This window comes from Strigops habroptila, chromosome 12, assembly GCF_004027225.2.
Source record: "Strigops habroptila isolate Jane chromosome 12, bStrHab1.2.pri, whole genome shotgun sequence".
Classification (NCBI taxonomy): Eukaryota; Metazoa; Chordata; class Aves; order Psittaciformes; family Psittacidae; genus Strigops; species Strigops habroptila.
This window is the reverse complement of record NC_044288.2, coordinates 18403745-18473646: the sequence shown is the minus strand read 5'-3', so window position 1 is coordinate 18473646 and position 69902 is coordinate 18403745. Positions and strand designations below refer to the sequence as shown.

The 69902-nt window shown below is 49.2% G+C and overlaps 2 protein-coding genes across 6 annotated transcripts in view; one reads left to right on the top strand and one right to left on the bottom strand.

Annotated features, from left to right (window-relative positions):
- ARHGEF37 (Rho guanine nucleotide exchange factor 37) overlaps positions 1 to 4742 on the bottom strand; it is a 15757-nt gene extending 11015 nt beyond the window's left edge. The window contains exons 1-5 of the mRNA XM_030504882.1: positions 4483 to 4742; positions 2208 to 2425; positions 1660 to 1789; positions 1365 to 1512; positions 296 to 495 (exon numbers count right to left, since the gene is read on the bottom strand). Of these exons, the coding sequence (XP_030360742.1) occupies positions 296 to 495; positions 1365 to 1512; positions 1660 to 1789; positions 2208 to 2411 (682 nt within the window). The 5' untranslated portion in view covers positions 2412 to 2425; positions 4483 to 4742. The remainder of the gene's footprint in view (positions 1 to 295; positions 496 to 1364; positions 1513 to 1659; positions 1790 to 2207; positions 2426 to 4482) is intronic.
- An 18267-nt stretch (positions 4743 to 23009) lies between these two features.
- Positions 23010 to 58946, top strand: CSNK1A1 (casein kinase 1 alpha 1). 5 transcript variants are annotated; one of them, XM_030503581.1, is made up of 11 exons: positions 23048 to 23626; positions 24413 to 24519; positions 36490 to 36616; positions 38295 to 38393; positions 40871 to 40954; positions 44288 to 44427; positions 47631 to 47709; positions 48696 to 48770; positions 50064 to 50170; positions 50991 to 51103; positions 56248 to 58946. In XM_030503581.1, exons 1-11 carry the CDS (start codon positions 23504 to 23506, stop codon positions 56253 to 56255), a joined length of 1062 nt encoding a protein of 353 aa, XP_030359441.1. In that variant the 5' UTR covers positions 23048 to 23503; the 3' UTR covers positions 56256 to 58946. The 5 variants fall into 5 exon arrangements, with proteins under 5 accessions (XP_030359443.1, XP_030359442.1, XP_030359441.1 ...); XM_030503579.1 differs by having other exon boundaries at positions 50991 to 51139; XM_030503583.1 differs by lacking the exon at positions 40871 to 40954 and having other exon boundaries at positions 23010 to 23626; positions 56248 to 57775.
- Positions 58947 to 69902: the final 10956 nt, after the last annotated feature.

The window sequence follows — 69902 nt, the reverse complement described above, 5'->3', positions numbered from 1 at the left end:
CTCCAGCAATGCAGACACACTGGTTTTGTGCCCACCCCTCCACGCCACCCTGCTCCTGCAGCTTTCAGGTCTTGCCCAGCGTGGCATCTGTAGGACCAGAGTGGTGCTGGCCGCTGCCTGCACCATGCCAGGAGCTGCCTGCACTAGGCTCCACAGGCAGGATGGCTGGAGAGCAGGAGAGATCTGAATTGATTCAAGTGGAAATTGGTGCAACCCCAAGGGGAGACAACTGGGATTGGGCTGGGGCTGCCCAGACACTGTGTCCTCTGCCTGCACCATGCCCTCGGCCACTCACCTACTTCCTTGCGCCGTTTGTACTCATTGATGTTGGCGTTGACCTGGGCCATGGCACGGACGGCTGCCTCCAGCGCTGAGTACACGCTGCTGTCGGGGGGGGTGTTCTCCAGGATCTTCCCCAGCAGCAGCGGGTATTTGGTGACCCTCTGCACCGGCATCACCAGGAAGAAGCTGAGGTCCGACGCACCCGTGTGAGGCCTGATGGAGAGGGGATTGATTGCTCAAGGTTGGCATCGAGGGCTTTCCCCCTGCCCTGCTGCTCCCCCAGCTTCTCTGCGAGCATTCTAGGGGGAAAGCAGCACTTCTCCAGCTGCAGGGGAGCTTTGCTGCCTTGGACCCACAGGCAAGCTGTGTCCAGCAGCCGGGGGGGTTCTGGCTGTGAACCCTGCTCCTCACCAGCTGCTGGCAGAGGATGCCATCAGTGCCAGCCCCGGGCAGTGCTCTGCCTCCCTGAACAGTGCTGTGCTTGTCTAGCTGGGAGGCACGGGATGGGCGCTCGCTCCAGAGGCAATGGGGAGGGAGGGTGTGGGTAAAGTGCAGGCAGGCTGCAGGCAGGACGAGCCTTCTACTTGCACGCAAGGCATCGCTCATTTGGGAGTTGTATCACCTGTGCCCTGAAACAGAGCAGCAGATCCCAGCAGCTCCTCTGCGGCCACTCCTGCTTTTCCTATCTCTTACTCTGCTGGTATTTGTTAGAACCCTCTGATAGTTCAGGAGGGGTTTGGCAGGTACCCCAGGGGCAGCCTGTCCCTCTGGTCAAGCTGGGGGACATGTGCCCTCTGTGGGCACAGCCTCTTGGGCTGTGGAGCAGGCAGGAGATCTGGGTGATGCCCCATCCCTTGTTTTGGGGTCCACCATAAAAGCCCACCAACCTGACAAATGGCTCCAAGGTTGCAGGACAGGCTGACAGGGATTATACCAGGCAGTGCCAAAAAGGCAATGGCCATGAAATTACACTCAGCCTGGTGGCATGTGCCCATGGCAGCAGCTTGTCCAGACAGAAGGAGGGCAAAGCCAGCAGGTAAAACAGGGAGAGGGAAGCGGTGGCCTCAGCAGCAGGTACCTACACTGTTGCATTCAGGGTGTCCAGGATCTCCTCCTGCAGCCTGGGGTCCTTGCGGTAGCTCTCCACCAGCAGGAGGGCATGCTCGTAGCTGGCACAATAGATCTTGTAGGTGGTCTCCATCTCCTCCTTGAACTCCTGGAACAGCGTGCCTGGGGATGAAGAGCAAGGTGGGAAAGGATGGTCCTTTCCCGCGGCCTCAGGGAAAAGCAGAGATTTCTCCCCAGCCTGCTGGGAGGGTGAAGCTGGCAGAGCAGTGCCAAACAGCACAGGTCAGCTCTCGGTGCTGCACCACTTACTGATGCAGAACAGCTGCTCGTGCTCATGGGTGGCCGCGGTCGTGTCCTCAAGACCCTTCAGAAACCGTCTGGACATGTGCAGGATGTCATCAGTGTTAGAGAAGAGTCCTTCCAGGTCAAGATCAGGCAGCTGAAGGGAACAAAGATGCCCCAAGGTAAGCTAAATACATCAGAGATGGACCATGTGTTCTGGAGACACTCGCCCTCCTGAGCACTGATGTACTTCCAGCTGCACAACATGACACCCAAGGAGCTGGAGCAATGCTCTGTTTCAGGAGGCATTGGCGACGCTGAGACCTGCATGTGCTCATGAGTCGGGCAATGAGGCCTTTTCATGTTACAGATGCAGGGTTAAAACCATAGGATGGCTGTACTGGGTCTGACCCAATGTCCACCCAACCCAAGACCTTGGCTGATTGAGGGAGACCAGGAAGGTAGAAGGTGAGCATGTGGTGACCTCCCTGCAGTGATTTGGGCATCTTGCAGCTCTCAATATGTTCATGTTACAGTCCCCAGCCCCTGGGGGGTGGGGATGTATCCTGCCTCACCTGCTTCTTCTGGAGGTGTGCTCGGATGTCCGACACGCAGAGCTGGATGTTGTGGACATAGCTGGCCTCGGTGGTGATGAGCTCCTCCACAGCCAGCCGCTGGCTCAGCTCCATCCTATCGCAGGGCATCACCTCCTCATAGACACCCTCTTCAGCCTCAGCTGCATCCTCAGCATCGGGCTCTGCCCCGGGGTCACTTGCCATCGTGGCAGGATGCTCTGCAGGAGGTGGCAGGGGGTTAGGGGCACAAGAGCAGCCCCAGGACCGGTGCTCCAGTGCCCAACCCAGCTGCGTGCCTGTGCTCCCTCCCGTGTGCTGGGGGCACCCCACAGCCCATCCCTGGGAACACTCAAGCCATCCGTATGCGTTTACAAGCAGGTCATGGATGACACTGCAAAACCACAAAACCATGAAGTGCTGCAGGCCAGGAGCAGGCTGGCTGCAGAGGGCAAGCACCCACGTGCGGCAGGCAGGGACTTGCCATGCACACATGCCCAAGGTCCAGCAACCACGTGCAGGGCCAGGGTGCAGGCAAGGGGAGCCCCATTGCAGGCAGGGGCCTGGCAGCATTCACCCCAGGCTGGGACTGCGCAGGACCTCTCCCTGGGGCACAGTGGCGTTTGCAATCTCTGCTTCCACTCCTTGCTCCTGGGGCAAGCTGCTCCCTCCGTGCCATGGCTGCCCACGCCTGGCACCTTGCCTTGCCTTGTCTTGCCTTGCCTTGCCTTGCCTTCAACAGTCCTATTCAAAGTACAAAGACTGTTTTTGCAGTGCTTGAACAAAAGACGTTTCTGTGGCAGGGAGAGATGGTTTAACAGTGATGGGGATGGGAGAAGAAGCTGCGGGCACCTCTGCCAGGGGCACTCCCAATCCCTGGTGCGCAACGCCTGTGCCCTGCCCAGCACAGCCCGCTCCCCTCTCCTCTCTGCCTGCAGAGAGCGTGAAAAATTAGAGCTGGTTCAGGCCATTTCCGTCTCAGGGAACATCCTCTGCTGTAACCGATAGTGAGGAGGATGGAGCAGCTCCCAGAGCATCACAGATAGCGCTCGATCCCAGGCAGGAGGCCTTGAGAGACAGACATGGCACAGCCCACACCAGCGCAGCATGCAGCTTGGCTGGATCTAGACCCCGGCCGGGGGCAGGGAGGGATGGATGCTGCCAGGCCGCCTGCCCATGGAGGCTGTGGAGGAGTGCAGAGCGAAGGCAGGGCCAAGGTGGGTTGGCAGGATAAAGGCGAGATGGCAGAAGCAGCGGCACACGGAGGCCGGCTCTGCCTCTGCCCTCCGCTGCCTGCCCAGCCAGTGCCAACCCGCAGCCAGACCGGGACACACCAGGTTCCTGCTTCACAGCCTGCAGCCCCGGGCACCTGCAGTGGGAGCAGAGGGGCCGGCAGGACAGCCTGAGCCTCCGCTGGGGAAGGGTCCAGCTATCAAGCGAGCACTGGGCAGGGTGAATGTGCCCTCCTGGCACACACGCACTGCTGCGCTGGAGGAGAGCTGGGCTTGGCACAGCAAGCCAGTGCCTGTGACGAGGTATGGGACCTCTGCCCGCCTTCAGGGGCACAGCGCCCTGCCAGCTGTCATCCCTGCCCTCTGTGGATTTGGCTGCCACCCCTGCCTGTGGCATGGCATTGGCTGCTATGGGGCATGGGGAGTGGGAGACGCTTTCCCGTGCTCTTTTGGGTGCTTCTGAGGTGTCCAGGCAGAGGAATACCCATCAAGGACTGTTGGACAAGCCCAATGCCCTCTGCCTGGGGGTGACAGCAAATCCTTGCTCAGAGGAAGGGCTGCAATGGAGGCAGGTGGAAAGCCCTGATCTGAGACACCCCTGAAGAAGATGCCCGGCAGCATGCAGGCACTGGGGCGTCACTGGTCCCTGCACCAGCATCCCCCAGAGCACGCTGCTGCTTTAGGGGGTTGTCCCCAAGCTGGGGAAACCTCTTTCTCTCCCCTTACCCCCCTGGCCTGAAACATCAGAGGAACAACAGAACACTGCGAAACGAATAAGGAGCATTTTTCTTCTGCGCAGCGTTGGACCAGGCGGAGGGAGGAGGAGCAGGTTTCCCTCCCCAGCTCTCCGCCCAGGCAGCTGCCTGCCTTTGACATGTCACTGCTGCTCGGTGGCTCCGGGGACCCGCAGGGAAGGGGCGCGGTGGCCGCAGGGCCCCGGTACGCTGATAGCGCCCGCAGCTCCCACCCCGCGCCCCGAGGGACGGGCTCCGGCACCCCCTGCCCCAGTCTCCCCGCGCCCCGAAACCAGCGGCCCCGGCTCTTACCTGCGGAGGCGCCGGGGCTGGCGGCGGGGAGCCGGGCCCTGTCGCGGCCGCTCTGCCGCCGCTGCTGGGTTAATGATCAACCCGCAGCGCGGCCGGACCGGGCGGGACCGGGGCAAGGCGGGACCCCCCCGCGCCCGCCGCCTGGCTCGGGCCCCGCCGGCGCGGTCAGATGAGCCGCGACGCGCTCCCTGCGCAAGCCCGGCTGCGGCGGGGGGGCTGGCACCGGGAGTTCGCCGCCTCCCGGCAACCGAACCGGCGGGAGAGGAGCGGGGCAGAGGAGATGGGGGCAGGAGATGGGGGCAGGAGTTGCAGAGACGAGCTGGGCAGAGGAGATGGGGAGTGGAGATGGGAGAGGATATGGGCAGAGGAGCTGGGCAGAGGAACTGGCCAGAGGAGATGGGCAAAGGAGATGGGGAGAGGGGATGGGCAGAGGGAATGGGGAGAGCAGTCCTGAGGAATAGGCAAAGGCCGCCTGTCCCCAAGCGCCGTGCCCGGTCTGTATTAACCCCTGGCACGGTGGGCCCGGCCCCCCTTTCCTCTGTCCACCCCCAAATCTTGGTGCTGCGCCAGTGCAGTGGTGTCCTGTGCCGGCGGCAGCTCCGGCTTTAGCGCAGGGGATGACGCACCAGCTCACTCCTGCCATAAATAAACAGGAGAAAGTCCTCTGGGGCTTTTTTTGCTATGGCTCCAGTGGGTTGCTGCCTCAAGGGGAGCCCGGTTGGTACGCTGGTGCTCCTACAGCCCATCCTGGAATGCATAGGATTCCCCCTGTGCTATCCCGGGGGGAATCCAGCATATGCCACATGCCCCTCTGCCATCGCTTCCCAGCGGCTTAGCCATGGAAAAGGAGCAGACAGAAACGACAATATATAGCTGAGGAAGCGGTTGCACGGATTGGGCCATTGGGAGCTCGTGGTTATTTGTTTTCTCGCTGGTGAGGTGTTTGCATAATAAACAACTATTAGGAGAAGCTGATCTGCTGCCAGCTTCTGCCACTGGAGCTCAGCCACAGCATGGCCACAGGGAGGGGACGGTGGCACACGGGTTTTCCAGGCTGACCCACAGTGTCCAAAAGGTGTCACAGCAAAAAGGACTTATGAGTCAGTGATGCACACAGGTCACTGTGTGCAGTGTCTACAGTGACAGCGTCTACAGACAAACATCCCTGTGGCCAAAACAAGCTCTCTGGCACAGCCCTTCCCCCTGGGTCCATTGCTGGGGGAGCCAGCCAGCCCTCCAGCTGAGGTGCAGGGGCTGATGTGGGCCGGGCAGGACACATTGGGGCCCACACGCGTCTGTCCCACTGGCTCCCTTCTAGTGCTGGTGCCAGGAAGGCCACCCTGCCCCACTGCCTTCCCTGCCTGCATCCCATCCTGCCCAAAGCTTGTGGGGCTGTGCTGGGGGGCCATGAACCAAAAGCATGAAACCGCCCTCCCTCATCCCTGTGTTGGATGGGTGCTGCAGGACACAAGAGGGGTTGTGGGTGGATAATCTGGGCAGCAACACACAAGGAGGAGCCAGGGAAGGGAAGAGGCAGAAGCATTAATGCTCAGGCAGGTCTCTGGGGGAGAAGCCAGTGCACAGTGATGTCCCCTGGCTGGGGTAAAGCCGCCCCATGAGAATGGTTCCCAGGCTGGCCCATACCATATGGGCTTAGGGAGAGACCCACACACAGCTGGGCAGCGAGGACTTTACCTGGCTGTGGCCTTGGGGACACAGATGTTGTCCTTCCTCCCTTGCACGTGGCAGCGGGGATTCAGTCCTCGCCCAGGCACTTTGTGAAGCAATGAAATGCCTGTCCAAGCAGCCCTTGGGCTGGCATCACACTGATGTCAGGAATTGCGTAGCTCCATCCTTGGGCAGGCACTCTCACTGCTGTGTCCGACAACACCATCACCCCTCGAGGCACATCACCACCGCTTCGCTCCCACCAGCATCCTGTGGTTGATCACACCAGGGCAGAACCCACACTCCAGTGGATGCTGATGGAGCCCTGTCAGGGCAGTGCTCGCCCTCGGATGGTGTCCTCATGTCCTTGCTCCGGTGCTGGGCAGGATTCAGCCCACCCGCTCCGCCCCGGCCGGCTCACGTCACGGGTGTTGCCTTGGGCATATTTCCCATTCCAATCCTGTTTTTCAGCCGCTGGATAACCTGCCTCCAGAGAGCTGCTCGCAGCCCTGTGGGGAGCAGCTGACACCTCCTTGTCCCTGCTGCAAGCCCTTTCCTTCCTGCCATGCTGCTGGTCCCCTCCTGTCCAGCCCCAGGGCTAGGCTTGCTGTGGCTCCACTTTGCCTGGGTGGCTCGGGGACAGGAGCAGTGTCACAGCGCTGTCACTGCTCCAGGGCTCCCCAGGGAGGTGTGAGACTAGGCTGGCTGCCCCGGCCTGGCTCTCCTTGCAGTGGAAAAGCAAACAGGCGCCGGCTGGTCCAGCTCAGTTGTTTGTGTCCCAGGGCGAGGTGTTGGTCCCAGGTTAAGCCAAGCTGAAGGAGCACAGTGGGGTGGGTTGTCCCCGGCACTTGGTATCGGCACCAGTGTGTGCAGCCAGCGCTGCCACCCTGCCAGTGTGGAACCTGGCAGGGTGTGGGACCCAGCAGGGAGGCAGGGCTGCCTTCACCTGCAGCAGAGCCAGGTTTGTGTAACCTCAGTTTATACGGGATGCTTCTCGCAGAGCAAGGGTGGGCATCCTCTGCAGCACTGCCTGGCCACAGCAGGACTGCTCTGACAGCTCTTTTATGGCACTGTTTAAGCAATAAAATCAATCCCAAGCTGTTGGTGGGACAAGGTCCCCCTGTGATCCTCCTTGTGTGAGGACCACAGACCCAGTCCAGAGGCTGGAGAAGCACTGGAGCTCCAGCTGGGCTCCAGCTCAAAGCATCAGCAAGAGGAAGACAGGTTTGCCTGATGGTTGCCTGAGCCAAGCTCAGGAATATGTGGCTACCCAGTGTGTATACAGCCATCCAGGGAGGAGGTACCATCTCAGCCCAGAAGGTGGTTATTGCTCCCCTGCATCTCACCCTGAACTTCTGCTGGCCCCTGGAAAGCCTTTTGCTGCCATCAGAGCTTTCCTACTACTCAAAATGTTAAAGCTCAGACTATTGGGATGAAAGCTAAAGCCATCAGGGGGCTCTCTGGGAACACAGCAGATAAGCTTTGAGTTAGACAGGGCTTGCTCAGAAAATAAACACAACTTCCAGCCATGCAAAACACGACTGTTCAGGCTGTGCCTAATAACAGCAGGCGGGGGTTCCTCCCCGAGCAGCAGCTTTGCACAGGAAAGTTACATTTCCTCTATTTAATCTTTTCCATTATTACTGTTCTTTGGATTTCTTTCCCCTCTTGAAAGGACTTTGTGACCACACGCCGCTATCAGCCATTCATGGTGGAAATGAAAACACGGGAAAAACACAGCAGCTCAAGAATGTGCTTGCAGGTGCGTCCTAATCGCTGAACTTCCTCCCACACTGCAGGTCTAGGAAGTGGACTTTGCCTCCAACACCACTGCTTGTGTGTGCTGTGGGGCAACTCGAGCTAAGGTGATAGGGAAAAGCCCATGCGATGAAGGTCTTCATTCTGCTAGGCTGGCCATCGGCATGAGCAGCTCCTGAAAAACCACATAGGTGTCATTTCTTTCTCTTCCTTCTTCCCTCCCCAGCTAGCCTAACCTGTGCTTAAATCCTCTGTGGGAGGGAAGGAGGGGTGTGTGTGCCTGCTTGGGATAATCCCATCCACGTTCTTGGCCTAGGGTCTGCTCCTGGGCAGTAGAAACTGTATTGGCTCCAGTGGCCTGGAAGGAGCTGCCGGCTCCAGCCTCGTGGCCAGGGGACGCTGCCTGCACCACAAGGCACAGCACAGCCTAAAAATAAGCAGATAGAATTTGATCCAAGCGGAATAAACTAAGAGCCATCTCTTTATTTCTAAGAGGGTTATTTATGGGCCTTAGGCAGATCATGGAGAAGGCTTCAACCGCTTTTGGCTTCTCTGAGGCTAAAGCAGCTCAAGTCTCCTGTATCCACATTTTAGTGCTTGAATCTTCATGTCCACCAGTCTCTGTGGTCCTTCCCTCTCCCCACTGAGTCCTGCTGCCTTGTGCTGCTTTTCCTACCCCAAGATCTCCATTTCTCTCACAGGGCTGGTGACTCTGGGCCTTTCACCCATCCGTCCCATGTCCCTGTCATCAGCTGAGCCAGCTGATGGCGATGACAGCTCGAGGAGAAAGCCAGACACAGGTTTGAGTGCACTGAATGCTGATGTACCTGCCTTTCTGCCCAGCCAGCAGTGCCTGCTGTCTCAGGACCAGTGCTCTGCTGGGAGCTCTCTGCCATCTCTTGCTCAGTGAACCAAGCAGTACTGACATTCATTCTTCTCTTCTTCTCATTAATACGGGGATGCTGGTGAAGGTTAACAGTTTGGTGGAGAGCACAATTACCCAGTTAGCAAACGTGTTATCTCTTAAGGACTGTGGTCTGCAGAGTCCTCCGTCCCAGCCCACCAAGGATGGGCTCTTCCTGGGGGCTGGTGTCTCCAAACCTGTGTGCAGGACAGGCACTCAGTCCTGCCTCTGCCCTGGTCAAGCCTGGAAAGCCATGGCCGAGCAGCACACGAGGTGTACATGGTCCATTGGCACCAGGGAGGGATGGAGGCATCTGCAGCACCTTGCAGCTCTGAGAGAAAGGACAAATATCTGTCAGCTGGGACCACTGGCACCCCATCAAAGGGCAGTGCCAGTGGCACCACTCCTTGCCCAAAGCATCCCACAGGGCAGGCGCACCATCCCACCGAGCACCTACTGCCTGGAGTGAGGAGGGAATGAGACATGAGGAAGGTAAGAAGAGTTTAGAAGATTCTGGTGGTTTGTGCTGATTAGTCATTTCCACTGATCAAACCAGCATCTCCTCCCTGCCTGGCTTTGAGCAATTTCTGCTCCTACCGACTCATCACACCCACCGCTGCGGCGCTGGAGCTCCACGTGAACACCACCACCTCCTCCCAGTGCTCCCCACGCTCTCGCCCTGGGCCACCCCAGTGCCAGGCACCCACCCCGGGGTGCAGTTGCTCTCCTGCGCAAGGTGAGGGCACGAGAAGATGAGCAGAGGCGCAGCCCCTTGAGAGTCACCTTCTCCTTTGGGATCAGGTACCTCTGGAGTCCCATCAGCACCCGCTCCTCCAGGCAAATCACTGCAAGAGGGGTTATTCTGGAGCCAATAGCTGCTGCCTGCATGGGGATGTTTCAGGAGCTCACATCTCTTGCTCAAGAGAGAAATGAGGAGCGGGAGGGAGGCAAGAGCAACCCTTAGAAGCTGCCAAGCCAGTCCATGTGTGAGCTCTCCATCCTGTGTTCCACTGATGCAACTGGGAGTGCCTCTGCCATGACAGGGCTTGTGTCTCTGCCATAGGCAAGCCTCACAGCTGCCCCCTTGAGAGGGATCATCATGGGCTTGTTTCACTGCTGAAGGCAGACACTCAGCCCAGGAATCTTAGCCCGTGTGCTGTGTCATGGTAAGGATGCCTGAAGCAAAGACCTTGCAGTAGGCCACCAGCTCCACGCACTGAAGGAGGGCAGGGGGGGATAACCCCTGAGCTTTGTGCAATGGGCTGCGGAACCCCACGGCCAAGAGGCTCTTCAGGGGAGCAGCCTAATGCCTGAGGTCCCCCCTTATGTTGTGAGCAGATAAACCAAGCAGGGAGAACCAGGCATCTCCACCGGAGGTTGCAGGGAGCTGGGGTGGGCAGCTGCCTGGCATTAATGCAGCTCTGAATGCAGATCCCAGTGCTGGTGGGGCTGGCACGTGCCAACACTGAGAAGACAGAGAGATGTGGCCAAACAAACCCAGAAGGCTTGAGGCTGAGGTAGAGGGAGACAGTTGGAACTAGATGATCTTTAAGGTCCTTTCCAACCCAAACCGTTCTATGATTCTATGATTCTACGCTCTCTGGAGCTCCAGCAGCAGCAGAGAGGCTGCAGGACCAGCTCATCGTGTTGCCCACGTCCTCCTCTACCCACCTCCTCACAACTTGTCAAGGAGGATGTTTAACTGGGGAGGAGTTTGCTGTGGAAAAACCCATCATCAGCTAATACCACGGAATGTAAAATGCTGGCCTGGAGTCCCAGGTGCTGGTGGCGCTGAGTGTCCCGCTCAGCCTGGGCACCACAAGCCCCAGACCATACAGCTCAGCACCCCATGTACCTGCCAGGTTATCCCGGCTCCAGCAACATGGGGCTTCCTGCCAAAGCATGCTCTGCCCGCCAGTCACTTCTGCCGCGAGCAGAGCTCCCCTGTTGTCAGCAGCCATTGCTTCATCTCCTTCCTTCCAGCCACAGGATGACGGCAGCATCAGAGGGATGTCTCCATTACTAATGTGTGTAGATGAGATGCCACCTCCAGCTCTTGCACTCGCCTTGACTCACCAGTGTACGCCCCAGCTGCAGGTCTCCTCCCCAGGCCACCATGGTGGAGAGCCTCCAGCCCTGACACCTTCCACTTAGAGACCTCTCTGCCAAGCCTTGGGTCCTGCTCTTGGCCAAGGGGGATCACCCAGCAAGGACGTGGGGAAGGAAACCTCTTTCATGTGGTCTGCTTGGGTGTACAGTACGATGTTCAGCCAGGCCTCCCACCATAGACCCTTGGGGACATGGTGCTGTATGGGAGGGAGAAAAGATCTACCTGCTGGGCAGATCAGTTGTTAGAGGCAGGAAAGGAAGGACTGAAGTAAAGGATCTGTTTTCACAGCAAAGGGGTGTTACCCACAGAGAACCATTGGCTGTGTCCAGAAATGGTTTGAAAATGAGCAAAGGTAGCAAAATGACCATGTCTGCCACCAGCACTGAGTACTTCAGAGCAGAGCAGAGAAGGGCAGGCTGCGAGGAGCTGCCAGGTCTGTCTCCCCAAGCAGTGGGACAGTAAAGCAGTCAAGGAAACTTGGGCAAAAGCAAACACACAAACCCAGTCCTAATGTTGGTAGCTGCCTGATGCGCTCTGACTTGTGCACCTTCTTCCAGAAAGGAGATCTTGGGGGTAGTGCTAAATGATGTTTCCAAAATGTCTGGAGCAGAGAAAGCAGAAAATGGAATGTTGGAAGTGAGTAGGAAAGAACCAGAGGACAAGAAAGGAAGCACTGCCACTGTGTAAGGCAGTGATGTGCTCATGCTCAGAGGGCTGTGTGCAGGTCTGGCTCTCCCTGCTGCCTCCATCTCTAGAGGGATATGGAAGAGGCTCAGAGAAGGGAAGCAGGAATGATCCAAGCTCTGGAGCCACCCCTGTGTGAGGAAAGGATCCATGGCCAGGAAAAGGGATGATGGAGAGAGGTGTGATACAGATCTGCACCATCTTGGGAGGCATGTGTGGGTATGGAGGGGTGATTACTCACCATCTGTTCCAGTATAGGAGTACAGGCTCCAAACGAAACTACCTGGAGGGAAGTTTAAAACAAGGAAAAGGAAGTGGTTCTTGGTGCAACCTATAGTTAAACCATATTGCTCCTTGCCACAGGATGTGACAGATGCAAAGCATTTAAACAGGAACTGGATGAATTCATGGAAGAAAAATCCTTTGGGTTCTTAAATACAAAGAACCACCATCTCTCTTCCTTAAGGCTGAAGGGCTGGTGGGAGCTCAGGGACTGCTCTCAGGAAGTCTTGCTGTGCCTGTACTGTGTAAACATCTGCCGTGGGCCACAGCTGGAGCCAGGACATTGATCTGGATGAGCTGTCTCAGGGCTCTTGCATCTTGTCAAACCACTGCCCTGGGATGAAGCCACAGAGCAGGCAGCTCCCAGGAACATGGCACACCGCTTCCTTATCCAAGGGGAGCGTGGAATCCACAAGGAGGCTGCCCCACCAACCTGTGCCACCATGTGCTGGACCGGTCGTGCGATCACAAGATGTTCCCCTTCCCTTTGGATTTCAGAGAATAGTTGATCATAGTCAACTGACGTTCACTGTTTTTCTCACAGTGCTTTTTGGAATGACTCACCACGGGGAACATCCCTCTGCCTGGTTTCCTCTGGATTTCCAGGCAGCATAGATACAGCCTAACGAAAGCAAATACTTCTGCTGCTAACAGCCCTCTGGAGATGCCCTTGAGACAGAGGAGGGGAAAAGAGTCTGGGAATTCATGGAAGCCACAACACATGTTCTGTTTGCAGAAAACCATTTTATAAAGTTCTTTTGCTGGGACTCTGTCCTGCCTCTCACTCTCTGTGTGCATGTCTCCCCTCCACTGCTTAATGCTTGCAAGAGCTGTAATCAGCTCAGAGGTTGCAGGAGCTGGCTGTTGGGACACAGCAGCTAACCCCAGTGTCTTCTGTTTGCCTGCTGCCACACGGTCGATATGATCTGATCACTGTGACACGCAGGCAGCCCTATCTGCTGAATCCAGTCGGAGATTGGAGGTTGCAGATCATCATCTCCAGTTCCCTGGGGTGATAAAGCAAACCTCACAGCAAGGACACAGAATGCTGCCATGTGCCTGGAGTTCCCTGCAATGCACCACTTCTCAGCAGCCAGGTACCAGCTGCTGGGCACAGAGGATGTGACTCCATCAGCTTTAATGGGAAGATCTAACTCTGTCCCCTCTGTTGCTTGGGAGAGGGTCCAGGAGAGGTGAAATGAGGAGAAATGTCTATTATTAGAAACATTTGTTCTCCGGATAACTTTTCAGAGGTGACTGGCAGGGCTTCATGTGCTCCAGAGCTAACACACCAGTCACAGCGTGACTGTGGCACATACCTGACCCTTGGGCAGTGAACAGCACACTTTGAGGGGAATGATCCTTTCTCTAACCTTGGGTAAACATCAAACACTCGTTTCTTCCCCTCTGGCCTCAGACCACGTTTTGTCTCCCTGCAGAGGGGAAGCAAGTCCTACACATGTGAACTTTCGTGGGAAGCTTCAGAGGGATGTAAATGGCCTGTCCCAGGTGGCAGGTCGGATGCCATCCCAGGAGCATGGCTCCACCAGCCTGGGTAGCGCGGGCTCAGCCACCACACACCTTCCCCTCCTCTGGGGACCCAGGAGACGCTGTGTCCCACTGGAGGCAGGATCACAAGAGACCTTGGGACAGCAAGGGAAGCGCCTCACCTAGGAGAGAGGTGACAAGTCTTGTGCCTGAGTCAAACCAGATTTCAATCTGCTCCCCAGTAGGCTTTGGACCAGGCCAGCAGCACCCATAATCAGGGTGAGGCGTCCTTGCTGGGTGACATTCCTGTGCCAGGCATCAGTCACCACCACACATGCACAGACCTGAAGGAGATGTCAGCAGGAAGGAGCATGGGTACGAGAGCTCTGCACGCAGAGCCTCACACAGTGATAAATAGAAACTCCTGTGTTTTCAATTGGTCTCAGTGCCAATAAGAGCAGGCACAGAGCAGCAGAGCTGTGTTCCCGTCATGGAGCTGCTCTGCAGCTGAATCTGGTCCCAGGCTGTCAGAGGTGCCCTCCTGCTCTGCAGCAGGGACCAGTCCCCACCAGCACCCACTCCCCCCTGGCAGAGGGCGATGCAGCGGGAGCCTGTGCTGCTCATGCTGGAGCTGCAGTCAGTGCAGAGCAAAGGGAGGCTCACCCCTACCAGGTGATGCTCCCAGATTTGCATCATGGGCTCAGTGAAGCACCCTGCTCTGCAAGGCACCCAGCTGCTTCCCAGGGCAGAGATGACTGGTCCTGTGCCTCAGGACACCAATTCAGTCTGCTGCCAGGAAACACCATGGCCAAAAGCTGCCTTGCTGTGTCACAGAGCCCAAGATAAGCTGTCCCCACAGGGTCTCACTGCCACCCAGCTCTGGGACTGAAGCTGGTGCGTCCCTGGCTAGTTTGGAGCGTGGGCACAGCAACCTCAGGAGTCAGCAGAGCCATTTCTGTGGCTGGAACATCTAACACAGACCCCTGCTTTTGCAAACCACGGCCCCTGCTCCCCTCAGCTGTGCTGAGCTGTGCTGTTCGTTGGTGCTAAAATTAGCCCAAAGCCCATCAATAAAAGAGCCCTTGAAAGAGCTGGCTCTGGAGAGCATCAAAGCGGGCAGCCTGCACCCTTTGCATCTGCCGGCTCTGCTCCTCAGATGATAAAGGGGGACCCACATGGCATGACTGCTGCTCTAGAGCTGTGGAGCAAGGCCTTGCGCATCAAGGGGCTGATTGATTTGTTAGTGATATTTCCAGTACTGTGGCAACAATGACATGTGATGAGCCTTTCCCCTTATCTGGCAGTTTGCACCCTGCGCTTCCCCCAAGCGCTAATGAACCGGAGCTTGTGACGATCTTTGGAGCAGGGGAGGGAAAAAAAATTAGGCGCAATCAAACAGCATCTCGCAGCCCATGGTTTTTTCTATTTCTTTTTTAATCTCAGCAAGAATCAGCTTTTGAATGACATGAAAAGCTGCTCCATTGAGAAAAGAAGATATTCAGGCCTGAAGGTGACTGTTGGGAGGGACAAGATACAAATAGATCCTCCCCCCTGAAGGACATGCTCACAAAGGGGCTGGAGACCCAAGTTTCCAGCCACAATTTGTCAATTTGTCTGGTACCAGGTGCTCCATCCCGAGTCTAAATGCTGGGTGCTTTGCCCTGTAGTGTCCCAGTGCCATGCCCTTGTGCATGGCTTCTGGGAGACGGGCCAGCGCTCAGCACCCATCAGAGCTAGTCTCCTGCAAACCTCCCCCAGGATTTAGAAATCAGGAGGGTGGTCTAGGAAATACCATGGTTAAAAAGCACAGAGATATTTACAAGCAAGCCCCTGGAAGGGTGGGCTGCTTTCTGCTGCACCGTGCTCTCCAGCCCTCTGGGGTGCTCTCAGACATGTTTTTCTTTCCAATCTTGGGAGGAAGCAACTTGCTTTCACAAGAATGGAAGGACCGTAACGCCCTGACTCCACAGGACTAACTCCCTGCCCCCTGAGGAGGTGCTGATAAAAGCCACCGCATGATGTGCTGTTAGAGGTAAAATCACCGGACTCAGCAGCCCTTGATTGGGTCCCTCATCTGCAATCTGCTCGAGTGCTGATCCTCATCCAGAGGCAGCCTCCAAGTGTGTTAAGATTCAGAGGCAGAATTCCTGCTGCAGAGGGGTCTGGGGGGCAGCGGGGCACAGTCTCTGCTCACAGCACCGTGTCATTTCTCCCCCAGTGCATAGAGAGATCCAGAGCACCCCAAGCAGAGGGTGATGGGGAGCCCGCTGTGATGGACTGTGCTCCGCTGGCTCCTGCCACCGGAGAGCAGCAGCGTCCACCCAGCACAGCCAGTGCCTGCACTGGGCAGACAGGACCGAGCCGGCCACATCCTGCACCCCAGGCAGGCTCTTGCTCTGCTGCTGCAGCAGACACTCTGCACCACCTACCTTCATTCCTCTTCTCCTCCTCAGCATCCTAAACCACAGCACATGGCATGCATAAAACCCATGTTCCCTAAAATAGTTGAAGAAATTGTTCTTAGGGGGAAGATTTACTCCCAGGTGTACCAGCCGTCATCCACAAGCTGAATTACTTTGCGTGAGAGGAGACTCACCTCAGTGATTCGAACCTGAGTGATCTAAGCAGTCTCACAGAGGAAATGTGCCTTGGATGCCAACTACCAGGGCTCTGCACTAGCAGGGTAATTAATTCAAAAGCACCACAGAAACTGCTGCTGAAGACTTATCCACAGCACTTGACATGCAGTGAATCAGCTGTGCTGCCATTTACATCTTTTTTGGCTGCTTCAGTCTCTCGCCTCAGCTCCCGGTGCATCCGCTCAAGTACCTAAAGCAATTTCAAGTCTGACATCACTGGAAAGTTTGGACCTCAGCTTCACCCCCGCTCAGCAAATTGTCCCTAGGGATTGTGCCAAAGGAAAGGAGATGCAGCTCCTCCACCTACATACAAATGCTTCTGGAGCTGCACAGCCTCCTGGCACTGGATTAGGGAAGGAACCTGCTTTTGGGAGTCTTACGGCATTTCAGAGAGGTAAACCAAGGTAAAACAAGATGTCCCAAAGGAAATCAGATGAGCTCCATCATGAATGAAACTTGGAGTGATCTCATGTCTCTGAACCTTTTTGCCTGGATGGATAGTCCAAGCTCTGCAGCAGAGCCGGGGCAATCCAAGCAGCCTGCAGATGCTGCTGCTTGGCACTAATGTGTTCACTAGATAAACCCCTGTCTTCCAGGGAACAAGTTCTTCGGTAGAGCTTCAGCTGTGCACTAACGTAATTTCCTATGAATCACCCAAATTGCTTGAAAATCCCCCTTGTCCTGCAGTGCTTAAAAAAACCCCAACCTTCTCTCCAAACAGCCAGGAATGTCCCAGACTGCAGAATTCCCCTCTAACTTCATGCAAGGCTTGGAAATGGTGATGTTAGCTCATGGACACCTTCTCCCTGCACCCTGACACTTTTGTTTCAATTCAAGTGCTGTAAGAATCAGATTTGTCCCGTTGTCCCAGCCCTGCTCCAGGCTCTGCCCAGCTGAACAGAGCCCTGCACCAGCTCTAGGGCCCCCCAGGTCCCTTCCCTGCCCGAGGACAAGCAAGGCACAATGCTACATCCATGCTGTCATGGCTGCAAATGATGGGGTCCATCTGGAGACATGATGTGGTCAAATGCAAGGAGTTGGCATAGGTGGGGAAGGCTCACCCCAGCCTTGCCTGTCTCTGCTGCCCCTCTCCTGCAGCAGTGCTGGAGATGGAGTCCCAGGTTGGACATGGCATGGCTGCTCACATCTTTTCTAATGCAATAAAGCATCGCCTGTGCTGGCTGTAACCCCGAGCTACGAGGGAAGACAACTTTCTGAGGGTTATGTGCGAACACTTAATGCAGGCACCCTTGCCAAACACAATGGTGCCTCTTGCCTTGTGCCAGCACTGGCGTTGAAGCTTTGCTCTGAAATCCAGCCTGGCAAATGCAGCCGGTGTCAGACTGCTCCGGAAAAACAGGGTTATTTTGAACCTGGAGCAGTTCCCTGTGCTGGCTCCCCGCAGCCCTGCACCGGGCCCTGCCAGTGCAGGGGAGGGAGCAGCAGCAAGGCAGGGACTAGTGGCCCTGGCAGGGGTGGCCACAAGCATCTCTTTGGTGCCTGTGGATGCCCTTGGCATGGGTGCATGTCAGGCAGGACATTGCCCAAGGAATGTGGAGGGACCGGATCCCTCCCACCCTACTGCAACGCCCTGGTGAGCCCCACTCAGCCTGCAGGGGAGCAGGGTTTGGCCAGATGGGTGGCAAAGCCACTCATGAGGTGTCCTTGGGCACACAGACAGGACCGTCCAAAGGTGAGCTACCTCACGTGGGGTCCCAGCACAGCCTGGTTTGGTTCCCACTGGCACAAGCTGCTCCTCTCCAGCCGTTTTCCCAAGAGCTGTAAGCTCCACTAACAATAGCTGGGCGGAGAATCAGCTCAGGTCAGCGCAGAGCCAAAGCCCAGGGGCTCAGAGGGAGGGCAAAGGCCCCTGTGTGAAGGTGTAACAGCATGGGCAGCAGGAGCGTGAGGAGATGCTAAAGCAGACCAGATGTCCCCAGACAAGCAACCTGCTGTGTCTACAAACCTGCAATCCATGTCTGATTTAAAACACAAATCCTTCAGCCCTGCCAGGAGCTCACTTGCCCCTCCTGCCAATAGAGCAAAGAAATACTGAGATGACTTTGGCTGCCCAGGGCTCAGTGAGACCCGTCGGTGGTCTCTTGGTTTGTTCATCTGCACTGGGGCTTTGCCCACTTACAAGGAAAACTGGGGGGGAAACTGCCTTGGGTTCTCCATCTCTGTGAGACAATAAATGCTTCAGAGAACAGAATGGACCTCGGGTTGAAGATATGGACCTTGCTCTTTCTTGGCTACACAGAGCGAACACGTCCCTCTGGAGAGGGGCTGATGCTAGGCAGCGAGTTAAAAGAGAGAAGATAGCAGGCTTATTTTTTAAGATCTTAGGCTTCTGCTGATCCCACTCTTCCTTTTTCCTTTGCATCAGCACCAGCCTTATTTGACCTTGTCATGAGATGATTTGATTCCTTAAACCATCAGAAAATTAGCCTGGCAAAACAAGGGAATCATCTCCTGCCAGGTTAGGAGGTGCATTGAGCTCAGTGAGGGGCCGGTCTGCTGCAGTGGCTGGTCAGGAGGGAGAAGGACTGTGCCGCTGGGCAGGGGATGTGATCCCTCAGCTCAGTGCAGCTCAGTGGCACGTAACTTAGCTCTTTGCAGTCTGTAACTTTGCTCTTTGTGGTTGTAACTTTGCCCTTTGCAGTCCGTATTGCAGAAGCTCTCAGGGTGCGCATCCCTGGTGCTCCTAGGTCCTACCCGCAGCAGCAGGAAGCAAGTCCTGGAAGATGTCAGCTCCACTGTGCAGAGGCTCTGAAACTATAACTTGACCTGAACATGAGCTGACGGCTCTGGAGCGGAGGCACTGCATGCCCTCTGACTTTTTCAGTCGTGACTTTGCTTAGCTTGTCATTTCACTCTTCCTCCCTCCCCAGGAGCCTTTAGACTGGAGCCCGGGATATCTCTGCTGCACAGGAGGATGAGCAGTTCCCTCCTGCACCAACTTCACAGCAGCACGTATTTGCTGACATTGGTACAAGCGTGCAATGCTCCATCAGTGCCGCATCAAGCAGCTGGTTTATTACACTGAAACACTCCTCCCCTTTGCTGGGATCAAATTAAGAGGTTTGGAGATGCTCAATTGCAAAGCAGGCAGAAATGAAAGATGAGCAACTCTGGGATCAAGGAGGGACAGTCACAGTGGAGGCTTGGCCATGCAGCAAAACTTCTGGCCTATCTTCTGGAAGGAGAAGAGAGGGAATTTATTCCTTTCACTTTACCAAGTGATGCAGCTATAAACATGTTTTCATTGTTTTGGTATCCCTGAAAGATGTGAAAAATAATAACAAACAGGAGCTAAAGAACAGCTTGTGGATACTTCAGCTCTCCAGTTCACCCTATCCTCTTTGGCAGTGGTGCTGAGGCTGGTGTTCTCCCTGTTAGCTGTGAATTCAATGATTCTCATGCTCTCTCTTGGGTAGAGCACCTTTCTGGGTAGCAGGGGATGTTTCTTCAGTTTTCCCCTCTGACTGCTCCCATCTGGTGTTCTGGCTGACAACATGTCACTGCCAGCAGGGGACAACCCTTGCACTGTCCCCTGGAGCTCCTTGAGCCACTCAAGTCACTAATCTGGCAGAACATTAACCCAGAGAAAACACCAAGAGAGACCATTTGAACAATCTTTTGTAAGCTTGAAGGGCCAAACTGACCACAGAGGGTCTGAGAGCCGCAGAGCTGGGCATTGGGAGTGGGCTGAGTAGGAGGAGAAAAGGATGCAGAAGTGAAAACACCCTGCGAGTCCTCAGGTCAGGCCAGCTGCTGTGAAACCGCAGCCTAAAATTCCCCTTCCAATTTACATTTTTAGTGCTTTTAATTATTCATTTAGAATTGAATCATTTTAAATCCAATCAGTGTCTCCATTATGTTTGTGCAGATCTTGGTATTGTTCGTGTTTGTCTTCACCGACTCTGCGCTTTCCTAAAGACTCAGGACACAAACCCCAAGGCAGAGGCTGTGGTAGGATTTTTACAAGGCCAGCACTGCTCTCAGACTGTCAGTATCCCCACTGCCCAGCAAGGCAAACCCCAAACACAGTGCCATAGGATGTGGTTTCTGCAAGGGCCTAGGAGGGGAATTTTCCTGCACTGTGGCACAAAGACAGAATAGATCCATTGTCCAAAATAAAAACAGCAAAAGCTCTTGCACAGGTGGACTTTGTCCTGACACAGGAGGGGACAACCACCTCCAGATCTTACCTGCTTCTGGACAATTAGGATCTATCAGGCTATCTATCAGGCTCCTCCAATCTCATGCTCTGAATAGTGCTGTTCATACACTGGCTTAAATTCTGCCTACCCAGAAATACACATGTACCTTCCCTCTTCTCTGAAATGGAACAAAGCTCTCCTTGCTAATGTGGAGACATAAACAGAGCCCTGGAGTGGCTGTGATGTAAATCTGAAAGGTAGGATCCAACAGATGTGGTCCTCAGCCTTGGGAATGAGGAAATGGGAAGCAGGTTGAGGTGATCTTGGTGTGGCACATGGTGGGACACTGGCACACGGGGCTCCCCAGATCTTCCTTCACTGAGCAGCCAGAGCTGGAGGTGTGGAGGTTTTTCCCGCACTCCTGGTCCGGTGTTCACAGGTATCCTCAGTGCTCCTGGCCGGGTGTGATGGAGCTGCAGCTGCAGCAGGTCTTTCTTCTCTTCTGTGTCCTAGTTTTAGCCTGGTTGATGCTGGCTGACTTCTGCCATCTCTGCTTTCCTCCAGCCTGCAGCCCTTCCCACATTGCCTAGTCTGACCCTCCTCTGAATCCCACATTCCCATCCCTCCTGCAGGACCCATTAGTGAATGGATGTTAAAAATAACCAAGACAAAAGATACCAAATGCTGATTGCTGGCCATCTCTTTCTGCGCGACACCCAGCTAGACTGCAGACGCACTGCAGACATTTCGGGTAAGACGTGTGCCTGGACGCGTTTGCAGCGGGATCGGCTCGGCCAGTCCCTGTCCTGTGTGATGTCCTCTGCCCCAAGGCACCAGCAGTGTCCCCTGGACACAGAGATGTCCCCCGGCAGGCAGGAGGTGGCAGCATTGCATAGCCCAGGAGATCCTGCTCTCCTGCATACCCATGCATGGTCTATTTACCGGCCAGGAGCTGCAGACCTGTTTTTCCAGCTCCTCTAAGGATACGTGACTCAAGCCGAACGCCTCCAAACTGCTCAAATTCCATCCAGAGCAACCATAAAAAATAACTAAACCCCAAAGGCCGGTAAGTGCACATCAGTCCTAAGCTGTCTGCAAACCAGCACTAACAGCGATGCGAGGGCAACTGAGGACACAGGGGCTCTGCATTTAGAAACGAGTGTGATGTTCAAAGATACCTCATTTGCCCTCGAAACTCCAGCCCCCTTAACTAGTGTGCGATGTATCTGAGCTCCTCCGCACAAGATCTACATTCCCTTTGAGTGACAAGGGTGCAGATATTCTTGCTTCAACAAATGCTCCTTGACAGAACCGAGGTGGGAATGGGTTGGAGGCTAGTGTGCTCTCAGAGCATCATTTTCATTCTGGTGCATCTGGCACAGTCCGGGCTGATTTTGAATCCTTCACATTTCATTTTTATTAGACACCTGTAGTAAACCCTTGGATCTAAGCTCCCTGAAACACACGGGGAACTTGGAAGTGCTATTTGCAGTTCAGGGAATTTCTGGCTGCCAGTCTTCCCTCTCCATTCCTCCTGGTGTCTCGCTATGGAGTCATCCTGTAGCTGACTGAGTCCACCACAGGAAGAAACAGAGGCGAATCACAGACTTCCCTCGCTGCCTAACAGCCAGATGGACACAAGCCAGGACTTTTTCACACTTGTGCAGACAGAAAGTGTTTGTACCACAGTGCTTTCATCAAGCTAGAAAGCAACATGGTGAGAGCAATACAAGCCTCTATCACCCTGTGAATGCTGCTCTGTCAAGAGGACCCCCTTACGTTTATATGAACAATTTCCTACCAATATAGCAGTGTCCTAACCTGACCCTCTTCATTTCACTTTTTTCTCCAAAATAGTTAGCTATTCAAAATAAAAATCTGTGCACAGACCAGTCTTAAAATTAAACTTTTTATTATTCTCCTGGCTCTGGGTGCCAACCAGGCGAGTTGGAAAGCAGTTTCTCCTACTGCTTCCCTTAAAAGCAGACACCCTGAGTAGGCTTTGCTTGTACATACATGAGCTGCATTACTGTAGGAGCTTTCTCCTGCAGACTGAATCATTTCCCCAATGTAGGCTTGCACAGCAGAAGACGCCGCTGTGACAGGGAGTGATGATGAGTCACCGGGAATTCACAGGTCTGTGTTCCCGCAAAGGCAAAACTCCCAGCGCCCAGCGAGGGGGCAATGGAGGGGAGACCTCGGGTTTGACACGCAGCGGGAAACAGCTCCCGGAGCACACGCTGCTGGCTCGGAGCAATGTGCGGAAGGAGAGGACACGAGTGTAATGGCCGTGGGAAGGCGGGGGCCGCAGGGCTAAGAGATGTGCCCATGATGGGTGGCTCTGCCCGCGGTGCGGTCCTTGTGAGGGGTCACAGCTTCCTCAGCGCCTCCTCAATGCTCATCGAGGAACCCAACCCTCAAGCGAGCCGAGGAGGTAAATCAGAGGGGTAAATCAGCCACGGCAGCCGAGCACGGGTGGTGGAGCCCATGTGCCGTGTGCCCAGCGGCGGGGAAGGCGTCCCCTCAGCCCCACAACCCGCTGATAGCGCAGCGCAGGCTGCCGTGGGTCCACACACGAACCCACACCGCTAACGAGCTCGCACGTCGGGTCTGCAGCCGGTAAGCGCCTTGAACCGGCGACAGCCACAGCCCCACACAAAACCGCGCGTCACAGCACCGGCTGCCCCAGCCTTATCACCTGCTCGCCGGAGGCACCCCGCCGCTCTGCCGACGGAGCGGGCGGGGAGAGGGACAGCCGGGACGGCCTCACTCGAGGCGCTGCAATAAGGGGGTGCCTGCCCCTTTAAGAGGCAGGTGAGGACACGAGCGCTGCCCTCCTCCCCGCGAGGAGGGAGGGCGGGGGGAAGGGGGCGCATGCGCGCGGGCCGCCCCGCCCCGCTCCCAGCGTGCCCCGCGCGGTGAAGAAGCGGCGGCCGCAGGCTGGGGGCATTTTGTGTCCGCCCGAGCAGCGGCGCCGAGACAAGATGGCGGCGGCGGCGGCCGAGTGAGGGGCCGGCGGCGGCCGCGACCCGGCGCAGCCAGCGGGCTTAAGCGGCGTCCTCTTCCCCTTTCCTACCGCCGCAGCACCTCGGCTCCCGCTTCTCTCATCTTTCTGGAGAGAGCCGGCCGGCCGGAGAGCGGGACAGAGCGTTGGAAGGGGGCGCCCGCCGGAGGGGCCCGGCTGGAGCTGAGCAGCGGGGACCAGGCTTCCTTGTTCTGTCCTCCCCTCCCCTCCCCTCTTTTCCCTCCCCTGCCCCTTTCCCCTCCTCTGGGGCGGCGGTAGAGCCCTCTTTCTCCCCGCCGAGCCCGACAGCCGCCCCTCACCATGGCGAGTAGCAGCGGCTCCAAGGCCGAGTTCATTGTCGGAGGCAAATACAAGCTGGTGCGGAAGATCGGGTCGGGCTCCTTCGGGGACATCTATTTGGCGATCAACATCACCAACGGGGAGGTAAGGGCGGCTCGCACTCCCTCCCCTCCGTCGGCGCGGTCCCTTCCGCACCTCGGCGACCAGCGATAACCTTCCCGAGGCATTCCCGAAGTCTGGGTTTGCTCCCGGTGTCGCTGCCCACGGGCGGCCCCATGTCGCCGGGGTGGGGGAGCGAAGGTGCGTGCCCCGGGGTTGGGGGGCTGCCCCCCTCGAGGGCCTTCATCCTGGGGGGCAGAGCCGTGCGGTCGCGGTGCCCCCCACCCAGCTCGCTTGTGGGCTGTAGGGAGAGGAGGGCACCATTGTGGGCAAACGTACTTTGTCTTTTATGGGTGGCCAAAGTCGTCCCTCTCCCAGCAATCCTCTATCCCCTTCTCTCTCAGTTGGGGAACACTTTATCTCGTTTTCATCAACAGTAATAGAAACAAAGAAGATCCCCTGTTTCTTCAGCTCTTTTTCTTTCTTATTTTTTTCTCCTTTCCTCCCCCTCACGGCTGTGAGCTGTAAAGAAGAAACACCCACATATGTTCTTCCTCACTTACATGGATCTGAAGACTTTACATCTCCAGCTCAATTTCATGACCTGGGATGGATGTTTGTGTACAGATCATCACCATACGGATTTTATTTGAAGAAGCAACAAAATAACAGGACATTAAACACGGAGAGCTTTAAAAAAAAAAATAAATTCCACCTCAAAGCATTTGCAGCAGGGCTGTGTGGGGGATGTTGAAGTGCTGTGCCCCTTAAACCTCAGTGGCAAAGCTGTGCTTGGTGGACACTCTGACTCCTTGTTCCCTCTCACTGTAGGAAGTTGCTGTAAAGTTGGAGTCTCAGAAGGCTAGACATCCCCAGCTGCTGTATGAAAGCAAACTATACAAGATTCTGCAGGGAGGAGTTGGCATCCCACATATACGGTAGGAATCGTTTGTATGTGCCAATACAGTGACTTTTCTTGTAGTGTTAGTGTGAGGCGAGACACCACCAATAAAAGGAGATTTACCTGGGAGGGATTGTGCTGTTGGGGGGGGGAGGAATACTCCATTCCAAGCTGAACCACTAGTTGGGTATCCTCCCCACCAGCCTGCTGCCTCTTCCTACCCGTGCGCAGTGTGCTTTGGAAGCGAGCTGTTGAGCAGCTGCTGGGCTGCGATGGGAGCGGTGTGGGGCTGGAGTTTGGAGCCGGCTCTGCAAATGGCTGCTTTCTTTTGTTGCCTTTTTTTTTTTTTTTTTTTGTTCCAACATGTCTTCCTCCTCCGCTCAGAAAATGGCGGATGGACGTGATTAACCCTCCCCCTTCTCGTGTTGGGACAAGGGACGTGCTCGGGCATGGATCTTTTCCTGTCATAGTTATGTGCAGCGAGGCTCGAGAACCTCAACCGGGAATGAAATGGCAGCCCCCTTTCTGTTACCTGCAACAGATGCGTCAGTCGGGTTTCCGTGCAGTTCAAGTGCCAAGATGAATCCCTCCCCGTTGCTGCTTATGCACATCTTTGTTTCATACTCTGAAACTTTCAGTGGTGGTTAATAATTCCCTGATCTTAATGGTTAATAATTTCCCTGAAGAAAACCGCTGGTGCAGCAGACCCTGAGGAGTTCTTTTTCTTGAGGTGTGAATACTGGGTTAGTTCCCAACTGCCGAATCTATTCATCAGGATAGTTTATGTGAAACTTCAGTATTCTTCAGAAAGACTTTGTCCAATAAGTTGTTTGTTCTTTTTAAACTTTGTTAATGATTGTTTTAAAGTTAGGATTTCTTATGCATACGCTTACACCATAAAGGGATTTTGTTCCTTGAGCTGCAGCAACGATTCCAGTTTAGATACTTCAGCAAACTGTCGATTCCATTTAATCTGTTAACCCTTCCCTGACTTTGTTGTATTGCACCTACATCAGTAACGGCCTGTAGGGTCTATTGCCAGGTTATAACTATGACTTATTCTAGATCCTGTGTTAATTTTAACAAAGCCTAAACCAAGTCTGCATTTCTGAGGTTAATAGCTTCCCCTCGTCCTCTTCCCTGCCCGCCCCAACCGCAACTGGCTGTAGTCCTGGTTGTAAGCTGGAGCTGCATGGTGGGGGAGACAGTGTTGTCTTGGCCATCTGGCCTCATTCACTACAGGAAACAGAACAAACATACCTGAATTAATCAGAATACTTGCAGCTTACATGAGGTTCTTATGTGAAAACAGATTTAGTCTTTAGTTTTACACTACAGATTCCTTTTTTCCTTTGAATGTGGGTGCCTTTCACAACTGAAAGACTAGAAAGTGCATTTTGGAAGACTATCCCAGTATAGTTACATGCTACAACAAGGAAGACTGGGAAAACAGCCAAGGCCAGCAGATATCAGGTGTTTCATCGCAGAACTGGAAAAGCAGGCATTCTTCAACTACTTTTTTTTTCCTTTTTTTGCTGCTATAATGAGGCCTGAGTTGCAATTTTCTCAACATTCCCATGTAACAGAAGTGAACTTCTTGGATTTGGTTAAAATGCCCTGAGAGAGTCTTATTTAAAGCTGGAATACTGGAAGCAATCTTGCGTTCTTACTTCTAACTTCAATTGCAGCAGTCATTTTGAAGGTGGTTTTTTCTTCTCTATTTGATGTTCAGGGTGTGTGATCTATTTGATAATGTCAGCGAGTCTCAAAGTCCTTCAAGTTCTCACTGTATAAAACCCAAATATTTTTCTACAAAAGTGACTTTCAGAACATTTTTGGGAATACCTTTTTTTGTCTTTGGAAGCAGCATTTATTGAAATCTGTTTATATCTGTCAGGCACTGCTTGACAGGTTCTTCGATTGGGCTTTTGTTACTAGTTGTCCTCTTGCTGTGTGACATCTGGTGATGCTTGAAGAAATCCCAAGCAGTATTTTCATGTTCTTTAAGAGGAAGCTGAGCAGGGTGCCCAGCACAGGTTTTACTACAAAAGTTCATGTGTTCAGAAGGAGAATCCATGGTTCTCTGAATCTAAGGGGGAGGAGTTGACCGACCAGATGGGATGTATCACTGTGGTGCTTAACAATGATAAGTCTTTGAATAGGTGGTTACAAGGGTAAGACCAAGGTGAAATTACTGTGCGTATTGTTTTGGTCAGTTCAAGCTTTTCTGACATGCATTTTTGGCAAGAGCTGAGCTGGGAGAATGTGTGACTTTACTTGGGTCACTTTGCATGTGTAATTGCTAATACTCCTTCCACCATTGTTTTATAATGGTATGCCATCAGGTTGGAATAAGCTGTTGTTGGCTCAGTGGATGTAGAAGGATGAATCAAGTTGAAGGAAAATCACTTGATACATTTTAAGAAACTTCTGTAATGTGGCACCTTTAAGCAACAGCCCCTCAGAGCATTGGATAGAAAACTGAGGAATCAGTCTAAGCTTTTCCCATTGCCATGCTGTCTCAGCTGGGCTCGGCAGTGTGTTTTCTGTGTGCTACACGTCTGGGAAATGGAGCCACATCATCTTGCATTTGTCATTTAAGAATGAGGGACTTGTTCTCTCTTTTTCTCTCATTAAGTGATGCAGTAACCAAGGTCAGCTTACTAGAACTTGCATTATCTGTCTTTACCTCGCTAAAACGCTCTGCTGTGGGTTCTTTGACTCACCAAGCTGAAATCATAGGGGAGGTGTGGATTGCTCATTCATTCTGGGCACCTGTTCTTAAACTGAATTCCGCCCTTTAGATATGATTGCAAACTTAGGAGTGATAAGATAACATATCTGGAGTGTCTCTCCAATTCCGAACCAAATGATTTGGTTTTATAGCCTCTCAGGTTGATTTGATGGCCTTTCTGGCTGATCACGAGAAAGGCAATGAGCAAAAATCTCTGTTTTGGAGTTCATAGGTTCTTAACGTTGCTTCTGTGGGATCAGCTGTGAGCTTGCACTTGTTGTGGAGGGCCCACAAGGGGTGGTGGTACTCATGGAACAGAACATGCTGTTTGCACATAAGATAGCAAGAATCGAGATGGGAATGTCCTTATTCTCTGGATGTTCTAAACCCTTTCAGACTTGCAAGTGTTTGACTTGGCTGCTTATTGTTTCCTGCAAGAGCAGCAAAGTTTCTGAACTTGTCTCTGGAGTTTCAAAAACACCTCATAGAAACACTGGAAGATTTTTAAGCTGTGATTTGTTGTCAATGTACAAATTTTGGTGAATTATTACCTTCTTTTTTTTTTTTTTTTTTTTTTTTTTTAAAAAAGGCTCTTGAACCAAGCTTAACATTCTAACAATGTGATCTGCCTTTAGGACACAGTGCAGAGTCCGCAGTATTCTGCTGGGCTTATTCTCATTGTTCTCAGCCACCAGCTGGCTTTTCTCTTTTTTTTTCCCTCTCTTTTTCAGTGACAAAGCATTTTTAGCTGTAACCTCGTTAACTGGGCACTGATCCTGTTAGTGTGCACTGTTTACCTTTATCCCCACAGTCTTGGTTCTGGCTTGGAGGAATGCAGCAGAATGGGTTTGGTGATTTGTGCGTGGTAGGTGGTTTGTTCGTAGTGTAACTGGTACAACACTTTTGCCAAAAGCAGTTGGTCAAATTACCTGTGACAGCACTTCTGATTCCGGCCATTTAGGGTGTTTAGCAACTATTGCTCATCTCCTCCTACCTTTCTGTACTGTTTCAAACATTACTTCTGAAAGAAAAGTGTGCTTCAGGCTTTTCTCCTGGCAATATTATGGGATAACTTGTTGTTATTGTCTGTTCCAAATGGAAAACAGCTAAGCTGGAACCAGCTGTGACTGTTGGTGTTGTCTTAGATTTATTGCACTCAAGAGCAGGAAGACCTAGTGAATATGAAACAGAGATTGCCTGTATCCTTGGGTGGGCAAGGCTGAAGAGATGCCATAGAGCATGTGAGGCTGATCAAAGTGATAGCTGATAAGTTTAGTCATTTGGAAGTTTAAAAACCAAAAGCTACTGACTTGGCAATTCTTATGTTTTTGCCACATTCCTTTGCAAACTGTACAAGTAAATCCCTGCATTTCTGAGCTTTTCAATGCTGTAAGCTCTTGCAAAAGATTTTGATGCTAAGAAATTCAGTCTTGCCACCCATGTGTCACTGTGCAACCTTCTGAATAGTGAAGGGAATTGTAAAGCTTCTGGCAAGAAAAGAATGTCTACAAAAGTATCTACAGTTTCTGTTGTTCCGATTGCTGACTGCCATGTTGGATAGTGTATTAATAACAGACCCTGTCTGCATTCATCCCACTGAGTAATGCATGGAATGGAAAAATGTGGTCAAGTTTGATAGCTTTAGGGTTGTTTTCACAACAGATTTTTCCTTGAGCACTTCAAATTTTGGTCTCTTTAAGCAGTGCTTAAAAATCTGTAAATACACCTCTTGGACACCTTCATTCTGACCTGTTTTCCTGGTAACTTTCTGCAGCGTTAAAACCCAGCCCAAAACCACCACTGGAAAAATACCCACAAACACCCCCCCAATGCTTCTTCCTAACAAGCAAAAACACCCAACCAGACACCCCAAAACAATCCTAAAACTACTGATCACATAGTCTGAAAAGTTTTCTCTTTTCCTTTCATTGGCAAGACTGATACTTTCATGTAGGTCTGCAAGTAATGAGGAGGAAGGTTTTGGCAATAGAGCCTCATATTAATTAACCTTCTGTTGTTATTTAAGGCTGCATACTGAAGGGCAGAACCACTCTAGTAGCTAAGAGGAAGCTTCTTGTTCTGGTAGCTCAGAGTGAAATGGAAAGCTAGTATTTTAATGTCTGCAGTTTTTCTAGTGAGAGAATGAGTGTCTTTAAACAAAACCTATTTCATGTTTTATAACAATCTGAACTTCTGTCTTAATTGGTCTTTGTGGACTCCTTTGAAGCATCCAAGAGAGACCACAGTTTGAAAACAAATGAAGCTGTCCTTTTTGATTCTTTTTCTTCCCTTTTTATCTCCTTGCCTTAGCTCAGCCTTTGCAGAAACAGCTACAGAAGTTCCATGTAACTCCAGTTTGGAACAGGTATTACTGAAACACTCCAGCTCAGCAATGTTTCCTGTACCTACTGTGGATTAATGGCTTTGCCTTCTCAATTGAACCTTCTGACTTTTATGGAAGAAACTTGGCTTAGCTTCTCCTTGTTTCCTACCAGGTGTTAATGCACCTCATAAACCAGCTAGCAAAACAGCAAGGCAGCTACATGGAAGTATATATGCAACATAACAACACTTGGCAGATGAAATGACCTTCTTGCTTAGGAGATGAGTTGCTCTGGTGTACTTCACACATTCATGTTTCTCGCATAACTGTACAAAAAGTGATACAGAATTTTATTTATAGAGTCTATCTAACTTCAGAGCGTAGGGTGTTCATTGCGTTTCTTTATTTAGTGCTTGGGTGGCCTAATTCATGCTCACCATGGCAACTAACGTTAGATGGCATCTGCTAAATATTCCACTTCTGTATTTCAGTCATGCCATGTTATGTTAAGTTCATTTATATTACTTCTAGCTGGCTAACAGTTTAGAAGTGCTTTTCCAGCTTCAGGGGAGATAAAACTAGAAATATAAAATGTCTCAATTTAGACATGAATCTGGTGATGATAGATTACTTTGCTTGTGTGTGTTGCTTCGGTATCTGTTAAGACTCAAATTAGTATATTTTAACAGGCAGAATATACTTGCCAATATGTTTGAAACATGATTATGTCAGGAGATGGCTGTGCTGAGAAGTCTGGAACATGGGACCAGAAGGGACCCCTTTGGTCCGAATCCATCACCTGTTTTGGACAACGTGCTGTTCTTTCTGAGCATCAGTCAGGTGCAGTGGTAAAACTTTCTAGGCTGGCACGGCAGTGCTCATGACTCTGTTAGAGAACGTGCCTCTGTTCCTAACGATAAAGTGCTTGTATCCATAGGCACTCAGCTCCTATTTACTTCTTCCCTCCTCTTTCTTTTTACTAATAACCTTCTCCCTATTACACTCTTCCTGTACCCATAAAGAGTAGTTGTGTAACTCCATAGCTGCCTTGCTGAGCTGTTTGAATACATGATTACAGTATTTCCCATCTTTCTTGAAGTCTCTTTTCTGTCCCTGTTGATTTGGATTGCCTTTTCTGAATGTTGGTGACGGGGTTTGCACATCAGTGCCTTAAGCTTTGATACCGATTGCTTCACTGTGTAGAACGCTTATGCTTCTACTGGTTAGGATTGCTTATTATTTTTCAGTGCTGCTTGATATTAAAACTATATGATTATAGGGACGTCTGGTTTCTCTTTAGTCACATCATCTGACTAATGCCTAGTTCAGACACTTTTGTATAAATGACTTAATGCTTGCAGAAATGGAATACAGTTCTAGAGTGTTCATCAGTTCAGTGTCATTTGGATTTCTGTAGGATGTCTGAATCCTTTGTGTTCATGAGGCCTTCCAGACTTGCATATTCACCCCCATGTGCCTGCTGACTTGTCAAACTTACTAATAAGGTGATCTCAGGTAATTCTAGTAGTAAGCTCTCTCCAGCCTGCTTGTTCTCCTTATGCTTTTTGTTTTAGCAGCTTCTTTTATCCACTCTGCTTCTGACAGTCTCGATTTTTGCCATGTGAACTCTTCTGCTTGGTGTTTTGAAAGGCCAAGTGCTGGGAAACTAATTGCGTAGGATTACACAGAGTAATCATAGGGTCACATACTGTGAATTAGGAAAGTGGTAGAAGTTTATGTAATGTCAAAGAAGTCCAAATCGATCTCTTTTTTTAATGACTGTAAAGGTTACTATAAGTCTAAAGGTTTGAGTTGAACTGTCCAAGTCTTGCCATAGAAGCATTGCACTTCCTCACAGTGGGGAACAGGGAGATATGTTTTGTCTCACCAAAGCATGACCTTCTGCAGTTGTGTCTGTAATTCCAGGTTGCCACAGCCTCTGCTGGAATAGTCAGTGATGGAATTGACAGAAGCCTTTAGTGGAGAATAGGTTACCTGGCAAAGCAGGCGTTGATTGAGGAGAGCTTTTATTAAACTGGAACAAAACAGCCTTGGTAGAGCTGCCCTGGTAGTAGGAACACTTTCCTTTGACACTGAGCTGATTTTCTGGTCTGTGCGTAATAAGCTGTAGCCAAAATGATGTGCCATCATGCTAATGGTGGCAATGCCTTTACTCGATGGCTTCAGAGTGCATGGGATTTGAGGTTTCTTTACTGAATAACTGTACAGCTGTTGATACCTGGTAATCCAGTTCTTGATCTGAATTGGAGATTATTTTTTTATGTGAATCTTCTGAATCCTTTCATTTATCACATGAGCAGCTCACACTCCTTTGATAATTGTGACGTTTTTGTTGCCTTGCTGTAGCAATTACAAGTGCCAAAGTAATGGATGAAACTGCTGCTGATGTACTAAAGCTGCGTAAGTGGTACCGGAGTGTGTACCTGGGCCTGTAATTTCATGGCCCATGTCTGAATGAAATGTTGCCTCAGGTAAAACCAACCAACAAGCTATTAACAAACATTTTCTCAAACATTTCTTTTGTCCTTGACGTTATTTACAAAATAGGCAGTTCCTGAAATGGACATTATAGAGTTTTGGAAAGCTGCAGCTCTAAAAACAGTTTTTAAGTCTGGGTAGACCTGACTGCGCTCTTTGCCACCAAGTGCTAGAGGTGCATCAATGCTTCACTTGCTTGTCTCAAGGTTAGTCAAGGGACTTAAAAAACCCACCTGACACAAGTTCAAGTAAACATTCACTTGTGATCTGGCATCGTACCCACTGTACTGTATGGGAGTTGGAAACTGAACCCTTTCAAATGACGCTGTCATGTGGCTCAGTTGTTGAGCACAGAGCTACAAGTACTGATACTGAAGATGTTACAGAACTTCAGCTCTGTGTGCGGCCGCTAAACCACAGGATTTGGAAACCTGTTGACGTGGTGAGACTTGGCCTTTCAAAGCAGACAGATTGCTGAAGTCAAATTAAAGTCACTGTTCAATCTTTAAACAAGCTTTGACAGAAAGCTTCATAAAGGATATTTACTGTGTTCTCACTGATCTGTAGCTTTAAACAGATGAGGCAAGGGAGAGTGACGAAGCATTTTCATGCGTGCGTCAGCCCGGGCACGCCTTACGGCTTGAATAGGGACTAGCATTGTATCAGATGTTACCAGTTCAAGGATAACTCTTAGCATTTCATCATAATCTTGTCCTGTTAATGTTGCGTCTGCTCTTCAGTAAGATTATTATGCTGCTGTTTAGGAAAGCTAGTAATAATCTCTACATTGTGGGGTTTTTTTTGGTGTAAGTAGGTATAAATGGACCCGTGCTACAGGATAAAAACTCTCTCTTTAGGAAATATGTCCTAATAGGACATACAGCACTGTGGGAATGAATTAGACCAATAAGAAGTTTTCCTAGTCCAGTAATTCAGCTTTTCTTTTTGAAGTAACACAGTGTACATAACAATATGCAGAGTCATTACCCACCCAAAGTGAACTGTCAAGTAGTTTAATCTTTTGCTTCTATTTTCCACTCCCCTCCAAAACGCTCCCTGCTTATAATGTATTGCTGCTGTTGCTTCCCCAGCTTTAGCATTAGAGAGTACTTAAGTGTGCTCACAGAGAAAAAACCATCCATGGAGCTCAAACAGACATGTGGGACACTTGTGTTCTGAGATGCTGGGGTCACAGTCGCCCAGGGCCTTGTAGGCATCATTCCTTCATGTTAGTAGTTCACACCAAGTGTCATTGCTGACACAGGATTAGAACTGGGTTTCTGTTTGAGGCACTAGTTTGGCATGCAGGTTTTAACACTGCTGGGCACTATGGCAACAAAAAAGCACTCCCCCCCTCCCCCCCCCCGGAAAAAAACACACACAGCACCAAAACAAAGTGCTCTGAATTTGTGCTTATCTAAAACCTGTGCTTATGCCATCTTACATTGATTATGCAAATGTGGGAGTAAGGAGGACTTGCCAAGCTCTTATGTATCATAATATCCAAGGTTTGCTAAGAAGAGCCAAGACATTTTTTACTTGGAGCTGCCAGTAGTAGCAGCTACTACTGGGCTTTGAATGGACATGATGTAGCCTTCCTTCTTAATCCCATTTTCCCTGGAAAGGTTCCAAGGGAAATGAAAACTTTACTTGCAGCGTTAGCAAAGTAAATAAAGCACAGGTTACTCCAGTACCCCAGCAGAAGTGTCAGTTGCCAGTCGTGAGGAATCCTGTGAGGAATTACAGGCAGGTAAACATGAAAATGAAACGATGAGGGCCAGTCGTGTGTCTTTGTCTTGCAGAGCTGATCCTGTGTTCCAGCAGTGCAGAATGGTCAGGAGACTACGGTTTTCTTGTGCATATGGAGAAGTAGGCCAAATGGAGGTTGTGCAATCAACCTGAATTGCTGCACTTACGAAGTAGAGAGATCCCTATAGAGGAACCAAATGCTTTTTAAAACATAGCTCCCAGGGAAGGCTTCCTTTTCATCAGCTTCACTTCTGTGATGCTGTAGCTAAATTTTCTTAGCTCAGTTGAAGACTGATCTTTGCTCCTTTTCGCTTGTACCGCAGCCTCCTGGACACTGAACCATTACTGTGCTGAACGGTTATGCTCAGTGTCTGAATTGGACTTCCATTTCTGGAAGAAAATATTTTCTCTAGATCTCCATTTACTCCTTAGAAAGCTTCAATTCTGCTCATTGTTCTTTAGACTTTTTCATAATAAACCTAAATTCCATGTGACAGAACAACCAGGCGGGCACGTGGTCCAGTTTTCATGACTCTAGATAATGAGTTTTCAACTGTGACCTATGGACTTGCTCGTAGAGGCTTGTTAAAACTACTCAGCCATTTGCATAGGTGACTGATAGTAACCTAGAAGTAGATTTACAGGCATAGTCAGTAATTCTTGAACCGAATCCGGTTTGGAGTTGACTAAACTTCTCAACAGCATCTCCCTTTGACTCTGTCTCTGCATTGCATTTTTTTCAATTGCAATTGAAACTGGCTTCTCTTCAGTCCTTAGAAAGGCCCAGCTAGGCAGGTCTTAAAATGTGTATGTTTCATGGTTCAGTGTCAGGTTGCAGTGTGAACATTAACCTCTCCGTAAGTCACAGGCTTTATCAAGTAGTACCATCAGCATGCTTTCCTACTTGAGTCACTTGCAAGGGGGGGGGTTGTACATAATAGTACATTCAGTGAATTTTTAGATGGCAAAACCTGATAAATAGTACTTACAGTAGTGGTATGGTCATTAACACGTTGGAGAAAAAGTGTTTTATTGATATTTCACTTGGATGACTGCTTTCAAAATACATTCTTCTGCATCCCGTCTTGATGTAGGGAATGAATAAAGGCCTTACCCTGTCCAGTAAAACAACATATATGAGCTGTGGATCATACTCAACTTCTATTAAATTTACAACAATGCATTACAAAGTGCAAGGTTTCTCCTAGAATCCTGACAGTGGGAAGGTACAGGCCAGTAGTTCCTGAAGCAAGTCCAAATATAGAGTCTTTTGTCTGCAGTGTTGTAAACACTTGACTGTCCTACCCTGGCTAAGCTCGGAATCCTGTGAGTACCGAGGAATTTGTTGGCTTTTTTCAGTGGTAACTGTTTTCCAGGCAACTGTGCATTAGCCTCCTGGAGTCATTGCCTAAAGTGGGAATAAAACGTCTATACACATCTTTAAGCCCCAGCTACCACTGTGTTTGAGCTGAGACTTGGTACTTTTTTATCTGCAAGCTCTTATTATGGGGTGTAATCTTGGTGTATCTTGTCTGTACCCCTGTTGTTGGCACTTCAAGACTCCTCCAGAAGAGTTGGTCAGTGCCTTATCCACTGACTGCTGGTACTGGGCCCTTGTCATAAGGGCTGGGTGCCTGGGAAAGGCAAAGTGCACCCTTCTGATTGAGAAGATGTTGAATCTTTACAACGAAGTACTAGAATTCAGCACAGCTTCATAAACAGGTTTTCACACACACCTCTCGCTTAGATGTAGGTATCTGGAGTATGCAGAAGGACTGTAGAGAAGAATATTCCGGTTATGTCTTTCAGTGCCCATTTAGAGTGTGGAAATTCACAGCTGAAATAAGCAGAAGTGAAGGCTGTGACTGAAGGCCTTCTCGGGGCAGTTTAGGTGGTACAATACTATCTGCAGTTGCAGATAGCATAAAACAGTGCTATGATGGAAATGCTAGACATGGATTGAAAAGAAGACCGTGCATGGGATGCTGCCTGCTTGTCCTTCCAGCATTGCTAACATGGAAGTTTTCGCCCTGAATTGATATATCAGACACTGACAGGTGGATATCACAGCCTGGCTGCAGTTGATACTTTGCTACATTTGTATTTTTGCTTTTGTGACACTGAAGTGTTTTTCCAGTTGGGATGTTGAAAACCCAGTAAAGAGTCTTTATCTTCTACTTAATAGAGCAGTAGAACTTGATTGCCATTTGTTTAATTTGGAGGAATGAACAAAGAGTTAACTGCATGAGCCGCTTTGGGCTGTTGCAGAGAAGTCATACCTGAAAACAAAGCCTAAAGGATGTAAAGATGTTTCTGTGAAGTTAAATAATGCAGGAAACTGCTGGGAGCATAAGGGGTCCTGCAGATGAGTTTCAGCTCAGACTTTGTACACGTCACTGCACTGGCATGTAATGGCTTCTGCTTTGATTGCATTTTGATTTTGGTGTTTGGTATTTCAGGTGCTGCTGAAGTGTAGTGTTTCCTCTTGAGGGAAAAATGAAACATGCTCACACTTGCCAATGTGTGTGTCCTGTTTTGTCCTCAGACTTTGTTTCTAGGAAAAATACAACTCTACAAGCCTTAATTTTTAGTTAGCTTTCAAGATTGAACATTAGTCAGCAATGTGCCCTTGCAGCCAAGAGGGCTAATGGTATCCTGGGCTGCATTAGGGTTCCTACTAATTCTGGTTTTCTTTGTTGCAGGTGGTATGGTCAAGAAAAGGACTACAATGTTCTAGTTATGGATCTTCTTGGTCCCAGCCTTGAAGACCTATTCAACTTCTGTTCTCGCAGGTTTACGATGAAAACAGTACTTATGTTAGCAGACCAGGTATGTCCAGAGCTTCCTCTGAGGAACTTAAAAACCCTAAAGTATTTTCTGCAACATGGTGATTCTTAAGAAGGTTAAATAACATGTTACAGTGTTGTATATGGCCAAGTGAACATTTGACCCACATAGGAGGGAAGTAATGGTGACTGGCTGTGGCATACAAAATGAACATGGGCCTGTAGCAGGAAGGTAGCACAGATACCACCTCCTCGATGCTGCAGATCTAACAAGTGCAACTTTAGTAAAGTATTGAGATTAACATGGGTGGCTGAGCTCCCGGTATCAGCCATGGGGATGGTGGTAGAAGGTCTGAAGCAGTCTCCAGTCATGGTTGATCTGGTTCAGTGGAAACCTGTTGGCCAGTTGCTGTGATGGGCAACATGGAAGTGTCTTACTGAATGTCACTGTGCACTCACAACCTTCTGTAACTTCTGGTACCAGACCATGAGCTAATAAGTACTGGTTTGATTGTTGTGGTGCTTAAAGACAGTTCTTAAAGCTGTTAGTTGAGATACTGCTCTACCTCAAACTTAATCAGGGCCTCTAAAACTGAGGTCTGTTAAGTCTTTCTCTAGTGATTGATACTTTTTCGACTTGGTCATGGGAGTACATGAGAGCATTTGAAATGGACAGCCATTGAATTTTCAGTGGTGATTTAAAGTTCATCTAATATTACGTAACTGATGTTAGTACCAAGTTGTCACTTAGCCAGATGCTTGTAGAATCCCAGGCTCTTGGCCAAAGAAAAGCTCACAGCATTCGTATGGAGACAAGGTCAGCTGTCCCTGTTCTCAGCTGCCTTGAGTGGTGCACTGTCTGTAGAGAGCCATTTGCCTACTCTAACACCCTGGAGTCTGGGTGTTAGAACATCTCCAGGGAGCCTCTAGTTCTTATGCAGTATTCCTTTGGATGATAAAACACTAACGAGTTGTCATCTGGGAAACATAGATGGGATATATAGTATCTGTGCACAGAACTGGCTTTTAGGGCATGGTCCCATAGAACAGCTCTCAAGGGTATGGTGTTGTAACAGTTCAACTCAGTGTAGCCTGTGTGAGGGGTGTTGTAGTGGCTGGAAAGCTGCCCCATGTTAATGGCTATGCTGCGATCTCATGCGCAGAAGCTGCGTGACTGCTTATGATGGTACAGATGTGCCAGAGTTTCTTTGCCTCTTCATTGCTGACACACCTGGATCAGCTTAGATATGACACTCTGGGCCACAGTCAAGTTCTCACTTGCTCTGTGAGAACTGTTACCTGGAAAAGTGGTGCTTGATGATGGATGGATGAATAACCAGATGAATGAGTAACTGGGGCAGGGGGGAGGGAACGAGCTTTGAAATTGTCTTACAGTAGGTATAGAAGACCTTTGTTTCAAGTAAGAGAAATCACTCTTTAATAGATCACTATAGCTAGAACATGAACTTGAATGTCTGGGAAGTAGTTTCAGGTGTTTAATCTGCTATTTCCTGACCACTATTATGGAATTTTAACATAGAAAAAACCCCAAATTTATTTGAACAGCATAAAAAGAAGACTTGGTTTTCATTAAGCAAATACATCAGTTGCAGAGGAAGGTAACACTAAAAATTCATGCTTTCATTGCAGGTTTAAGTGAATTGTATTGCTCTCATTGAAACCTTACCCATTCTCTTGTTGCTGTTTTGTTTTTTTTACAGATGATCAGTAGAATTGAATATGTGCACACAAAGAATTTTATACACAGAGACATTAAACCAGATAACTTCCTAATGGGTATTGGGCGTCACTGTAATAAGGTTAGTCTAATGCTCTTTGTTTTAAAGATCCAAAGGGAATGGCATGTTACTCGATTCAAGCTGCACAACCTTTTTAAAGCTCACTGCTAAAGTTGATGTTTTAGATGCTAAACTAAATGGTTCTTGACATGAGAACTTGGATTTCTCAGTGTCCGCTTCCAAATGCAGTGGCATACACATGTGTCTCTGACCCACCCTGTGAGATGCACTTGATTGCAAGCCTAGAAATAATCTTGCAACAAGATGATAAACTAACCCTCGAGAATATTGAACTGCTTTTCTCTCAGTGATGGAGTTTCATGATCGAGATGACTGTTGTAAATAGCATTTTTTCTTCTCAATGATAAAGTCAAAACTTATGTTTGGCTTTGGGGCTGACTTCCTGGGATGGAAAGAATTCATACCAATGTGGGAGCTCCTGACCTGCCAGTCATCAGGGCATTAAATCTTGCAGTGACAGACTGGTAAAGAGAACTCTTCAGCCATCAGATATGATTAATAGCCAACACATAGATAAGTTGCCTTTATAATCAAGGCAACTTGAAATTATGCAAATATGTTGATGGAAAACTGTTCAGTTGTGTAGTACCTGAATATGTTATACAACAAAAACTGCTCTCAATTTACGGGGGGGGGGGGGGAAGGGGGGGGAAAAGCAGGGGGGGTAGGGGGGTGGCCTGAGGTTGCATTTGTTTGGATGGGTAAACGTAGCCAGAAGTGCATGTTTCCTGTTGAAAACCTTACCTAGAAGAAAACTTTAACTTTCTTTTTAGTTCTCTTGAGTGATATGTGCTTAATCCTGCAATTTGTGTGTCGAGCTCGGGCAGACAGGCAGCATTGGCAATGCATTAAGCATGCTACTTAATAGAAATTAACTTCAGGACAAATGTATGTGATCAAGCTGTTTATTGGAAGCAAGATTCCCACTTACCTCCTCTATACGCCATCTGAGAATGTCTCATCTCTTTAGGCACTACTAGGATTTAAAATGTTTACCTTTGTTTGCCTGTATGAATGCCAACTTCAGGGCCATGAACATTAGAAGGGGAAAACTTGATTAACATGAGATAACAGCTCTTGTCTGAAGAGGTGCAGTGCACTGAATGGTTAGATCCAACCATTGTTGGAAAAGCTTGTAAGTCCAGCTGAAAGGCATTTTTTTTATGTAATCCTGTTGCTGTTAAACTTTGCTTGTTCCCAAGTTTCATACTTTCACTCTGTAGAGCTCTATTTTTCTCTGCTGTGTTGAGCAGTTACACTCCTGAATTTTCCAGCATGACTTAGAGTATAACTTGAAAACGTTTGAGTTTTGTTTTTTTGTTCTAGTTTTAGTTTCTGATTTCCAATTGTTCTTTTGGGCCATTTTTCCAGACTTCTGCACAGTCATGCTAGGTTGGCATTGCTGCACTCTGGTTCATCTTGATGTGGATTAATGGCCTAGAAATTGCTGCTGTGCTTACTTTAGTGGAGGAACACATTAGATTTGCATCAGCTGAAATGAAAAGCAAAATTGCCTGTAAACCATTAGATCTTTTTCCCATTAGTAGCCTAGTTGAGGCGCCACACGGTGATATGGTGGTGAACAGTCTGCGGGCAAGGGCTTACCTTACTGGTGCAGGGTTTTAGAGATCAGGGACATAGCTCTTGATAGCTTTACATGAGCAAACGGAGGAATGGGTTGTTTCAGTTTGGAGCCAAGTGCTTTACGCAGGGAACACTTGCCACCATACAGGATTTCCCTTGTTTCTTTGCTGTAATCAAGTGTAGTTTGGGGTTGTTTAGAGCTGATGGTATGCAGTTGAAAGCAAAGCAGCCACCAGGTCTAGAGCAGCATGGTAATCTTGTTCCAGTAGCTTCCTGCCAGTTATATTTTTTTAAAAAAAAATTGATTATTTTTTTCTTTTTAATCCAAATTTGAATTGGGTGATTGGGAGAAATTTCGCTCCCGCCTTTAAAAGACAAATCTTTTAGCTCTGTTAGAAATCAGCCCTGCATGCTTATGAAAGTAAACTTTAAGGTGACTAAATGCCTTCTACCTCTTCCTTACTGAAGATCTACGTTTTTCTAAATGTCTCTCGGGGGAAGGGCAGTTTGTGGAACCAAAGGCTGCTTTTGTAAGCAAAACTTCCAATTTCATTTTTGAATAGAGCCAAATGTCACCATTGCTATCCCTGGTCAAGGCAGTGCCATGTTGGAGCGGCTCACAGTTCAAATTGACCCGGTCCCATCTTCCAAATTTTCTCCTTGGAAAAAAAAAAATAATAAAAAAAAAAATATAAAAAATAAACTAAAAAAAAAGCCAACTGAAATGTGAACCTAGCTGGTTTTTTTGCAAACTACAGTGCTTGGTGGAAGAAGGATGGCATTTGGCTACCCTGTTCTTTCTTGAACGCCTCGGTGTTGCCTGTCTGCGCCGGCCATTGTTGCAATGTAAGCAATACTGTTTGATGCACTGCCACCCTCTATTGTTTGTTCAGTGTTTAGAATCTCCAGTGGGGAAGAGGAAAAGAAGCATGACTGTTAGTACTTCTCAGGACCCATCTTTCTCAGGATTAAACCAGGTCTGAACTGTCTCCTATTCCAACCTCAACCCCAAATTCATGTGCTTTATTTTTGTTTTGTTTTTTTATTTTTGTTTTGTTTTGTTTCTTCTTTTTTTTTTCCCCTGGAGAATGTAGACCTTGCAAAAGCACCTCTTATGTTGGCATTATTCAGACATACTTGGCAAACATGTAACATTACTAAGATGTTTCCCTGTGGCGCTTGTTGAAATTGTGGAATTATTTCTAAACTGGATATTAAAAAGGGCTACATGTCTGTGCTTGATTTCACATGCAGAAACAGGTTGTATTTTTGTCCTTTAAAACTCAAAGGCAATCTATTGAATGTGCTGAAGGGTAGATGTGCCGCTCGAGTGAAGTACTGGGGCTTCTGTGTAGGGCTGCCTGCTTGCCTTCCTGTAGGGTTCCTGTGATGCCTTTGAATGCACGTGGAGAAGTTCTTTTACTGCTTCAGCCAGACTCCTTCCCTTGCAGTTTTTGTTCAACATCTTTCCAAATGTGTAATGAGGACTCCTGTTTTCATCCATTGTGCTTATAACTGAAATTACTCCGATAGGCTGTGTCTTGGAGAAGCATGAGTTTATCTTGTAGTGTTGAATGGACTACTCCTGCCTCTCTAAGAGAAGATAAATGGGAGAGGAATGAAGCCATATGCCAGTTCGTAGCAGGACAGCTGGAAATTGCTGAGTATGAATCATAGCTCAGGAGTTTGGCCATAGAATCAGCCCGTAGCTTTCCACAGGGATAGCCTTCATATATTAAATCCCGGGCAGCTCGCTGCTGTATGCAAGCTGACAGGCTTCTGTTGTCTGCCTTTGAAACTTTCTTATCAGTCGAGGCAGAGGCTTTGATCTACTTCTCTAGTTGCTTTTGGCAGAAATCTTGCCCTACTTCTCCAGTTTCCTGCTGATCGTGCAACAAACAGAATTAAGGTGGTATGAGGTTATCTGTGGGAATACGTCTGTGTTCCTGCTGGCTGGCATCAGTACATTCTGTGCTCATCCAAACCAAGCTGCATCTTCCAACTTAATTCTTTGCAAGATGGACTTGCTGCTTTGCCTTCCGCTCATCGTGAATGGGAAGTACAGAATGGCCCCAAGCAAGGGAACAGAGTAAACTTCCCCGGTGAAATCAGTGCTGTAAATAATATCCAGTTACTCAACTAGTGTAAAACAGGTCTGCATTGCTGAATTGATTCCTCTCTTTTTTTAGAGGTTCTACCCATACCTCTTGAGAGAATGCAGAATTCCCTTGTTCAGGTCTAATACTGAGAACTCATAGAAGCTGCAGAAGAGGCAGAGCATCATTTACAAGTTATTGAAGGAAGTAGTCTTACCATTACTGTGGTAAACAGGGCTGGACACCAGTTACTTGGGTATGAGGCACACTTCCAGCGTTAGCTATTTTGATTCATGAACTGTGACTTTATCCCTTCATACGATTAACTGCAAGATCACCAGGATGACAGAAAGCACATGAAGGCTTTGAATTGTTTAAAGAGTTTGTAACTAGATGTGCAGTGAAAATATTCTGACTGGTGTGCATATTGGTTTTCCATCCTCAAGGCACAGTATTTTGCTTAAACTAAGGGGCAAAGGCCCTGCAAAAGTAACTTGCAAGCATACATCAGAGGCTGTCATCGGGTTAGAAAGCCTTAATCAGAAAATAAGGGATTGCATTTGAGCTCAGCCTTTGCTTCTAGGAAAGCTGCATTTGCAGTATAGTAATCACGTAGGAGCTTTATGCTACCTGCTTTAGGAGTTCAGTATCAACTTAGCTCATTTCCTGGTAGCTGGAGAACATGTCCATCCATGCTCCCTGAGTAACTGTCTCTGATGGTAGCTATGTCAGTGCAACACAGACAAGACTCCCAGTTTCCTGAACTGTCTGACCAATGCAGTCGATGGAAAAACTCGAATTTACATGCTCTTGCTCTAAGCATTCTGGGCATTGAGGGTGACCTTCACCAGAACAGTGAATGTAGAACTGCCGTGCCTTGTGGCCGCATATAAATCACGGCAAGACTTCAACTCAAGGTTTTCTGCTCTGACACTGGTAGTTTGAGAGGTTTTTAGCTTTGTTTCGCTTGTATAGACTATTATAGTTAGAAAATCTTCAACCAGAATTCTAGGACGTACCTTCCATGCAATTCAGAAACTTTCAGTGTCTTTGAAACACGTCAAGTGTCACTTTATAATTCACAGCATTTCAGTGTGCCAGAATGACCCCTTGTTCCAGTTTTGGATGCAGGTGTACCTGCATATCAATCTCCAGTACTTGTTTGCATGTAAAGCTGCCTCTTCTGTTCTGGAATCACCTTTAAGATGATACTGATCAGGTTTTACTAGGAATTTCTTGACCTTTATGTCATCTTTCCATCCAGCCTTCCCCCACCTGTTTTCAGTATTCATTAATCTGTAGGGGTTGTAGTCCATGTAGCATTAATCCAGTGTTGGAATTGGGAGCTCAGCCTGATGATGTGTAGCTTGAAGACTGATTGCTAGAATTTGAAGTGTTCTTTACATACTTCTGCCTCGGGTTTTTTTGCCTAGTCCTGAAATCTTGTCTCGAGAAGGTGCAGTCTGCATTAACCTTTGTAGGTAGGCTGGCTGTTACACACTAATAACACACGCACTCAGTCGTTGCTAAATATCAAACCATTGGGCAAGCTTGGTTATTAGAGGCTTAAATTGGATTCCAGATACTAGGCTCTAGCTTCCTGCCTGTGTTAATACCATCAGCAAGTGCGTCATGCTGCCGGGATAGTGTTCTGGTAGGCTTAAAATGAGCATATGATTGAAAGCAAGATGTCTTGTTTGCTGTTGAAGGTTGTGGCCTTATGCTCTGCAGAATGGCCAGTGCTCTTTGAGACCTAGAGAAGAAGGAATATAGGATGGGCATCATTTGCATTAAGTTGCTGAGCTGCCATTAACTCTCTGTATGTGTAAACTGCTCCAGTGTGAGTGGGGTTTTGTGAAGTGTGCTTTTGCACATACTAGTTTCCTTCCTAAATTGTGCACTGTGGTCATTGAGCTAATGTGATGCAAACTACAATAGTAACTTCAAATACTCGTAGATGTAAGCTACAGATGCTGAGTAGCACAATCTAATCTGTCCCACTGGATTGAGAAAGAGCTTGAACTAATTCACTGTGAAGTTGTTTTAACTGGCTAGTTAAAGCTAGTTGCGGCTCTGCACTGTTACTTTGCTTCCTCTGTAACTGTAGGCTGTTACATTGTGTGGATGTCTTAAAATGTAGCTAATGCCTAGTGAAAGAGATTGGGGATTCCTTGTGTTGTATAGCAATATAATCTATTTTCATTTTTCTTTAAGTTATTCCTTATTGACTTTGGTTTGGCCAAAAAGTACCGGGACAACAGGACAAGGCAACACATACCATACAGAGAAGACAAAAATCTCACTGGCACAGCTCGATATGCCAGTATCAATGCACATCTTGGCATTGAGCAGAGGTGAGTTCAAGGAGATTACTGCTTTGCTTTTGAAGGCTGTAAGATGATCGTATTTGTAAGCTTCCGAAGTGTCTGAACTAATGTTATATGAAGAAGTGTATCTATCCCTTTGCAAGTGCTTTTCTTTTCGGCTGTCTGTGTAAGGATAGGGCAAAAAAATCCAAGCACCTAATTCTCTTCTTAAAGAGACTCTAAGTCTTGCAGGCATGAGGTGGATGTTCTGCACACTGCTTTCCTTTTTTTTAAAGGATAAGCTATACTTTCATGTGGATCTGTCAGAGGACCTTCACAAATAAACTGGTGCACTTTCCACTGTGTTGGTACCTGTTGGTACCTGGCCACTGCTGACTGGCATGAGATGCAGTTCTGTAGCCAGAAAAAGTATTCTAAAGCTGGTGTTTGTGTTCTGTTTTTTCACTCTCCCTTCAAGTTAGTAAAGTATTGTTTGTCCTTCTGCCTGCAAGCAAGACTTTAAGATCTTCTACTTCACTCACATTGTATTTTGGTTTCTGGTCTACACAACCATAGTGGCTCTGGTTGTGTATACCACACACACACACGTGTGTGTGTGTGTATATATATATATATTTATATGCTTGAGCTTTGCTTAATCAACAAACACACTCTAATCTGGATCAAAAGCATATTGCTACTACAATGCCCCAGCAGCCGTCCAGTGGGGATAGCAATTCAGGTTGGTTGGAAGTATAGTTAGGTACTTGTAAGACATGAAGGGATGCCTTTCTTCCTTACCTATATGCCTAGGTATTGTACAAGTGTAATAGTGTGGCTTTGCCACATGATGCTGAAGTCACGTAGTTAAAACTGCCATGAATGTCTGTGCCTCTCTCCTTCAGTTTAATCGAGATGAGAATGACTGAATTTCTGGTGGTCAACTTCAGCAGAACATGTAACTTAACCAATACGTGGTGCTTTTAAAATGCTTCATGTTTCCTTTTTGCTTTAATTTCCTTAAGTTTCCTTAAGTGTTATTTAATTACCTGGCAGTATCATTATTTAAGCCCATTTGACATGGGACAGGAAAGGTAAGTAACATTTGTCATTTCTGAAGTCAGTACATTGCATAGACCCAAGCTATTCTTGTAAGGGAATAGTTGTGTGAAGGGGAGGAACTGCAAAGGACTATGCTTTTGAGTTTAGTTGGGAGTCTTGTACCGTCTCAACTGGTACTGGGAATTCTAATATGTAGCTTCGTGCATGCTAAAAGCTATTAAATTGTCTAGATGAAGCCAGTGGTGAGGCAAACAAATAATATATTCCTGTAATAAAGAGAAACCAGCCCCAAAGCTTATGGCAGAATATTTCAACTGTTGCTGCTGTACTTGAACTGCTACAGAACATGGTTTCCTATTCTCAAGGAGCTCTTTACAATGTTATCCAGTTTTTGTTTGGTGATGGAGTGTTGTGCAGAAAATCACTTTGTCTGCTCAAATGTAATGTATCCATTACAGATTTACAGAACTAAATGTTTCCTACTACAAAATCATGGACTTAAACATTAAAGCAATGAACTGGATGGGGGATGGAAACTCTTAATCCCTTTATTGCCTCTGGATTTACCACTGCCTTCTCGGAAAATGTGACTTTATAGCGCGACCCTGTGCTGGTTCACTGAATCCTGTTGATGATTAAAATCTGCAGTTCTAACAGAATTAGCAAGTTTTGCAGGCTGGAGCTTGTGCTCTTAGTATCCTTTTTCATCCCTCTGTCTTCGGCTGTGGCTTCATGTTTCAGCTGAGATGACCTCAGAGCTTGCTGCTGTCAAGAGGAGAGAACCAGTTTTCTCTCTTGCCTCACCCCTGGGAACAGCTAGTGGTTTCTTAGCCTTGCGGTGAGCTGGTTTAGGGAGCCAGGCTGATTTTCTTCTGGGATAGCTTGATCCCCAAAGGGTCAGGGAACTGGAATGTGAGTTGAAGGGGTGGCAGGCCGGCCAGTCTAGTGATTAGTAGTGCTTATATTGGCTGTAATATACAGCACTGCCTACAATTTCTCTCCTCTCATAGCAGCATCTGGAGGTAGATCTGACTGGGTTCTTACAGGTTGTTTCCACTTAAAAGCTGCTTTACCCTCACCCACTCCTGTAACACTGTTTGTAACGCTGCTGTCAGCCTCTTGTGCCCTTGTGCAGGTAGTGAGTGTGTAGAATTTCCTGCCAGCATTTAAATGCTTTTCTTGTAGATGTGCCTGGGTGGCAAAGCAGCAGCAATACCTGTCCAGCTCTCTTGATAAGAGGGCTGGGTGGAGAAAGACCAGTTGGTTTTGTGTTTCATGTTAAGTAGATGCCAGCTGCAGAGAGGCAGGCAGAGGAAAAACCTGATTCTACCACAGCTGGGAGGAGGCAACTTTGCCAAGAGGAGAAAAAAAGCAAACATGGAGAGTATTTTCCACTTCAGTGAACTGTATAGGCCTAGTAACCTTGAAAGCCATGTAGCTTAATAGATGGTGTTCATGTGGCTGAAGCATGGATCTGGAGCATATGCACCACAGAAAACATTTGAAGCGTTTTAGATGAGAGTTTGCATGCAAATTCTCAGTGAAGTCTATGGATGGGAATCTTTAGCTGCCTTAAAACAGACTTCTTGTGGGAAGAAAGCAGAGGCACCTCTCAGACTGATGCATGCACCTTTCTAAACATTGCTTAAGAGTCACAAAGACAACTCAGGGTGTTTTTAACAGTTATTCCCTTTTGGGGCTGGATGTTCAGTGTTGGTCCCAGCTTGAGGCAAGGGTCAGGGAAAAACTTAATGAAGTTAAAGCTAATGCCATGTATCTTGTACAATGCATTCTGTGGTTCCTACAGGTAAACCTCAGCTTCTATCCAAGCTATTTAATTAAATGGGAAATTTAATGTTTTGTTCTTATTTTCCAAAGTTTTTTTGTTTCCCAAATTATTCTAATGTAACTACAGATGGAAACTTACCCCACACAATACCTACTGACTGTTCCTTACTTGGAAAATGAATAGGAGCTCTTCTTGCTTGTGAAGACTTACATGCCTGCCAGTGGAATCCTGAGCACCTAGATGTCTTAGCTGTGTTAGAGACCTTCCTTTGCACCAAAGCTTAGGTTTTATTCCTTAATTATTCTCTATTTAAATAAAAACAAAATAATGCTTGCACTACTTGGAATAAAGCGTGAAATGTCAAAATGTGTAAACTGATGTTTTCTGTCTCTTCCTCCAGTCGTCGGGATGACATGGAGTCTCTAGGCTATGTATTGATGTACTTTAACAGAACCAGTCTGCCTTGGCAAGGATTAAAGGTAGGTTAAATTGCCTTCCCCTCCCTCCACACCCCTCTTTTCCTCTTCTTTTTCATGTTTGGGTATGGTGCTTTTCCCTGCTGCTCTGGAGAGGTGGTTTTATGTCATGTTTAGCTTCAGTTACACAAAGTGGCTTTTCCCAAGGCATGATATTTATAGAATGTAGAAGAAAGGTTCTTTCTGCCTCTCGTGCAGCAGGCAAAACGTGTATTGTTTGACTGTCTGAAAACTTACGCTAAACAATAGCTTACATCATCTTTGCACATTATTATTGTCCTGTTTAGGCTGAGGCCCTCCTTGGGAAGTAGAAAATGACATTGTTGGTGGAGAGCATGGAAATAATCTCTTACCTAGGAAGTTTAGCTTTAGTGATAGCTTCAGTCCAGTTTATGGCACAACCGAATAGCTGCAAGAGACTTGTTTCAAGTATTTGCATATATGATAACCAAGTGAAAGCATGGCAGATATCTCTGTTCTGTGGACTTCAGTGATTTGGTTTCATGTTTTAATTATTACTCTTCGTCCATGTGAGACTTGTGTAACTCAAATGGTGTTGCAGCTGCAAGTTCTCTGAGCAGGCGAGCAGCTTGTGTAACACTGGAACTCTTCAGCTGCAAATGAACGTAATGGCTGCTTGCTCTGACACGCAGGCAGCCCTTGAATGGGGTGCTGAGTGGGAATTAATAGAACTTTGGCAAATGGAAGTGTAAGTCTGGTCTGTTTAATGGACAAAAGCAGCAGCTAGAACTACACGAGCTGGGCCATGTGATGGAAGCATTAGACTGCGACAAATGGTATTAAACTGTGTCCAAATCTTAATACCAGATTGACCTTCGTTCTCTTTGCAGTAAGTGTGTGGGACTTGGAGATTTCACATAAAATACTTATGGTTGACCAAAGGATTTTTGTGATATTTTGTTTGCTACTGTCCTTGTTAATCCAGTGTTGCACAATCTCTCTTACATTGTGACCTACGTGTTCCATAGGCTGCAACAAAGAAGCAAAAGTATGAAAAGATTAGTGAAAAGAAAATGTCCACTCCTGTTGAGGTTTTGTGTAAGGTAAGAGTTTCCAAATGATGTCAGACTGTGAAGTGGAACTTCTTTGCTTTCTTTAGGCAGGGGGAGGGTAGTGGTTTTGGTGTGGTGTTTTTAACTAGAGCCAATACATTAGGTAGTTTCACACGGTATTTGCTGCTGAATAATACTTTTCTGGCAGTCGTGGGTGCCTCGTGTTTGGCCACCCAGCAAGACTGTGAATGTGTGTAACAGGGCAGGCAGTTGCTGCTGTTCCTTGGCATCGTTCGTACCACCATCATTCCATTTCTTGGTGACTGTCAGCTGTGCAAGCTCTCCAGCTCCCTTGGGTGAGGCTTGCTCATTTCTTAAGCTTCTACAGTGAAAGCTCTACATACGCCCTCTTGTTTAAAAAGCAAACCAAGATAGAGCTGTGTAGCTTGCTCATATATACTTGGTTCTGCCTCATCAGGATTGTTCATACTGTATTCTTCCAATCATAACTCTAACCCTAAGTGACCTTCAGAACCATGTCACAGAACACTTTTCCAGTGTTGCCACAGTTCAAGAGAAATCTAAGACCCAAAGTATGCTTTCGGGTCTTGACCTGTGGCAGCCACACACTTGTTAGCAAAGGTCCTTGAGAACATGTGGTAGTTCTTGCACATGGAACAGCAGCAGCAATGATTGCACTTTCTAGTCAGGCACATTTATATACCCTTACAGTCTGACAGCATTTTCCAGAGTGCTGAACTGTTACACTCTGTGTTTTCCTCCTTGCAGTACAGCACTGTGCTGTATGCTGTTACCTGTTCACATGTAGGCTTTAGTATAGCCTTAAATGTACAGATACATAAAGCAGAGAATCTTTGAAAGAGGTTTTCATGGTTCAAGTCTTCACACTTACTAGTGGTAACTGACCTTGCCTCTAGTATGTTGAAGTGGATTGTCAAGGAAACAAGGAATGGAATCTTTTTAAGAGACAATTACTAATTTCAGAGGCCTAGTTAATGAGAACTAGTTTTAACTAGGGTGAATAAAGTGCTTTAAATATGTTGTGTGTTGAAGGTTTTGGTGGCAGAGAACTTGTGATTGTGAAACATGCATCAGGTAACAATCCTGGGGAAGGGATGTGTTCCTGGGGACTTGCTGATCAAATCCACTTTCTGAAATACAGTATAAATGAGTAACTAGAGGCAGAGTGGAATTTACACTTATGAATCTTCAGCCAGTTTTTATCTGCCATTATGGACAGAAATATAGCTTTTTGCCTTCTTACAGGGTTGTTAGAAGCTTTTTGCTGCAAGCCATGGCTTGATTAACACTATTGATTTACAGGGATTCCCTGCAGAATTTGCCATGTATCTGAACTACTGTCGTGGCCTGCGCTTTGAAGAGGCACCAGATTACATGTATCTGAGGCAATTATTCCGTATTCTTTTCAGGTCAGTCTCAAAGTGGAAAAGTACAGGGATTTGTCAGTGCTTTACCAGTTGGTAACTGCTGTGTGGGACTTGCACTGCAGAAAGCTGCTTCCTGTGTGTGAGGTGGAAGGGAGTACTCTGAGACTTCTTTTCACTTCAGAGTTGAAAAAACTATTGAACAGTATTTTTCAGGTCCTTTAAATATTACACATGAAGGAAAAGATTCTCTTGGGTTTGCGTTGCATAACCTGACCACTAATGCTAGAGGCTGGAGCCCGTGCTTCAAGTTCTGTTGCAAGTAGCTTAAGAAATGGACCCCTCAATAGATGTGTTTGAAACTTACGTTTGGAGATTGGTGATGGGACTAACAGTGGTGCTCAGAGGATGGATTCCAGTGGAGGGGAATAGTGCTGTTTGGCTGAGCTTGATAGAGAAACCAGAACATAAACTCAACCTTGTGGAGTGAACAGCATCTGTCAAAAGAAGAGCTGGTACTGATCTCCCAAGAGTATCCCTCCAGGTTTTTGGAATCCAAAGCAATTTTTATTCAGTCATCTTGCAGTCTCTCCTTAAAACTGTGTATTAAAAGAAAGAAAAGCTGATCACCTCAGTGCAGGCACATAGGTAAGCTGGGTTGTGAGGAAGTGCTGCTTCTACAAATGCAGATCTTTGTGTGAACAGTGAAGAAAACACTGCTTGATGGTATTTGGGCTTGCTTCAAGAATCCTTTTAAGTTACAGAAGCTTTTAAGCTTACAAAAGGAGTTAACCTGTTTCAGGGTTGGTATGAGCAATATGGAAGCTATGATGCGTTACAGTAAAGCATTTCACTCTCTTTCTAGGACCTTGAACCACCAATATGACTACACATTCGACTGGACAATGTTAAAGCAGAAAGCAGCACAGCAGGCAGCCTCTTCCAGTGGGCAGGGGCAGCAGGCCCAAACCCCCACAGGCAAGCAAACTGACAAATCCAAGAGTAACATGAAAGGTTAGTAGCCAAGAACCAAGTGACGTTACAGGAAAAAAAATTCCACTAATTTGGACAATGCTGGCAATTTAAGTGTTAGATCAAGGAGGTGGTTAAAAAACCATATTTGGCTGTTAATTGAAAAAGCAAAACCAAAAGACGTCCTTGGAGAATTTGACTACTAACTTTATACCAAAATGTCCTTGTTCTTCATATCATTTCTTCTGGGGATGTTGGGTCATTTTAACCACTGCATCTTTTGCTCCCACATTAACCACTTTCCAAAAACAAGAAACTGACTTGGTGTTGGGAATGTGACATTTTTATTTTTATATATATACACATATATATATTTATATATATATAAATATATAATACAATCCAAAATCCTAGACCTAACACTTCTTAAAGGGTCAATCTCATTAACTAGGCAAGGATCTAGTGACTTTGGGTTCTACTCTGTTCCAGCTGGTGTAGTGCTGTGGGATTGCTTCTGTTCTGTATGCCTCAAACATTGGAAACAGAAAATTGTGAATGATCTGGCTTCCTCCAGTGGGTTTACATTGAGACATTTGGTCCAGAGTTAAAAGAGAGGACCAGTGAGCTCAAAATGCCTTGCCTAAACCAAGGAGTAACCCTGAGCTGCTGGGGATTGCCAAGTCACAATTTTCTGCAGTGTCTGGATGCTCTTGGGTGGGCTTCAGGTTCCTTGACTATATTTAATGTTTCGAGGTTATGGTTTCAAAGGGAAATGTTGTGAAATGTTCAAGATGTAATTGTGTGAAAACTGAAAACTGACTTCTGAAAAGGCACATAGGAATTTATTCATTTTTTTTACACGTTCTCTCTAGAAGTGCTTTTTTTGTGATGTAGATCTGCCAGTGTTAGTCTAGTAAGTCACTAGAATGAAACTGCTGCAGCTAGTGACTGTTGCAGGCAGGCTGGTGATGAAACCGATTCCTCAAGATGAGCTGTGGGTAAAGTGAGAATAGAGAAGCCAGGTTTAAGTTATGTACTGGGCTATTGCTGATACTTGCTGCTCTTTAGTACGTTCTTGTCAACTATCACTTTTATATGTTTAAAATGATATATTAAGCTAACCTGGCAGACTTGAAAATCCAAGAAATGCAGAAGTGTTTACAGTAAATCAAAACATTGGTTTTGGTGTATTGTGGCTGCATTCAAACATGATCAGGTGGCTTTAATCAAAATAGCTATCCACAAATATAACGCTTCATCCAGAAAAATACCTGCTGGTCTTCCTAAGACTCCACCTGAAATGATTTCTTGAAGAAAAATTTCCATAGGATACCATTAAAACATTGGATTCTTTGTGGCATAGAGAGTCCGACCTGTTCTGCTGGAGCCAGCTGGTGTTACAGCATTGAGAGCTGTAAACCAGTTCCTTCAGCCGAAACCTTCTGTACATACAGACCCGGTGATTAAGCACCCAGGCTTAGGGTGCTTCCTCAAACACAGCAGCTCTGACTGAAAGTCACCCCCCACTGCTGAACCCAGCCCTGTGTCAGGGTGTGGAGAGGCTGGTGGTTAGAGCAGGAGGAAATCATCTGAGCAACAATGCAGACTCTTCACAGCGGCTGGTGCTCAAAGTGAAGCTCGTACAGGAGGTGATGATCTGTAAATGGGCAGTGCCCTGAAAAGCAGGTTGTATGCACTTAAAATACTGCCTCGCTGGTGAGGTATTCTGAGGATTAATGTGCTTCTTGCCTGGCTCACTTCTCAAGTGCTACACCTTACTGAAGAAAAGGTCATTATAATGATTATCTGCCTCCACCTTGTAGTAGTGATTTAGTGTGAGAGTGCGAAGTGGCAGCTGACTGACAGGCGTGAGCACAGAGAAGGTGTCTCGCAGTTGAACCTCACAGACCACTTCTGTTTTTTGACGTTCCTTATCAGCTGCTCTTTGGTAACGAGGCCACAGCTATAGCTGCAGAGAAGGTTTTCTAGCAGAATTTCACTGGCTCTTGCATGGAATAACAGCCTTTTGGAGGAGTGACTCCCTCCTCTCTCCTCCCCATGATGAAGAAAAGGCTTTGTGATCTTTGGCTCGCTCAAGCTGGAATGTCAGCAGAGCATTCAAGTAGTGCTTGTCCAACATGTGAAGACTTCCCCAGGACCTAAAATAGCTAGCTTGGTCTCTTCATCAAAGTAGAGATTCCAGATTCCTAAAATCCTACATGCCTCTTTGTGGGGAATATTGCTTGTTAATGAAGCTTTTCCGAAACCAGCTAAGCTCAAGCAGGAGACTTGTATGACTTGTAAGTGCTGTCACATTGAAGATTAATGAAATACCTGGCTATTTTCTTTTGCCCAGAGTTCAGTTAAATTCTCCTGTAGCTGCTGTAGCGAAGCCTGTGCTGAAGTGGCTTAAAAGGCTTCAATAGTATCAAGTTATATCCCTCTAGTAACCACATGCGGTTTAACGAGAGCACTAGAAATAGCAATTTACAGGTGCATTTCCTGGTTAAAAACTTACAGTATACTGTAAAGTGCAAGTACTATTGAACACAGGCACCCGGGGAGGGTGGTGAAATCTTAATTCTTCCAAGTCCAGAGACTTCCATGACTTAGATTGTTTGGACAGTGTGCTCATTTATCAGTATTTCTGTCTCAGATCCATATTAAGCCATCTCACTGTGTTCTGTAGGTTGTTCGGGCTGAATATTCTGTGTGGTTCCAGAGCAGCCTGTCCTGTCAGTGGCCTTTTTTCCCCCCTCCCTGTCCCTCTCTGGAACCCTGTACAGTGTCTTTTGTAACAGCAAGGTCAGCTGGTTTGAACTTGGGAGAGTTGAACAGACACAGCTGCTCTGCTGACACAGGGAGGTTCTGCTCCTGATCTCTTGACAGTGCCGCGGTTCAGGTGTGATTTGTAGCAACGCTCACAGTCAGCTTCCCTCAGCCATAAAACTGACTCAAGCAGTGGATCTCTGGGATAAAGTCAGTTCCATTTGCAAGAAATGGTTTTAATTCAATGTTGAATTCTGTAAGTCTGTCAGCAGCCCCATTAGCTTGCGATTGTGGCAGTATTTCTCTGACCAGATTATTAGTTCACTTCTTGAGATTTAGCCAATTGACAACCAAATCTTCTCACTGTTTGGAGCTATGTAATAGAGAAAAAGGTTGAACACCTCTTAAGTAGAGAAGCTGCTTGGAGTACAACAGTATAGTTACTCTTCCCTGGTTGATCAGATCTGCAGCTATGGTAATAATAATAATAAAGCAATCTGAGTATCGCTCACGTAGCATAGAGATTATCGAGGTTTTGGGTAACCCCCCGGGGGACAAGGACTGATGAATATGCAGATTCATCATCAATATGGTCCTGTATATAGCAAAGATTTGTTAGAGAGGTGCTGGCATAAACTCCTCAGCATGTTCTTCATGCTGGCAAAGTCTTGTGTGCTACATGAATGAGTCAACATCTCACTTGAACAGCTGCGGCTGCCTGTGTTTGGGAACATCTCTGTGTAGTCTTAATAGAACTTGCAAGGGATGTCGTGGCTTGAATCCAGTTCCCTTTAGTGCTCCATAGTTGGACATTCTCTTGTCTATCATACCTTGGATTTGAGGTATTGTAACAAACAGCAGCAAGCCATATGTTAGCAAATCCTTTGTCCTCAGGTTCAGGATCCCGCTCTCATTTGAAAGGGCCAGGCTTCTAAAGCAGTGAGTTTCCACACTGGGAGCACATTCCTCCTTTGTTGACTTAGTTTTGGCTGCTTTGATGGAGAAAGTGGTTCAAACGATGAATCAGTGTTCACTGCTGAACACCCTAAATGGAAAACCAGAGTAACTTTCAGTTGTATGCATCAAGTAAGGGTTATGGACAACTTTATGCCAGTGGAACTAAGGAATCACTGAGGTTTCTGTGAGAATTTGCACTCAAGTGGGAATGACTGTCCTAATTCTGGTGGAGTTTTTTTTTAATTGCTAGTGCTGGGTAAAGAGAATTGTCCTTCAGTGCATTACGTCTCAGTTCAAACAAAGCTATTGAATCTCTTCTAAATTACCTGTAGCCTATTCTGGAAGACTTAAAGCTGTCTTCTGGGTACTGTCTGGATACATTTTTGATTGAATGTCAGGCTATGTTTAAGACTTGTTTGCACTTGCTTCTGTCTGGATGACAGCACAAGCTATAGCTGAGGTCAGCTTTGTATTTCACTGAAGAGGTTGCTGCTGCTAAAACTCAGAGCTGTTGCTCAGATGAATTCATCCACGGGCAGAACACTGTGCCTTTGGAGGGCATCCAGAACGGAAACTCGCTTGGCAAAGTCATCTTCGGTTGAGACTCCTGTTACCTCTTTAACGCACAGTGCTGCTACCTGAGTCACCAGAAATGAGTACATAAGCAGTCACATGAAGACTGGCTTAGCTTGCAGTAACTGGTTCTTGGAGATGTGTGTATGTATTCCTTTACTCTCCCTTTTCCCCAATGCCTTGAATTTGTCATTTGGAATACTGAATGTTGAAAGAATTGTCCTTGGCGCCCCACCTCCCCTGTCACATGAGTTGTTTCACTTGTCCTTCCAAGGACAGAAGGTGTATTGGGTTCCTAGTCGCTGACAAAGGTTCTCGCTTCTGTTCTGGTTGCCCAGAGTGTCGTGTGTGTGAGCATGTAGTTAACACCAGTTACTGTAAGGTAAGTTATTCCTGTTCCTTTTCTGTCTGAGTGACACCGCTGTACTGCGTCCCTGAAGAGCACCACTGCAATCAGATGACAGTTTGACATTCAAGGATATAAACACGAGACACTGCAGACAAGTAGAAAACAATCCTATGAAATTACATCCTGCTTCCTAGTGGCAATAACGCATCTTGTTTTCAAACTGTTGGTCTGAATTCCTATTTGAGGAATGTGGCATCCAGCTGGTACATGAGCCTATTCTCCAGGGCAGCAGTAGGTGTGAGCGAGAGGCGTGTGTTTGAGCTGAAGGGTGGTGGCAAATGCTGGTTAGCTTTGGAAACGGACACCAGGAACTCTGCCGTTCTGAGACGGAGCAGCATTCTCCCCTTTGAATGACCATAACTGCTGTTTAATTCTCCTCCTGTGAAGGCTGTTTCTTGTTTCCATCCCGTATCAGTAAGTTGCCCTTGTGTTTATCTTGCAGGTTTCTGAGCATGGCGAGGATGGGACAAAGCAGAGCAGATCGGAGCAGGACTTGTCACTCCCCAAATCCTAGAAATTTTAGTTCATACGTACACTTGCCAGTGGCTGTGGGCAACCATTTACTTGGTGTAAAGAACTTACTATCAGTATAAACTGGCTCTGGGCAGTGTCAGTGATGCTGCACTTTGAGTTGTAGCAGCTGTAATTGTGAATATTACTGAGATAGTGAAACATGGTGTCCAGTTTTCTATTGCATTTTTTTCAAGTGGAAAAGTTAACTAATGGTTGACACACAAGTGGAGAAAATTGTGCATATGCCAATTTTTGTTACCTTTTTACTTTGAACTACACTGCTTATGAGATCTCATTGTTTTGGAAGAATGGCATGAACAGTCTTCGGCAACAGTTGTGATAATTGTAAATGCTCACAATTGTGCACTCTTTTCTGGTTATTCCTCCCTGGGTTCTGAAAGTTGTACACTTAAAACATTCTTAAAGTTGTTGGCTTCTATGTGCAACATACCAAGCCAGCTGACATGGTAGTAACCAAAGATTCCAGTTTTTAAGCATATGAAAGACTCTGCCTGCTTACCTGTGCTAGAAATAACAGCATCTAAAGTGAAGACTTAAGAGAAACTTAGCGACTACTAGATAATCTTTAGGACTCTGCATTAACTCTATAATGTTCTTGGTATAAAAGGAAAAAACAGCATATTTGTCACGAAATTTAGTTAACATCTTACAACTGAACCTGTATGTAAGTTGCTTAGATAAATGTAATCACTGTAAACATCTATATGATCTGGGATTTTGTTTTTATTTTGAAGCGGGAGCTTTTTTGTTTACAAGTTCATTAAAAACTAAAAACTGTTTTCTGTAAGGAAATGAGGTTTTTTTAATTTGCCTTGTTAATTCAGTTGAAGAAATCCGCATTGCCCTGTTTTTAAACCAAGTTGCGAGGCCATTTGTTCAGCGAGAGACGTCAGCTTTCTTTCTAAATCATTTTAGATTTAGCGTTGTAACTCTTCCTCGTTTTGTTTTTAAATAAATTTTGTATTTTTTCCTTGAGGGGGAAGGGGCAGTCTTGCATTTTTATAACTTGGTGGTTGAGACCAGCCCCTCTATACTAAAGATTGGAGCTTTTTAAAATGAAACGGCATCTTTTGCAGCCCCGGCACGGGCAGCCCCCCCGAGCGCTGCCGTGTCCCACAGCGGCTGCACTGACCTGTGATTGCTAGTTGGAAGGAAATCAGTTTGAATGGAGGATTTGGATGGTTTTAAACCAAGGCATTTTCTTTCAAGTTCTTGTGAAGTGGATATGACCAGATTTACTCTTGTTCTCGGGGACAGCCTCGCACCATGCAGAGTTCCCATTGGATACTGCCCCAGGCTGTCTTCCTTCTCACTCCTATTCTAGCCCAGCTGAAAAGAAAGAAATACTTTTATTGCTGGTAATTCTTTAACAGTGTAATTTATTCCTTTATAGCATGTCAGAATAAATTAAAAAAATGTCTGAAAATGCTGCCAGATGCCTATTGTGTAAATGTTGTTTGTATGTTAGCTTTTTAGACAGTTTCCATGCATGTAGCAGAGTTCCTGCTCACAACTCATCTTTTTACTGTTTGAAAAGGTCTTTCCTTTTGAAAACCATTTCTCAGAGCTCACAACACTTACACTGTGCACCCTCTGCCCTCACGGAGGGGTAACCTGGATCAAGGCCGCGCTCCCGTGCGGTCACTATGCATACTCTCCTTATGAGAAGGATCTGCCCTGAGAAGACGTTAACCTTTAGCTGGAGAACGTTGTGTGCTAATAAGCCAGTTGTAGAGATAATCTGGGAGGACAGGGCAGCAAAAAGTCTGCCGGGCTTCAGAGATAGCGGTGCCCATTTGGAAACCTCTTCTGAGTCAGAGCGGTCTCTCTCTGGTACCTGGAAGGCGGAAGAAGCTCGTTCTTCTGGCTAGGATGTTCTTCCAGACACAAGTATTGCCCTGTCCGAATAAGGATGCTTTACAAGCAATGCCTCATATGAAAACTGGTATGTTTCTAAGAACTGGTATCTAGAATACTATGTTATGTCCTTATATATGATTTCTACTGTCTAGGCAATGCCTCTTGACAACATGCATTGGTGGAAGGGGAAGAAGCATCATTGAAATGCCTTCTTGACGGCTGTTTTTGGAGTGGCTGCTCGGAATTGTTTTGGCACCACTTTTCTTGCTTTGCCATGAGATATTTGAAAGTTGGAGGAAATAATTTGGTTTCGGGAGAAGAAATTATTTCCTCCATCCATTAAATTGACTCATGACTTTGAGGAGGGTTGTCGAACTTTAGAAACAAAACTGCCCTTGATAAGCACTGCAAGCAAGGACAGTTCATGTGCTCGGAGTGTCAAAACGCATTTGTGTGCAGTTGTTACAACTGCAAGCCTTGTCCTTCGGAGGGGCATGGAGTCCAGCTAGTCCTTCAGATACGGTGTGTTAATAGAGTTTACTTCTGCACAGAAGTGCGAGCTTGAACTGTCAGCCCTGTTGTGCTGCTTTACAGAAAGCCAGCCTGCAGCAGACGCGTGAGCAGTGCGCGAGATGGCAACCTTCCTTAAAGAGATGCTGTGATACTGAACACTCATTTGCTGTGTAATCGATTTGGTTTGTAACAAAGACTTCAAACTGAAAGCATTAAAAACTATGTGGATCTTGACTTCTGGTTGCAGCTCTGCAAAGGGTTTGTGTTGGGAGGTTTATTCTTACCTGCTGTCCTGATGCAAAGTCAAAAACTTCTGCAAGCAATCCCAGGCCCTTCACAAGTAATTATCATTCTAACAGAGGCTGTAAAGCGCAAGAACTACAACCTTGTGCTCCCTGGAAAGTGCTAGAATTCAGGTAATGACGTTAGGCTGTGACAACAGGTTTTTAATCGTCTTACTAAGCTGTGTGCAGGGTTTCGAAGCAATTTATTAACCTGCTTATAACAACTCTTGAGAGGCTTCCTAAGGCCACCTTGCAAAGGATTGCTTAATTTGGAGTGTGGAGTGCTCGTATGTGCAGCGTACCGGTTCATTAGTTTTAACCTATTTAAGCCATTCCTTGTTAGAAGCAATTGAAAGCCTTTTCTCCCATAAAAAGCTCTGAAAGAAGGTCAGATTCCTGTAGGTCTCAGTTGTTGGTAACATTAGCAATGTCCCTCCCCTTGCCTTGCCCCCTGTTCCGCGTGGTGGTGAGCATTGGTACTAAGTGATGGATTCAAGCCCTGGCTGTGTTGAGAGCAGGCAGTCTGAAAGCTGGATGTTTCTGGTAGGTGTGTCAAGTCTGTCCAGCGTGCACTACCCTCGTTTGGTTTCTGCTGACCTCCATTGAATTCTATCTGTGTGGGGTTATTTTTCAAGCTTATGTGTCAACAAAGCTCTGCTGCTGCGTTGTTCTGCCTGTTCTCTCAGTTGGCTCTTTCAGGTGTGTTGCTTACAACTTGCAGGGACTTGCATGTGCTTTGTGTGCTGTGCTTTTCCTACCCGGGCTGCAGCAGAGGTGAAGGCACCCAGGCTGTGCTGCTCTGAGCAGGAGGCTGGCCTCGATGCCTCCCTGCAGTCCCTTCCAGCTGCATTTCTTCTGTCATCCCAAGTTGGCTGCTTTTTTTTTTTGCATCAGGCTTTAATTTCTCTTGACAGCATTTTCCAATTTAGAAGATTTGTTGCTTAGGCAGCTCTATCAGCCCCATCTGCTCTTTAATCATGGTGAAATCATCATGATTTCATATCAGCTTGATGTCATAACGCAAGTTCAGGAGCATGGCAGGCTCCAGGCTAAAAGGAAAAGTGGGCTGGGAGGAAGAGCTGTCTGCTCCGAGCACTAATGCCTCTGGAAACAGGAGGCGAGGGATGACACAGAGGAAGTGCCCACCCTGCTAATAGGGCCTGAGTGGAAGAGCTGCGTTCGTGGCGCGTTCTAATGTGGAAATGGCTCTTTAATGTAATCCCAGGGCTAAACAGGAAGGGGGGAGGGTGGTACCAGGTCTGCATGCGAAGAGCTGGGATTGACTGTGGTGCTGGGGCATGAGGACGGGCACTGCGCTCAGCTGCATTAACAGAGCTTTTCGAAATAGAGCCAGGTGTATTGTCCTTCACCAGAGGCAAATGTGCTGTGTTAAGGGAGGGCTGTGACCTTGTTTGCAAAGGAACTACAGTGTGCTCAGCTGCTTTGCAAAGCTCCGAGCTAAAGGTGTGAAATCTTTTAGATTAAGATGCTAACTTGACTTTTTGCACTGTGTGAGATGTTCTTAGATGTGACTGTTGCTAGTGCTGCATTCAGGTAGCTGGAGGTCAGAAGGAGCTAAGGAGTATTCTCATGCAGAGTGATTAGATTTCCAAATCTTTTTGTCCATAAAAGAACCGTGAAGGTGATGCAGCTCCTGTTTCAGAGAACAGCTTGGCATTTTCGTGTCAGGGGCTGCTTCAGAAGTACCTGAGCACACTCAGCTCTAACTGTTGTGTTTTCCCTCTCCAGGAGCGTTTTGTCCTGTTGATAATGTGGTTTGTTTTTGTGAACACGGCTGGTCTGAACTGCGTGTCTTTCCCTCGCTAAGTTGAAGGATAGCATCAATACGCGTGGCTGGCAGAGGAGCTCTTCCAGAGCTGCTCTGTGCATTCCTTGCGCCCCAACGAGCCAGCTCCTCGTTCCTTGTTCTCACCACCTTTGAAATAAGTGAGCCTTACGCTGCTTTTCAGGTGATGGACTTTGAACGTTGCAAACAGAGGCAATTCTAGATCATCAGAAGACCTCGAAGGAGTGTCCATGCTGTCGTACAGGCTTGCAAGCTTCCCTTGCTGCAGCCAGAGCCCCTGCGTGCGATGATGAATCCGGGCCTTGCCCTTTACAGTGCTGTAAACACATAGGGCAAGTGCCTGGCGCGGCTGGGCTCAGATAACTGCAGGGGTGGGGTGGTGGTACCTGTGCGGCTCGCTGTGCTTCCTCCAACCTCCTGGTCCTCCACACCAGGGGCACAGTGAGCAAACGGGCCAAGGTACAAGGAAGGGAGAGGGCAGAGTCCTTCCCTTGTTGCTGCGGTGCACACAAAGCAGCGCTATGGGACTTTCCCAAGTGAGGCCATCGGATGTGTGTAACTGAGAACTCCAGGATTAGAGGCTGGTGTCCTCGGCACATCTCACCCTGGTGTCTGCCTGGCTCGCCCTCGCTGCTGCATGCGCTGCTCATGGGGTTTGTACACCAACTGGTGACTCTGCTGCTTGGCAGCGTGGGTAATTTAAAGGTCCTTGAGCCCATCTCTACATGACTACAAGGGGTGATGTTTCACAACTGCTGCTGGCCCCAGGACCAGCTTGGGGCTTGTAGCTGGCTCTGGTGTTCCAAAGCAGGATCTCGCTGCTGGACCAAGCTCTGTGGATGGGATTTGCCAGATCTTCATCTGGTGGCAGCTGTAGGTAGAGCTTGCCCAGGTCAGGCACAGAGGAGCAAGGACGTGTTTGCCTGCCTTGGTGGACAGGCAGGTACCGTCATGCAGTGCGGGATGGGAGCAGAGAAGTAAAGCTAGAAACTGGTTTCAGTGCTTTGAACTGCAAAACATCACTTGGGCAGCAGACAGATTGGGTCTTGTGTGCTGGAGGCTCCCCCAGCACGACTCTGACTTGTGCCCAGCTCATTCCTCTTCCTTGGTCGCTGCTGGTGCTGGGCCGGGACTGTTTGCAGCACTACCTGGGTCAGGGTTTTGGCGCTGCAAACAGCATCCGGAGCATTTCCACAGTGCAGCATGTGTGCATGTCCCTGGGGGCTGGCACTTGCATTGTGCCAGTCGGACTTGGGGCAACTCCTGCTGCATGGCACTGCTTGAACAGCAGGTCTGGCCAGAATTCCGTGCTGACTCACATCCTGGAAGTGCCCGACTTCCTTCCTGAAACCCTTTCTTCTGGGGGAGGAAAGGCGAGGAGCCCATCTGCGGCCATTCTCCCCTTGGGCTTCCCAGGAACTATTAACTGATGGTTTTTATTAGCTGGGCTGGTGCTGCACTGCTGAGGAGCAGCAATAAACCCTGTTTGCATTGCACGCCTGGTGTGGGAAGGTGCTGCCAACGCTGAGTGCCACGGCCCTGCCGAGCTCCTGCTGTTAACGCATCCCACAAACAGATTATGGGCAGAAGTCACTGCGCAGTGACCTTTCTCCCTCTCACCAACAGCTTTTCCCACTGCATCTTTGCCTTTCCCATACCTGCTGGCGAGGGCTCGCAAGTGGGATGTGAGCTGGGCACTGCCAGCACATTCCCAAGAGGCAAAGCATGGGCTTGGGAGCTTGATGCTGATTAGAAGTGGCTTGTTTTTTGCTTCCCGACATGCAAACAGCTTGTGGGGTCTGCTCTGTGCGGTGCTCAGGCTTTCCTAGTGAAAGACTGCTGGGTTTGTCAGCCTGCTGCTCCCGTTCCTGCCCTGTGTGTCCCAAAAGGCTGCAGTCAGGGGTAGCTGTGTGAGCGGATGCCATCAATGGTTGCGGAGGATGGAATCACGGCACTGGCCAGACTCACTCAGTTGTGGCCGGGCAGCTCCTCCTGAGCTGGCTTTTCCAAGGAGGGAGTTGAACAACCATGTGCTGTGCCTCCTGGGGCCGGTCAGCCCCACACACAGGGTCCTGGCACTGCAGCATCAGTGTCCATCAAACACCCAGTTCGCAGCAGCTTCCCTGTAACCTCTAGGAGGAAGTTTAAATGCAAGATACGGGAGCAAGCAGGGCATAGGCACGCTTATTTCAGGCTGGCTCTCCCTAGGCATGACATGGTGGCTTGTGTAGAGCGTGGGGGCAAGCCTGCAAGGTTCTAGCACATGTGGGGCTGCAGTGGGGCTGTCACGGCCACTGCTGGCAGGCTGTGCTGCTGGCGGGTAATGGGAGAGGAAATCAATGCTGGGAGCAATCCTGCTGCTCTAAATAGCTTGCCAGCTGCTGGTGTTTGTTAACGTGGCCGAGCTGTGGTCCTGTGGGAATGTGGGGTACTCAGGGATCAGTGTTGCGAGGGGAGCTTTGTGGGATTGGAAGGAATCCCAAACCCCAGGGAATGCTTTCCAGGAAAGAAGCGCTTGTGCCTGAATCCTATCTCTAGAAGGGCAGGGCAGCCTCCTGTGTGGATCCACAGCTGCTTTTATTCTTGCTGTGGTAATTGAGAGCTGGGGCTCAAGTCCTGATCTCAGCCTCTCTGCCAACATCCTGGGAGCTAAAGGCTGAACCAGCTCCACGTCAGCTCTTGACAGCTCTCCAGCTGCCCTGGAGCTGACTGCGGGCGGCTCGAGGATGCTGCCCTGGTCCGCACATCTGCATGTCTGCTCTGGAGTGTGTTCCAAAGCACTGGCCCAGCACAGGGCTCGGGCACGTCCACATCCTGCTCCCCTCTGCCCCAGCTGGGTCCTCGCTGGCTGGGAGCATCTGCAGAGATGGTCCATGACACCACTGCGGCAGCTCTGCCTGCTCCCAGCCTGCGTGTCAGCATGCCCAGGGGATGGGAATGCTGGGCATGGCCTCTGCAGGGCTTGTCCTGCTGTCCTTGCACCTGCAGCTGCCAGCAGCCTCTTTGGGAAAAGCCCTGATTCTGCTAAAACCCCCCGGATGAATTAGGTGAACACAAAGCAGCTGAAGCCTTAAAGACCATCCTTGTGCCTGGCTGCTGGGGCTGTGACAGCGCATGGAGCTGTGCCCCAAGAGGGATGGTTGCTGAGGGGCCTGACATATATTTTTCTCTCCAAGAAAAAGGTTTTCTGCAGCACTTGGAGTGCAATGGGGGTTGGAGGTGGTGCTGTACCAGCTCCACAGCAAAAGCCCCTTAAGGAGACTCGTGTGTTCTGGCAGCACAAGCAGAGCAGGGACAGAGCTCCCTCCTCTCTGGGTCTGCCGGATCAGCCATGTCTGCCATCTGGGGCACAGGCAATGTCTGTGGTGCTTTGCACATGGGCTCAAAATCAAGTGAAATTGAAAGAAACCAGTTTATATGTGTGGATAACACAGCTCAGCCTGGCTGCCCTCTCAAACCCACCCCCCCAGTTCCTGGGTCTGCACAGTCCAGCTCAAGAAATAACACTGCTTTTCTTTCGGATGGGGTGAGAGTAAGCTGCTCATTGCTTCAGCTTGCATCAGGAGGAGCGTGGTGAATCCCTAGCGTCTAGTCTGGCTTTGCCTGATAGCTGGAGTCTGGAGGTGTTGCTGATGCAAAGCCGAGCGCAGCGTGGGAAGTGCTTTGGCTTAAAATGTGTGAGCTGCCACCCAGTCTCTTCCCTGCAGAGAGGCCCCAGGTACCGTGTCTGCTCCTGCGGGGCTGGTCCCGGCTTTCCCAGGCTCTGGAGCAGGAGGGGAGGCTGCCAGCATGGGCAGTGCCGTCTCTAGGAGGAGATACACGCACCCAACCTGCAGGTCCTGTCAGATAAGCTCTTCTGTCACCACGCTGGCTGGGCAGGACCAACGCCTACCCTTCAAAGCTGCCATGGAGCTGAAACGCTGCTCCCGCTGTCGGCAGCGTTTCATCAGACGAACACGTTCTCCGGCTCTTCCACCCACCGGGGAATGTCTGCGCTGTGCTGCTCCCACCTTCCCGCTGAGAGCATCGCCACGGCCTCGGGAGAGGAGCTGAGACCCAGCCTCCCGCTGCCCCTGCTCTGTATCCACCCTGCATCCTCCTCCTGGTCCCTCCATCTCCCTTGGAGGCACCGGGGCTGGCTGAGCAGGGATGTCCCCTTGTTGGTGGGCTCAGGAGGGAGGGTGCAGCGTGAGGTTGCTTCCAGCTATAAAATCTTTTAGGGCATTTTCTTTCAAAGCTCTGAACTGGCTTCTCTGCCCCGTCTGAATCTGGAGCTTGCAGCCTCAGCCTGGTTTGTGCCATGCCACCCCTAAGCAGCTGGCTCCAGCCCTTTCATCCCACTTAGCCCAGATTTTCCTCTAAATAGGTCACTCGTTAATTGAGGGCAAGTACAAAGTTGCTCTGTTTCTCCTAGTTCTCCTCGGCTGGACAGACCCACTTCAGGAGCTGCACGACCTGGGGCAAGGCTGAGTGATGAAATCCTCCTTGGCTGCTGCAGCTCCGGCTGGATTCTCCAGCTCCAGGACTTTGGTCTCTGGTGTGCGGAGTCGGGGAGGGCAGGTTGGGGCTGACTCTTGAGAAAGAGTCTGTGAACGCCCAACCTGTGCTCTTTTGCAGGAAGAAGATAGAAGGAGAGCCTGGGTTGTGGCTGTTAGGAGGCCGGGAGGAGTCCTGCTCTGGTGGGATGGGATTGTGTGTATCCCATGGGGAAGCAAGTGCTTGTGCGTGCTCCTGCCCTTCCAACTGCTGGGCGCAGGGATGCTGGTGCCAGGCCGGGTGACGAGGGGTGCAGACCCCAGGAAGGATTCGGTGCTGGGAGAGGGGACACTGTGAGCTTTGTTCACCTCCTTTGTGGTGTGTTGTCATGGTGCTGTGCAGAGCCCACCGGTGCCTTGGCTGAAAGGGGGTCCAGGGGCAGCCGTGGGACTCATCCTGCAGCTGCTGCCCTTCATGGGCTCCGACTCGCAGCCTCTATATGTGTGTGTTTAGCTTTCCCTCCTCGTTTCCATGCAAATGAAGGCAGATGGAAGGAGGCAGCTGCAGCCCCTTGTTCAAGCTCCATAGCTCAGCTGGGATCGCAGCTGCCTTGTGGCTATAGGATCTTTCCCTGCCTAGGCAGGGGTCTGCTGTAGCAGGACAAGCCACAGCTCAGGGTCCTGCCACCCTGGTTATGGCATTACCCTGCTCCTGGATGGTCTGGGCTGGCCAAAGCACCCCCAAGCTGGTTTATCCTGCACAGGAGCATATCCGCAGCCCCAGGGTTAATGCACCTCAGGACTCAGTGCAAGGGCTTGGGCCGCTTCCCGAGAGGAGGAGGTGAGGTAAAGCAGGAGCCTGGCCCATAGCACTGAGGTTGAGGTGCTCCTTGGACCAACACCGGTTCTCACCATCCCACGACGAGGGGCTGAGCCTGTGCAGCGAGTTGCGCACGGTCTCTGCTCTCAGGGGCGGATCAAAGCCAGCCCTCATCCCGGGCCCCAGGGGGACACGGGCAGGAGGGAACGGCGATGGGAACCTGCCCTGTCGGCAACGTGCTGGCGCTGCCTCGGCGCTCCCTGGGCGCGTTTGGCTCTGGCGGGGTGCCCGGGGCAGCGGGCCAGGACGAGCCGGCCCTGCCTGATGCGGTGCCATGCGGAGCAGGTCTGGAGCTGCCGCGCCGGGGCAGGGAGCGCCGGGCGCTGCTGACGGAGGGCCTTTGGCAGCGCGTCGGTCTGGGTGTGCGCGCAGGGCTGTGCCTGATGCCGCGGGGATGGGCTGGGCACCGGCGGCTCTGCCGGGGCTGTGCTGCGGGGGTCCCACTGGCACCACTCGTGCTGCCCGCACCAAGGGGGTACATGGGGTATGGCGGTGCTGGTTTGGGCAGCACCCTGCCTGTGCTTTGCTCAACCAGAACAGGGCCACTGAGCTTCTGCACTGCCGGGTTTGGCAGCACCACAGGATTCAGGCACCAACACAACCTGGTGCTGACTCAGTAGGGCGGGTGACTGGGAGCCCAAGCTGGGAGCCAGGGCACCCATGGGTGCTGGGTGAGCTGAGCCCTTTGGTGGGCACAGGCACCGGCATCCCCAGCCCTGTGCATGGGCTGGAGCCATCTCCATGCTGGCGTCCCTCTGCATGACTCCCGCACACCTGGACTCCCATGGGGGCCATTCCTGCCCCCTCCTGCTCCCTCTCCAGCTTCCCACGCGCACACTAATCTCATCCCACTGCATCAGTGGGAGCAGCTCAGCCAGCGTGGCTGAGCCCTGGCGGGGCTGGGTGTGCAGGCACAGCTCCGGGGCTGGGGGCTCTGCGGTGCTGTGAGACCCCAGGCCCTGAGGACACGGTGCTGCCCACATCCCTCTTTCCAGCACAGCCCCGTGGGGCTCAGCAGCGTGGCCCTGGGGGGCTGCTGGCAGGAGGTTCTGGATGTGGGGCAGGGGATGCTCTGCGGAGGGCCCCTGGGAGGGCTGTGCGGGGCAGGCAGGACCAGGAGTGCATGCAGGGCCCCTGGGGACACGGATGGGCTCTGCTGCACCTCTGCCTCTCACTGTGTGCGTGAGCGTGTGCATGTTCACACGCCCTCGCCTCGTCACAGCCCTGCTGAGCTCTTCAAAACCTGCACATGCAGAAAGCCCTAATCCCTGGAGCCTTTCCCAGCGCAGGGGTGTCCTGCCCTTGCCAGGAAACAAGCCAGGATACTCCAAAGCTCCTTGGGGCCGTGCGCTGAAGCACAATGGTACAGTGCTGTGAGGGTCACGGTGCTGAGTGCACTGCGCGCTCAGGACTGGCACCGAGGTCTGGTCACACCATGCCAGGCTGCGGAGCTTGGGGAAGGGCAGCGGTTAGCCGATGGGGTGCAGGGCTGTGGGTACCAGTGGCTGTCCCAGGGCTGCCACACCAGCACCCAACAACCCCTGTTAAACCTACCCTGTCTCTCTCCAGGCCCTGGCAGCGGGTGGCATCACCTGCCCCATGGAGGCCCTGCCCGAGGCCAGCGCAGGACACAGGGATTAGCTTTAAGCCGATTGCTGCTCCCTGGCAGTATATACTTGGCTGTGGTTCCCATGGTGGGTCGGGGAATCCATTTGGGTTTGCCGCCACAGCTCATAAGGGCTCAGCACCCTGATGGTCTCTAGGAATGAAGGTGATGGGCTCTGTCCTGCCCCAGCTCAGTGACCTGGTGGGACATTCATAGAACCCTCCTGCCACCTCCACGCTGGCACCCACAGGGACAAGTCTCCCTGGGCTGGGGCAGGGATGGCAGTGGGCACTGGGGTCTGGATTCCATCATGGTGCCTCTTCTCTCCTTGGAGACCCCCAGTATTTGTTTTAGAGGGCTGTGGCACACCACATGTGGCTCTGGGAGGAGACGGAGAGGAGGCAGAAAGCACAAGCAGGCAGTCCCTGCAGGCAGAGGAGGATTTATGGCTGCTGAGTTTCTGCAAAGACAATAACTGTGCAGGACTCTGGGATGGGGGGAAACTGCCCAAAAAAGGGAGTGTGGCAGCTCAGCCTCCCCTCCTGGGTGCTTTCCAGAGAGCAGGGAACGTGGGGGGAGGCTTGTCCTGCTGGGAGTAAGGAAGGAATGAGCATGTCTGCTCTGCATGGCTGCTGCGTGCCAGCTCCCTCCTCCACGCTGGGCACTGGGCTGTGCCAGCGGTGCTGCTCGCTCCCAGGCGCTGCGGCTGACTCAGGACAACACCCTTCCCGCATGGCAGCCCTGGCGCGGCAGCCAGCGGCACGGGTTGGTCCTGAGCCATGGTAGTGCTGAGCCGCTGGAGGCTGAGCTGTGCTGAGCGTCCCCACAGCCCTGTGCCAGCACCGTCTCACCAGTGGGGACACTGAGGCAGGGAGCGTGCAACGCCTGTGACTGATGCTGCGGTGGCATGACACCCCTTCTGTCCTTGGCACAGGGTGGCATGGCTCCAGCGCTGCCCTGTGCCAGCTCTGCTTGCCCCAGCACTGCCCAGAGGCCCTGGATGAGCCTCATGGAGCGATGAGGCTTTGCGTCCCCATCCCATGCGGCCTGGCCATCCTTCTCTGGCCAGGCTTCCAAAACCTAAAGGGGCCAACAAGATATCTGGAGAGGGACTTTTTATAGGGGCATGTAGCAATAGGACAAGGGGGAATGGCTTTAAACTAGAAGAGGGTAGATTTAGATGAGATCTTAAGAAGAAGTTTTTCCCTGTGAGGCGCTGGCACAGGGTGCCCAGAGAAGCTGTGGCTGCCCCATCCCTGGCAGTGTTCAAGGCCAGGTTGGACACAGGGGCTTGGAGCAACCAGCTCTAGCGGAAGGTGTCCCTGCCCGTGGCAGGGGGTTGGGATTGGATATGTTTCAAGGTCCCTTCAACCCAAACCAGTCTGGGATTCTGTGACCCTGGGGTGGGTAGCAAAGCCCTGGCTGTGTTGTTCTTGAGGCAAGGACAGGCAGTTTGTGTGTGTCTCAGTTTCCCTATCAAGTAGATGGCTCAGTGCTCCAGGCTTTATGCCCAGCGCTGCTGGTAACCCCTGTGAACAGGGCCGGGGAGGCAGCCGGCGAGTCCCAAAGGGGACGTTTGCCTAGTGCAGGGTCTCTGCTCATCCCCTGCCGCTGCTGGTGCTGCTGGCCAGGTAGGGCCTGCAAGTGCCTGGCTGGGAGCTGGTAGTGAGATGTGGGGACAAGGAGGACAGTGGTGCTTCCTCACAGGCTGGGGGCAGGCCAGGAATTCCTCAGTTAAAGGGCATTTTTTGGCCAGAAATTGTCAATATATTCCAAACCTAAATGTCTCAGGGACAAGGGTCATCCTTGATAGATTTTCTAGCTGAGAAAGGGGGGAAGAGAAGGAAGGAAACAATCAAACTCTCTGAATTGGCATTTCCTGAGCCAAGTGCCATGTTGTTTTAATTTGGGTGTGTGTGAGAGAGACATGGCTTTCCATCCTGCACCGGCATGTTGTGTAACCCCCTAACAACCGACATCAAAACAAACTGCTTGGAAAAGGTTGAAACGGAGTGGTTGGAGCCACGGCAACACAGCAGCGCTGTCACGGGGGGAGGCTGGTTTGGGTTTTGGCTTGTCATCTCCAGAGAGGTTTTGTGATTTCTACTTATGCAGGATGGGAAGGACTTTCCCCCTCT

What these genes read in the sequence shown, in the direction of transcription:
- CSNK1A1 (XM_030503579.1), top strand. Translation starts at nt 23,504, where the DNA reads ATGGCGAGTAGCAGCGGCTCCAAGGCCGAGTTCATTGTCGGAGGCAAA. An exon ending in CATCTTGGCATTGAGCAGAG is followed by an intron (nt 44,428 to 47,630) that starts GTGAGTTCAAGG and finishes CTCTTCCTCCAG; the next exon opens with TCGTCGGGATGACATGGAGT. An exon ending in TGCCTTGGCAAGGATTAAAG is followed by an intron (nt 47,710 to 48,695) that starts GTAGGTTAAATT and finishes CGTGTTCCATAG; the next exon opens with GCTGCAACAAAGAAGCAAAA.